Source organism: Trichosurus vulpecula, chromosome 2 (genome assembly GCF_011100635.1).
Source record: "Trichosurus vulpecula isolate mTriVul1 chromosome 2, mTriVul1.pri, whole genome shotgun sequence".
Taxonomy (NCBI): Eukaryota; Metazoa; Chordata; class Mammalia; order Diprotodontia; family Phalangeridae; genus Trichosurus; species Trichosurus vulpecula.
Window position 1 is genome coordinate 172,154,319 of NC_050574.1, and position 72,089 is coordinate 172,226,407.

The 72,089-nt window shown below is 39.9% G+C and overlaps 1 long non-coding RNA gene across 2 annotated transcripts; it reads left to right on the forward strand.

The window, feature by feature from the left end:
• The first annotated feature begins 7,934 nt into the window (after positions 1-7,934).
• On the forward strand, positions 7,935-47,578 carry LOC118836693. Of its 2 annotated transcripts, XR_005009552.1 has the most exons (6): positions 7,935-10,004; positions 10,974-11,139; positions 11,751-11,844; positions 20,770-20,900; positions 35,485-35,619; positions 45,599-47,578. It is a non-coding gene; the product is annotated as an uncharacterized LOC118836693 (long non-coding RNA). The 2 variants fall into 2 exon arrangements; XR_005009551.1 differs by having other exon boundaries at positions 7,935-11,139.
• The last annotated feature ends 24,511 nt before the right edge of the window (positions 47,579-72,089 follow it).

The window sequence follows — 72,089 nt, forward strand, 5'->3', positions numbered from 1 at the left end:
ACGAATATGTACATTAGCTATGTCAAAAAAAAAGAGAGGAAGGAAGGATGGAAGAAAGAAAAGAAAAGATGCTTCGTTGTATACTCTGGCCCATCAGTTTTGATTAGCCTCTCCTCTAGGCCATTCTATCCTTTCTGGAATTATTTTTTTCTTTTTCTTCTGCCAATGTGAGCCCTCCTTATAAGTCTCCTTTGTTGGAACATCATCTATTTTATGCCCCCTAACTGTGGAACACTGGGCCTGGAGTCAGGAAGACGTGAGTTTTAATCCAGCCTTAGACACTTACTAGCTGTGTGACTTTGAGCAAGTCACTTAACCACTGTCTGACTCAGTTTCCTCAACTATAAAATGGGGATGACATATCTAACTCACATAGATGTCATGAGGATCAAATGAGTTAATATTTGTAGAGCCCTTAGCACAGTGCCTAACACATAGTAGATGCTTAAGAAATGCTTGTTCCTTCTCTTCCCAGCTGTAGAGGTACTGGACTCTCCTCTCACTCCTACTTCTACCCTTTTTCATTTGCTTGGTAGACTCATCACCTCTGATGGACTTACCATTTCTATGTAGATGACTCCCAGGTCTGTCTATATAATGTCAATTAACTGATTGACTGTTGTTTAACATTCAGAGAGTCACCAAATAACTACCTCTACATTCCTCTTCTCTTTTAACCATTGCTAGATTACCTCGGCCAGGTGGCACAGTGGATAGAGCACTCGAATCAGGAAGACCTGAGTTCAAATCCAGTCTCAGATACTTGCTAGCTGTGTGACTCTGGGCAAGTTATTTAACCCTGTTTGCCTCAGTTTCCTCATCTCTAAAATGAGCTGGTGAAGGAAAAGGCAAGCCACTCTGAGTATCTCTGCCAAGAAAACCCCAAATGGAATCACAGAGCCGGACACAATGGGACAGCAACAACAAAAGCACTGCCATTTTCACCCTACCTGGGTGTCATTGAATGTATTACTTAATTTTTCTAGGCCCCAATTTCCTCATTAATTAAATGAATGGATTAGACTAGTTAATTTCTAAGGTCCATTCTAAATCTAAATATATGACTTTATGATCCTGTGATTCACGATTCCCCTTTGTAACATCCTCGAGAGGTATTACTCGAATTATCCCCAATGATGGGGAACTCATTACCAATGGAGGCAGCCTGTCCTATTCTAACCAGAAGCCAAATCAATTGTGATAATTTATCTAAGCCCTCTTCCAGTGCTTCCACCATTTTCCCTCAGAGGTGGAAACAGGACATTTACACATGAAAACTACTTGTTAATTCTGGGCCTGAGTTTCTTTAACTATAAGTAGAGGGGTATGATCTTTAAGGTGCCTTCTACCTTTAACTCTTATAAAGTTATTGGGTTCTCTCTTTGGTTCCTACTTCTTCTTTCCCCCTGCAGACAGGAAAAGGATTCTATAACTGGTCAGTAAGTATTCTTGGAAATTCAATAAATCGTGGGACTAAATTGTGACTGTCGATGGTGAAGTGTTAGCTCTGTGGGCCAAGGGAGAGGAGATTAGTACTAAAAGGCTCACCTGAGTTCAGTTCAGTCCTTTTCAGGCAGAAGAGACAGCTGGGTCTATTATATAGAGTCTGATTTGGAGTCAGCAAGACCTCAGAACACTCGCTCTACCCGCGTGAGCCTGGCCAAGTTCTAAAACCACTCTCAAACTCCATGACCTCATTTGTAAAATGAGAATGATAGGACGTGTAGTACTTGTTGTAGGGGTTTCTTGTTAATTTCAAGTCTTTCAAGCAATAAACCAGCAGCATCTATTAAATGCCTACTGTATGTCAGGTCTTGGGTTAGTGCTGCAGAAGGAAGCCATCTCTATTTACGGGGAGTTTAATTACGTATTTTAGAGAAGCCTTGCAAAACTCAAAGCACAGTGTAAATCTAAGTGATTAAGTTACTAAAATCTAAGACCGCTGAATGTCACTGATAATGGGACATTCTGAAATTTTGCCTCGCTTTTAATCAAAAAAAATATTATTAGTATACCCCTTTAAAGGTTTGCAAAGCAATAGACAAATATTATCTCAGTTGGTCCTCACAACAATATTGGGAGGTGTTATTATCATTTCTATTTCACAGGTGAAGAAATTGAGGCTGATAGGTCAAGTCGCTTGCCCAGGACCACATGGACAGTAAGTGTCTGAGGCAAGATTTGAACTCAGGTCTTCCCTGAATCCAAGTCCAGACCCCTAGCATTTTCCTGGAAGTTGGATAGCTTATCCTTGTGTTCATCCCTCAGGAAGCTAGCTCTTCAGACAGTTTTGTTCTTACCAGGACAAGCTAGGTAAGGTCAAGGCCTGTGGGACCCAGGGACTTTGCTGGTTTTTCTTCATCATCTTCTCGCCAGGTGTCCTAGAAAACTGGAAGGGTTTTACCTTTTGTCTAATAGCTCTCCTTTGGAAAGGTCACTTCAGACAACTCCATTGCCCTCTCACTTGCTCAGGATTTAATTATGGTTCCAATATTTACTAGAAGTGTAAGAGGGAAAGCTTGATTAAATAACACTACTCCTACTCCTACCACCACCATCATCACTGCTGCTACTACTTTTTTATAGCACTTTAAGTTTGCAAAGCAGTTTATACACGTTATTTGATCCTTGCAACAACTCTGGGAGGTATGTGCAATCATTATCCCCATTTTACAGAGGAGGAAATTGATTCTGAAAAGGGCAGTATGTGAAGCAGTATTTGAACTAGTCTTCCTGACTCCAAGCGCCACCTAGTGGCCTCAATTTTGGGTATGCCTATGAAGTTCCTGTCTCAAACAGCATAGTTTTTTAAAAAATATTATTTATTTTTAACATTCTTTTCTTTTTAAATTTTGAGTTCCAAATTATTTCTCTCCCTCCTCCACCTACTAAGAAAGCAAGAAAAATAACATTAATTATACCCGTGAAATCATGTAAACGTATTTCTGTATTAGCAAAAAAAAAAAAAGCAAGAAAAATATAGAAAATGAGAAAACTATACCTCATTTTGCACCCAGAGTTCATCAGGTTTCCCTCTGGAGGTGGATGACATTTTTTTTCATCATAACTCCTTTGGAATTGTCTTGAATCCTTGTATTGCTCAGAGTAGCTAAGTCTTTCACAGTTAATCAGTATAACATTGCTATTACCGTGCACAATTATCTCCTGGTTCTTCTCACTGCATTTTGCATTGGTTCATACGGGTGTTACCATGATTTTTCTGAAACACCACCTCATCATTTTCTATAGCAAATGGTGCTCCATCACAGTCATATGCCACAACCTGTTCAACCATTCCCCAGTTGATGAGCATCCCCTCAGTTTCCACTTCTTTGCCACCACAAAAAGCTGCTATAAATATTGTACATATAGATCCTTTTCCTTTTTAAAAATCTCTTTGGGGGTACAGACCTAGTAGTGGTATTACTGGGTCAAAGGGTCTGCACAGTTTTATAGCCTTTTGGGTACAGTTCCAAATTCTTCTCCCAAATGATTGAACCAGTTTATAACTCCACCAAAAGTTTATTAGTCAACTCATTTTCCTTCATCCCTTCCAACATTTGTCATTCCTGGTAGGTGTGAGGTGGTAGCTCTGAGTCATTTTAATTTGCATTTTTCTGTTCTGTAGTGATTTAGAGGCTTTTTTTATATGACTATGGATAGCTTTGATTTCTTCTGAAAACTGCCTGTTCATATTCTTTGACCATTTATCAATTGTGGAGCGACTCTTATGTTTTGCAAATTTGATTCAGTTCCCTATATATTTGAGAAATGAAGCCTTTATCAGAAATTTGTCCTTAAAATTTCTGATATTACTTCGTTGTCTATGGTACCTTTTAGCAAAATGTAGTTACTCTGCTTGTCCCTTTTAATTAGGTCTATTTTTGCTTTTGATTTGTCTGGGATCATGATTGCTAGCCCTGCCTTTGTTTTTTAACTTCAGCAGAAGCATAATAGATCTGCTTCAGGTCTTTATTGTAATTCTGCATGTCTTTCTGTTTCAAGTATGTTTCTTATAAACAGCCTGTTGTTGGATTCTGGTTTCTAATACATTTTGCTATCCACTTCAGTTTTATGGGCGTACTCATCCTATTCACATTCACTTATGATTACTAACTGTTCAGTTCCCTTCATCCCATTTTCTTCTGTTTTCTTCTCTCTTTTTCTCTTTTTCCCCTGTCCCTCCTCAAAAGTTTATTTTGCTTCTGACCACTGCCTCTCTCAATCCACCCTCCCTTTTATCATCCCTGCTGAGTGTGTATATGTATTCTTCCCTTTTTGAACCAATTCTGATGAAAGTGAGGTTCATGTATTCCCTGCCACCCCAGCCCCCATTTTGATTCCATTATAAAAGTTTTTCCTGGTGTGTCTCTTTTATGTGAGAAGTTCTCCCTATTCTGCCTCTCCCTTCTCCCTTCTCCCTTCTCCCCACGCTTCCCTCTTTCTTACCTCTTCATTTTTTTTTAGAGATCATCCCAACATAATTGACTCACTCCCATGTCGTCTGTCTATGTAGACTCCTTCTCACTGCCGTACTAACCATAAAGCTAATTTTCTATTCAGCTCTGGTCTTTTCATTAGGAATGCTTGAAAGCCTTGCATTTCATTAAATATCCATTTTTTTTGTCCCTTGAAGGATTATACTCAGTTTTGCTGGGTAGGTTATTCCTGGTTGTAATATTACTTCATTTGTCTTCTGGAATATGATATTCCAATTCCTCTGCTACTTTAACATGGAAGCCACTAAATCTTGTAATTTTTTTATATTTGATATTTGAAGTATTTCTTTCTGGCTTCTTGAAATATTTCTCCCCGACCTGCGAGCTCTGGAATTTGGCTGTAATATTCCTGGGATTTTTCATTTTGGGACCTCTTTCAGGAGGAGTGATTAGTGGATTCTTTAATTTATATTTTGCTCTCTGGATCTAAGATATTGGGGCAGTTTTCCTCGGTAATTTCTTAAAACATGATGTTTAGGCTTTTCTTTTTTTTTTTGATCATGGCTTTTAGGTGGCCCAATAATTCTTAAATTATCTTTCCTCAATCTGTTTTTCCAGTCAATTGTTTTCCCAATGAGATATTTAACAGTTTCTTTTATTTTTTTCATTCTTTTGATCAGATTTGCTTTTTTTTTTTTTGCTGTCTCATGGAGTCATTAACTTCCACTTGCCCAATTCTAATTTTAAGGAATGATTTTCCTCAATGAATTTTTCTACCTCTTTTTCCATTTGGCCAATTCTGCTTTTTTAAGGTGGTGTTTTCTTCAGTATTTTTGTGCTATTAATTCTCTTTTCATAATTTTCTTGGACCATTCTCATTTCATTTTTTCAAATTTTCTTCTACCACTCTTACCTTTTTCTTTAACTTTTTCAGGAATTCTTTTTGGACTTGAGTCTAATTAGTGTTTTTTCTTTGGGGCTTTCATTGTACCTGTTTTCACATTATTGTCTTCTTCTGTGTTTATATCTTTGGTCATCCTTGCTGATTATGGTCAAGTTCTTTTTTTGTTGTTTGCTCATTTGAAGTTGAGCTCTGCTCACTTGTGGATGGGGAGGCTTTTTTGTGCTTCTGTTCATAGCTAGTTCTGGGGATCTGCAAACTTTTGGTCCTTCTGAGGTGGTGTGATCCAGGTACAGGTGTGGTCACTGTTCTCTTGTTCTGCATCCTGGTCTTAACTCTGATCCCCATGTAGCCACAAATGTTAGCTTTCATTTTGGGTCTGGAGCTGTGATTAAGTCCCTTGTTCTCCTGAAATCTCAAGTGCTAATGCTCCTTTCTGCCTTGGAACTGTGACCAGGTCCCCTGGTCCCTTGTGACTGACCATAAGAACTGCTCTCCCTCCTGGAACTGTGACTCAGAATTGCATATTGGCAATAGAGTTGCCAATCAGTTCCAAGTGCACCCAGTGCAAGGAAAGGGTTCCTTGTAATCTATTTTTGACCAGGCATCTGACCCCCTTACAGTCTCTGGTGTGAGAGTTCCTGAAGCTGCTGATGCTACTGTTGTCTCCAAGGTCTGTTGCTGCTGGTGGTGGTGGTGTTGCACTCTGGGCTGACTCCTACACTAGTGTTACAGACCTCTCCAGCCAACCTCATAAGTTGTCTTAGGCTGGAAAACTGTCTCACTCTGAACTTTTGTTGGCTCTGCCACTCCAAGATTTGATTTGAGGAGTTATTTTAAAGTTGTTTGGAGGGGAATGCTGGGGGAGTTCAGCTGGATGACTGCCTCTAATCCACCATTTTGGCTCTGCTTTCATAAATAGGTTTTCAAAATCCATATGTTTAAAGATTTCCTGGGTGAAAATCAAAACCCCGTGGAACAAGTTGATTCAATACCCTGTGGCTTTGGATCCTAAAACAGTCACTGATTTAATTTATTGATCTATTTTAAAGAATGTGAATTTAGAGTTCCAGTCCATTCCCCTAAGTTAGAGGGAGCAGAAAGTATTTCCTGTAGCAACTTCTATAAATAATAATGGACCCTGGTTGAACTCTCTGAAAATGCTGCTTCAACATCAGGTTTCCCAATAATTTTCTAGTTTTTCTTAGCCACTTTTAGGTAATGATGTCATTGCCTCTGCCTAAGTAGGACTCATCAGAATCAGCTGCGAAGGGGTGAAATACTGTAATAAGGAGATCATCTGATTGCATAGTTGAGATATTCTTGACTTACAGCATTTATGACTGTGAAAGGAAATTGCTAAGTTAACGCTAGATTGGCAGGGACCACTGAGCCCAATTACCCTTAGTCTTTAAGAAAGAAGAGGGCTTTGGGTCTGGAGACAGATGTGAAGGTTGCCAAATGGGTCTGAATCTGTGATTTCATCTGCCAGTGTGAAAACCTTCTCCACAACTCTGGGCAACTTGGCTGCAATTTATAGTCTTAAAGAATTGCTAGGGGTGTTGGGAAGTTAAATGTTTTGCCCAGGGTCACATGGTTATGTTAGAAGCAGGATTAGAAGCTAGGTTTTATAATCCATAGTGCCATTTTTCTAATTACTACCCTCTTCTGTCAGTGGTTAGGAGCACATCTTGGAATGGATAGATGAGAGCAATTTGTTCCAATGATGTTGATGCGTGGAATGCTTGGAGCTTGGTCAGACATCAAAGACACCAAGGTCATCTGCTGGATCCTGGGCCATCAACAATCATCCTGACTTTTATCTTGCCACTGGACTTCTATGACTCTGAAAGAGAGAGTGAGGCTGACAACTTCTGTAACTTGCCTCACTTAAATCCAATTTACCCCATCCAATTCAAGACATCACCCCATGAAGTCATCGGTCCTCTTTGAAAATGAAGAACAAACAGCAGGGAGTATATACTATTTTATCTCTCATAGGGCTCTAGGTAGCTCAATTTCTCCTTCCTTGGGGAAGCAGTTAATGCATTTCAGATTATGCAATTGTTTATATTACTCTGAATGACACATGAAAAAAGCTTCCACTATTGCCCTCCAATTCAATTCTACAAATATTCTTTGGGTTGCTGATGTGTGATCATGTAACAAATTGTTCTTCAAGGACTGCAAACGAAAGGGTTTGGGGCGAGTTGACATTAGCACAGTTCTAGGGGTTGGGGGGAGAGAAGCGTCTATCACAGTGGTTTGTGAATTGCCAGTACTTGTTGTCTGATGAATAAATGGTAAATGTATGACATGAAGTAACTAAATAATACTGCTAGGAATCAGAGAATATGATTAATAACCTAAAATAAGTAGCAAAAGCAATTAGTGCTCTAGGAAGTCAGAGAAGAGAGCGATCAAAGTATTGTTATTCGGTCATTTCACTTGTGTCTAATTCTTTGTGACTCCATTTGGGGTTTTCTTGGTAAAGATATTGAAGTAGTTTGCCATTTCTTTCTCCAGTTTATTTTACAGATGACATACAGGATTAAGTGACTTGACCAGGGACCCACAGCTAGTAAGCATCTGAGGCCATATTTAAACTCAGGAAGATACATCTTTCTGACTCCAGGCCTGACTCCAGGCCTCTCATGGAAGAGGAGAGATGTGAAAGATAGATAAGTTTTGGAGGGGGGTGGTTTAAAGGGAGATAGGGTGTTCCAATAGAAAGAACATTGCCTCTGGAGTCAGAGGGCCTGGGTTCAAATAGGTCCTTTGATCATTACTACCTGTTCAGTGATGGACAACATCACTACCTCTCTGGGTCTCAGTTTTTCTCCATTGTAAAATGAGGAGGTTGGACTCTGGAAAGTGAGAGGATTGAATACTCCCTGAGAGCTTTTCCAGCTCTAGACTTTTGATGTTAAGGGAAAGGGCATTGAGAGCAGATAGGCAAATGGTTGGAGTTGGGTCTAAACAGGGTATGTTTGGGAGAGAATGAGATAATTAGCTTGCTTGGAATAGAAGATTAGGGTTGGAGAGTTGGAAGATTATGGAGGACCTTCAAAAGCAAGACAAGGAAGAGTTCTTTTTCCCAGGTAATAACCATTAGCTCCTACTTCAAATTAAACCCTTGTCCTTAGTTTATCATTCTGTTTTGTCCTTTTTCATTTATCTCTCTGCCTTGATGGCTTTACATGCAGAGACAACTAAATATTTACAGAACTGATTGGAAATTCATTATCTCCTCCCTCACAGGATAGGAACTTCCCCTTAGAAACCAATGACATATGGAGGTCCCAGCTCTTCATCCAGCTGCAATTCCAAATTTCTTCAGAAATGCAATCTAGAGCAATTCTCATTGGCCCACACTATATTACTTAAGATGGGTATTAATTGATATTTCTTTCTCACTTTCATGTTTTATGTATCGTCAATGGAAACCTGCCTTGTGGAGCAGCCTGTGGAAAGTATATTTACAGAGCTTGGGTTCTGCATCGAAATGAATCTACTCATCACAAAACTACAAATATGTCTTAAAAAGTGCACTAATATGCATAATTAGCCCATGAAAAGGCCTGTGCTATTATTTGAGTTCCTACATAATGTTAGTCAAGTCTTAATTTATGCTCTGTCCTTCCTGGAATGATTGAGCTGTTTGGTAGTTTTATTTATGATACAGGCTTAGATCCATTTTGCAATGGTGATATGGTTGTGATAATGGGAATTTATAGCAGACTCTGACAAGAGGCCATAAAACAAATGCCTGGATGTTTTTCTGTGGCTACAGGCTTAATTTGTAACATAAAGTACTTAATAATTGTTATTAATGAACCCACTGTGGTTGGTATATAGACACAGCTGGAAATCACATCTGTTATCACACAGCCCGGGTTGACTAAAGCACAAACACAGCAGGGGACTGATAGCTATGAAAGGATATGACATCACAGAGCCACAGGAAGTGCTCTCAAAAGCCTGATGCTCTCCCTAGAGTAGCATACTATGCAGGAGATTTGGAGACACATTTAAAAGAGAGCTGTCTTGGGGAATTTGGTTATTTTTTTCTAGTTCTTCCCTTCACTCAGAAGTGGAGGAAAGATGTAGGTGCCAACTTCCGTAATATAGATTCAAACTCAACATCTCTTCATTTCTTATGACCCAAAGTCTTGGCAAAAATGGTAATAAAAAGAGTAATAAAAGCAGCAAATCCAATTTCACAACTACAAGGCGTAATACTTTTCCTAGGCAGACGTACAAATTCTTGCTTCCCTACTGCTAAAATCTTTAGAATCATGAGATTGCTGGATAATCGCTACAGAAGATATATTAGAATATAACCCTCTTGAAACACCCTGTGAAGTTACAAGGCACCTAATTACTTACTTCTAATTTTTTTTTTAGTGAAGAGGGAAAAAAAAAAAACTCTTTAAGGCACAGAAAAAAAACCCTGGAATTTTGTTCCTGGGAGCCTAGTGGGAATGGAGGGAGAAAAGATGCAGGGATTTAAAAAAAACAAAGAAAAGAAAAAGAGATATACTGAAGTTCTCTAAATAGAATCCTGAGCTAAGAAGCCCGTCTTTGTTTCCCATATCTCCAGCTCCCTCCCTTCTGAGGATGAACAGGATGCCTCCCAGATGTTTAATTCACATCTGATGCAGGTAAAAAGTGCCAGATGGAATCCTGGTCTCTTTTGTACTCTCTCTTCAGAGCAAAGCTGCCCATTGAGACCCTAGTTGTGGAACAAAATGGTAGATGAAAATCAGAAGTTTAAACCCCGTCCCCGCTTGCCTCCCCCATGTCCTTGATTCATTATAAATTGCTCTCCTAGCTCCCAATGCCAGCTTCATTCTTTAGCCTTGGAAGGGACACACTGCCCCATAGATCTAGGACAAACAGAGCTCAGAGGACACTGATTTGGGGAAAATAAAAATGGGGTGTCACAAGGAGCAATCCCAGGGTAGGCTTCAGTTCCCTAACCCTCTAAGAGGGAGACCGTTAATTTGGCTCACATTGGAATCTAGTATCAGTGAATTTCCACTTTGACTGAGAGACAGAAAAAAAATTGTTTCTGGCCCCTACTTGGATGGCATTTAAACTCACAACAGTTAAGAGCACAGTTACCATCTGAGGGCAGAGTTCATTTGTGAAAAAGCAAACAGACACATAGAACAAACCAGAAACCCTAAAATGATTTTCCTGTGTATGGGATCATTTGCCAACAGGTAGCAGACTTTCAAAAGCTGTTTTTCCTCCACCCCTGCCAATTCTAAATATTTATCACTTGATTTTTGAGTCAATATATGTCTCCTGAAGTACTCCACATTTAAAACCTCCTGCCCATCAGCCATACTTCAACATGCGTTGATATATTATTGCCTACTATATCCAAATCACTGTATCAGGTGCTGGAGGTGACAAAAAGATTACATAAGATATGACCTCAGATTCATGAAGCTTATAATTTAGGTGCTGGGGAAGGGAGAGGCATGTCATGTACGCATAAAAATAAATATAGTTAAAATATGCGTGATAAGTGCATACGAGGGATGTGATAATTCTCATTATATAATGCTTTAAGTTTTGCAAAATACTTGACTGACAAGAACTCTAAAAAGCAATTGCTACAGGAAATCTGAGGTCATTGACTGGAGGGATCCAGAAAGACTTCATGGAGAAAATAACCTTTCAGTTGGACCCTGAATGATGGATTGCATTTCAGAAGGTGGAAACAGGAATGGTGGTGGTGGTAAGGGCTTTCCAGACACAGAGAACACCATGAGCAAAAGCTTGGAGGTAGGAAATGATACAATCTATTTTATAGAATAGAATAGTCCTGGGGCAGCTAGGTGGCACAGTGAGTAGAGTACTGACCCTGGAGTCAGGAGGACCTGAGTTCAAATTCAGCCTCAGACACTTGACACACTAGCTGTGTGACCTTAGGCAAGTCTTTTAACCCCATTTGCCTGGCCAAAAAGAAAAAAAAAAGAATAGAATAGTCCTGGGAAGAGGAAGAAATGGAAGAATGCCAAGTAGTTGGCTCTTGCTGAAGTATAGTGCATGTGGAATATATTATTGTGATATTAGATTATAGCAGGCCTCGAATGACAGGTTTAGATCCAATATAATATTCTTTCTAGTCTGAAATCTGAGCTCCTAAATTACATGTATGCTGTTTTTTTTCAGGTCACATCACACAGACTCGGTTCCCCTAATGCCCAAGAGAGTCTTCCTTATGGGAGTGATACATTAGCTCAGTTCAAGTGAAACTGAAAAATCTTTTTTTCAGGAGGCTTGATTCTTATTTTTAGTGTGTTTTAGCTCAGGGTCAACATGGGGTCACTCCTGATATTTAAGACCGTGCAGCCTAAGATTGTACCTAGTTGATCCTCCCTTTCTCTCCGTAGCATCAGAAAATACCCTTCATTTTTCTGCAAATGACATAATTCACCAGCTTGTTCCTTTGCCTGAATCAACGAGTTTGGGAGACATGACCAATTGGTAAGAAAGGAAGGAAGGAAATAAACATTAATCAAGTCCCTACTCTATGCCAGGCACTGTGCTAAGTACTCTACAAATATTATTTCATTTGATCCTCACATCAACCTTGGGAGGTAGGGGCTATTATTATCCTTATTTTACAGTTGAAGAAACTGAGGCAGACAATGGTTGGTTAAGTGGCTTGTCCAGGATCACAGAGCTAATAAGTTTCTGAGGTTAGATTTGAACTTAGATCTTCCTGAATCCGGGCCCAGCAATCCACTCCACTGTACCACCTAGATGCCTAGTAAGCTTGTCATTTTATAATTTGCCAACAGAAGAAGGTCAAAGGCTAACTTCAGACCCTTTGCCTGTGTGGGGGAGAGGGAAAAGGGTAATGATGGTATGGAGCGTGCATCTCTACTCCATCTGCTGGGGATGATGAAGCTGTTAGGAAGGGTGATTTATAGCGTGTTCTAGTTCCATTTGGCATTGGTGATAATGCTTTGATAACAGGGATTTATGGTGAACCTCCACAGAAGGTCATAAAACAAGTTTGTTGGGTGTCTTCCTACGGCTACAGGCATCGGGTGTAACCAGGAGGCCATTGCTAATAATTATGAATGGAACCTAGGGGTGAAGATATGGGAGAATCCTTGAAAACCTATTGGTCCAATAGTGACTTTACTCCAACTTCCTTTCATAGCCTAATTTCATGCCATTCCCTTTTACACATTCCACTCTTCAGCAAAACTCAAGGACTACCTGTTTTCCAATCTCATCTTGTGCTCTCCTGCCTCTTGGGCCTAGAACACACTCTTTTCAAATCTGGCTTCAGATGCTTACTAACTGTGTGACCCTGGGAATGTCCCTTAACTGTTGTCTACTTCAGTTTCTTCAACTGTAAGATAGGGATGATAATAGCACCTACTTCCCAGAGTTGTTATGAGGATCAAATGAAATAATATTTGTAAAGAGCTTAGTACAGTGTATGGCAAATAGCTGTTGTTTGTCCTTCATTCTTGAAGGGAACTATGACATGAGAAAGGTGACGCCGTGACTTGCAAGTGAATTGGATTTAAGTGAGAGAGGGCTGTGCAAGATCACCAGCCTTGCTTTCTTCTCTGGAGCCATCTGGGTCCAGTGGCAAGATATAGATCAGGACAACTGGAGGTGGCCCTGGGTTCAGTGGGAGACCTTGGCCTTTTTAAGCTAAGGTTTTCCCCATGTCTCAGTTTGACTGAGTCAGTACCCATTCAGTGATTAAGGCTAGGTAAGAAATGAGGCAAAGAATGGCCTCTATGGCAAATAGTAGAAGTTTAATGAATGCTTGTTTTTCCTTCCTTCCTTCCTTCCCTCCCTCCCTCCCTCCTTCCTTCCTTCCTTCCCTCCTTCCCTCCTTCCTTCCTTCCTTCCTTCCTTCCCTCCTTCCCTCCCTCCCTCCCTCCTTCCTTCCTTCCTTCCTTCCTTCCTTCCTTCCTTCCTTCCTTCCTTCCTTCCCTCCTTCCCTCCCTCCCTCCTTCCTTCCTTCCTTCCTTCCTTCCTTCCTTCCTTCCTTCCTTCCTTCCTTCCCTCCTTCCCTCCCTCCCTCCCTCCTTCCTTCCTTCCTTCCTTCCTTCCTTCCTTCCTTCCTTCCTTCCTTCCCTCCCTCCCTCCTTCCTTCCTTCCTTCCTTCCTTCCTTCCTTCCCTCCCTCCCTCCTTCCTTCCTTCCTTCCTTCCTTCCTTCCTTCCTTCCTTCCTTCCTTCCTTCCTTCCTTCCTTCCTTCCTTCCCTGTAAATTTGTAGGAAGTGTTCCCTTGTTCTAAGGCCCAGGAGCAGTGCCATCTACATGAAGTCTTCCCTGATTCTGATAGCCAAAAGTGATTTCCTGCTCCTTGTTCCATTTGGTTCAATGGGCAGATTTATTCATCATCTACCCTGCCTGAGGAATTTTGTTCAGTGATTGCGGCAGAAAGAAAATAAAAGAAATATGACATAATCCTTGCCCTCAAGGAGCTTATATTCAACTGGAGGATATAACCTGTACCCAAATACATACCATGATACATGGAAAAATGAGGTGGGAGAGATCATAAATAATCGGAAGTAATATGAGACAAGGTTGGAAAGGCAGGTGAGCATTAGGCTTCGAAAGGTTTCAGATGCTTGTCTAAGAAGTTTGCTTTTTATGTTACAGATGATGGAAAATCACTCAACAGAACAGAAGAGCAATTTGGTCAGACCTGGGCCTTAGGAGGATTTTATTGGCAAATCCTCTCAAATTTTCTTATCTATCAATTGCCCCTTTTTAATCAACAAATGCTTATTGTGTACAATGTACCTATGATATTGTCTGCTTGGTGGCACAGTAGATAGAGTGCTGGACTCGGAGTCTGGCAGGCCTGAGTTCAAAAACTTCTTCAGCCACTTATTAGCAGTGTGACTCTGGGCAAAATAATTAATGTTTCTCAGCCTCAGTTTCCTCATGTATTAAGCAGGAATAATAATGGTACCTACTTTACAGGGTTGTTATGAGGATCAAATGAGATAATATTTGTAACGTGCTTTGCAAACTTTAAAATGCTACCTAAATACTAGCAATTAGTATTGCATTCCAGGCACTATGCTAGGCTCTGAGGACACAAAGAGGATGCATTGGTGGGAGGAGGCTGAGAGAAGAAAGTTGTTGAAATGGATAGAGTGCCAGGCCCTCTATTGGGAAGACACATCTTCCTGAGTTTAAATCTGGCCTCAGACGCTTACTACCTGTGTGACCCTGGGTAAGTCACTTAGCCCTGATTGCCTCGGTTTCCTCATCTGTAAAATGAACTGGAGAAGGAAATAGCAAACCACTCCAGTATCTTTGCCAAGAAAACCCCAAATGGGGTCATGAAGAGTCAGATGTGACTGAAATGACTCAACAACAACAACGAACCATATATTGAATTAAATCATGGGTTTGTATGTGTATACATACATGCATATGCATATAGAAATATATAATTTTTAAAGTACTTTTATTTACCTAATTTGTCACACCAAAGCTCTGCGAAGGAGGCAAGGTGAATGTTACACTCCCCCCGCGCCCCCAATCCCCCCACCCTTTGAACTACTGATGAAGAAACTGACACAAAGAGGCTTCTTTCTGGTTACCTAGCTAACTTCTGGCCAAGCTGAGACTGAAACACAGGTCTCTTGACTTCAATTATTATGCCTTTTGTCTCCCCACTGAAGCCATACAGCCTCCCCAGGCTCTTTAGAAACTGATTTCAATGAATATCAAGGGCAACCTTGAAAGGAATAACAAAGGACAGTGAGTAGCTTAAGAGGCATGTGTAGAAGCAGAAATCCTTTGCTGACAGCGTGTGCATGTGTGTATGTGTGGGGGGGTGGTGGCGGGTAGGGGAGATTATAGGATGACGCTATGTATATGAGCCTCGGGCTTGTGTGGAATCAGCTGGAGTTGCGAGCCCCTTCTTGCTTCCCAACTGATATCCTAGTTCCAATGCTCAACTGTGGTCTGCCAAAGCACATCATCCCCATCGGATGGAACAAGGCCAGGATAATAATCCTTGACATTTTTATAATGCTCTAAAATTCGCAAAGCGTTTTATATACCTTATCTCATCTGAAACTCACTACACTTTCAGGTAGGTACTAAAGATGGACATTTTAGAAATTAGGACAGTGAGACCCAGTGGCATGAACTCGCTTTCCTATATTTACATTGCTGGCTAGAGGAGGGATTTGAACCTAGGTCTTCCTGTTTACCAACAATTTGTCCACTACACCGTGCTGCCTTTAAGGAGCTAGGAACACAGCTTTTTATGAGAGGGGAGTGATTTTTTTATACAATTTATTCAGTGGCTCAGGGGCGAAGAGGAAGGTATTTATTCACATTTTTGCTAGGAGTAGTGACAGTGAAGAGACAAGTAACAGTTGATAACAAGTGAGAAGGCTTGCACTGAAGCTAGAGTTATCCTCGCCCTGTTAGACTTTATGCCTTCTTGGGAGATGACATGGTTGGGTTACCAACTGAACTTTGGGTTTGGCAAACTCATGCATCAAATGAGGTAATATTTGTAAAGCACTTAGCATGATGCCTGGCACATACTAGGCACCAAATTAATATTATTATTAATAACATTTTCATACTTCTTTCTAGTTTCCCATATTAGATTACACACTCCTTGAGGAACCTCTTTAACACATTCTTTTAACATACATCACAAGGGCCTAAGACCCTGCTATGATTAATTGATCTGAGACCCTTGGGATTTGAGGTGAACTTCGAATGATTCAATAAACCAACAAACAATACCAAAGTCAAAACCCACTTGTCTTGTAAGTTTTACAGTCACTTTCAAGAGATATGTGATATGATTATCTTTACTTTGGCAGCTTTGGATTTATCAACCAGTTGTGCAAATTGCTGCTATAACCTATAGGTGTATAATGGAACTTTGGTTTACCCCAAATAATTTTTTCCATTGATCTAAAAAGTCATTTTAGTGATATACAGATGAATTCACCTGTAAATGTCCATGATCTCTCCCTACCCCTTCCCTTATCTGCTCTATTTATGACTACAGATCATAGGAGCAGACATTTTAGATCTGGAATCAACCAGATTTTACAGGTGTTAAATGATTTTACAAGTGTTAAAACTGATGTGCAGAGATGATTTTTAAAAAAAAATTACTTAGCCAAGGTCATAGAACAGGCAGGTAGATGGTACAGTGGATAGAGTTCTGGGCTTGGAGTTAAGAAGACTCATCTTTCTGGGTTTAAATCCAGCCTTAGACATTTACTAGCAGTATAACCCTGGGTAAGTCACTTAACCCTGCTTGCCTCAGTCCTCACCTATAAAATGAGCCGGAGAAGGAAATGACAAACTGCTCTAGTATCTTTGCCAAGAAAACCCCCAAAATGCAGTCAAAAAGACACATAATGAGAAGACAGGACTCACTAGAAAAGACCCTGATTTTGGGAAGGATTGAAAGTAAAAGGAAAAACAGATGACAGAGAATGAGATGGATAGATAGTATCACATAAACCATGAACATGAACTTGGACAGACTTAGAGAGACTGTGGAGGACAGAAGGGCCTAGTGTGCTGTGGCCCATGGGCTCATGAAGAATCAGACATCACTGAACAACTGAACAACAAAAGTCACAGAGATAATAAGTGGCAGCTCCTGGACCTTAGATTCCATCATGGTACAATGGAAAGTATGGTGGACTTGGGGTCAAAGGATCTGTATTTAAATCTCAGCTCTGCTTCTTATCAGCTATGTGACTTTGGGCAAATCACTTAGCCTATCTGAAACTCAGTTTCCTCCTCTGTAAAATGCAGAGGTGAAACTGTAAAGTTGGCTGCAGCTCTAAATATATGACCCTATTGTTCCAAGTCTAGCAATCTATCTACAACACCATGATGCCTGGTCATATCTTCCAGTTCATTTGTTCTTCTCTAGGGGAGAAAACTGGACACTATACGATATGAAGACAGAGAGAGGGTGGAATGGTTGAACGAACTGGGGATATTTAGCCTGAAAAATATATATTCCCTTCGGCTACCCTAATTTACTGTCCTCAAGTGTTTGAAGGACTTTTCTTCCATAGAAAAGAAATTAGGCTACTTTAGTTTGAAGTAAGGAAGATGCAAGTTTAAATCAAGCCTCAGACTATCTGTGTGACCTTGGGCAAATCACTTAATCTCTCTCAGCCTCAGTTCCCTCATCTGTAAAATATGAATAATTGCATCTACCTCACAGAACTGATGTGAGGATCAAATGGGATTTGATATGTAGCATGCTTTGCAAATCTTAAAGCACTATATAAACTATAGATATTATTATTATGATGATCATTAGCTGCAGAGGCAGAACTAAGGTCAATGTAGTAAAATTACGGAGAGGTAACATCAAAGAAAACCTTCTCCATAATGGGGGCTATCTAAAAAGCAGATAAGCTGCCTCAGGAGATAGTGATTCCCTAATCAATTTAAAATCCACTTGTCTCATATACCTCAAAAGCAGGTAGATAATTTACTTATTCAGTGCTATACCAAACTGCCAAAGGATTATTTTATAGGCCTAGAAAAGACAATAACAAAATTCATCTGGAAGAACAAAGGGTCAAATGACCGGGGGGGGGGAATGGGAAAAAAGGGGACATAGCAGTACTAGTTTTCATCTATATTGCAAAGCAGTAATTGCCCAAAATTATTTGGTATTGATTGAAAAATAGATCAATGGAACAGATTGAATATGTAATATATGGAAGGAAATGAACACAATAGCACGATATTCAATAAAACCAAAGACCCCTAACTACTGTGGTGAGGACTCACTATTGAATGAAAGACTGCAGGAAAAACTGGAAAGTATTGGGTAGAGACTAACATCTCATACCATAGACCTTAATAAGCTCCAAACAGATACATGACCTAGATATGAAAGGCCATATTACAAACAAATTAGAAGATCAAGGAAGGTGATAACTTGGGTAATTATGGATAGGGAAAGAACTTGTGACTCTCTCCCAAAAAATAAAAAGAAGATCATGGAAGATAAAGTGAGCAATTCTGCTTACATACATTTGAAAAACTTTTGTGTCAATGCAATCAATGAAGTTAAAATTAGAAAGGAAGTAGTTAACTTGGAAAAAAATCTTTTCATCAAGTTTCTTTGATAAAAATTTGCTATTAATGATTATTCAGGTTGTCTCAAAAGTCTTAGTGCAATTTTTAGCTATTAAAACATAAATATTTATTCAATTTATCTAACCACTCAAATACACAACAAGAAGAATTGTTGCCCAAAAGATAAACCATCAAAGGATAGGAAAAAGCAGTTCTCAAAAGGAAGACATCGTAGTTATCAATAGCCATCTGAAAAATGCTCCAAGTCACTAATAATGAGAGAAATGAAAATTAAAACAACTCAGATTCCACCTCACACTCATGAGATTGGCAAAGATGGCAAAAAAGGAAAATGATTGTTGTTGAAAGTGTTGTGAGAAGACACGAACACTAATGCTCTTTTGGTGGAACTGTGAAGTGGTCCTGCTATTTTGGAAAGCATTTGGAACTGTATCTAAAAAGTGACTACCCTGTGCATACTCTTGGACCCACCAATGCCATTACTAGACATAAATGCCAAAGAGACAATGAAAGAGGAATAACACTTGTATGTGCAAAATATTTATAGTAGCAATTTTTATGTCAGCAAAGAATTAGAAACTAAGGTTGGGGGGTGCTATCAAATGGGAGATGGCTGAATAAATGATGGTATATGAATGTGATGGAATTGTATTGCATTGTAGAAAATGAAAGCGATGAAGTCAGGGACTCCTCAAAAGACATCTGAATTGCCACAGAGTGAAGTGAGCAGATTTGGAACAATTTATACAATAACTTCAACATCAAAAAGAAAAAGACCTTAGAAAGAGTTAACTAATCAATGCAATGACCAACCATACTCTAGAGAACTGATAATGAAGTGTGCTATCCACAGCTGGACAGAGAAGTGGAGACGTCAATTTTTGATGCTGAGACATACATTTTTGAAAATGGCCAATGTACACTATTGTTTTACTTGACTATGTTTTCTTTATTTCTTTACAAGGGAGATTTTTTTTTTAAATTTGGGGTGGTGGTTGGGATAGAGAAGAAGACTGGAGATGGTGATGACAAAAAGGAAGAAAATAGGATCTTTTTTTAAAAGCAAAGAAGAGAGCAGAAGGGAAATTTAAAATGAGACTTGAACAATCAAGGCAGCTTTGAAACTAACATATTGAATCTATTATTCAAGATGTCCCAAAAGATGTCTTAGTGCAGTTTTAAGCCTTTAATAGCTGAAAATAGCTTTAAGCTTTTAAAAAGCTTAAAACTACATTAAAACTTTTGGGACATTTTTTTAAAATGCAGGGTGGATGGGATAGAGATGACTAAGTTCATATACACATCTATTTTTTTCTATATGGAAATGCTCATATTGTTTATGATTATTAAATTCAGAATAACCAAAAATAATTAAAAAAAACAGGCAGCTGTGGTCAAGATGATGGTGCAAGCAGTTCAGGGAAGTGTGCTTTCCTCTTGTTATTATGGATCTCCTATAATCATTTTTGTATGATTGAGACACCACCTTAAGATGGTTTTGAGAGCAGTTTGGATGGAATAAGTGACTATGAAGAGCTGGATTTTTAAGGATGGAAACCATGTCCATACGGAAGTGTATCTGTATCAGTTCCATACATTCATGGGCTCAGAATATAAGGGGCACTACTAATTCTGACCAAGAAGTTTGAAGAGCTATCTTTTTTCTCCTCCTCCTCCCCGCTCCTCCCCCTTCCCCTCCTCCCTATCCTCCTCCCCTACACCTTCCCCTGCTCTCCTCCTCCCCCTCCTCCTTCCCCCTCCCCCTTCCCCCTTCTACTTCCTCTCCTTCTCCTCCCTCCTCCTTTTCCTTTATCTCAGATATTGTATTTGAGGAAAATATAGTATTGAATTAATTTAAAATATTGTATTTTTAAAAATTTCTTTTACTTATTGCAATATGCAGCAATCTTTACTGAGTGGAACATGCAGGTAGTTAGTTACCTGAACCTGTACTGGAAAAACTGTGTAACATTATAATAAAGGAAATGCTCTGGTTTTCAAGAAAAAAAATGGGCAAGATATGACAGCTAAATGACCACATATAAAAGATGCTTGTTCAGTTATAGATTATAGATTCAATGAGATGACCTCTGAGATGTTTTCCAGCTCTGAGATTCTGTGACCTGTAGCAATACCTAAATAGGATGTCCCAAGTACACATGATACAGATTCAGAAATCACCAATTGTTAAAAATCAGGGCTTGATCTATCCTTTTGTGGATTGCCTAGACTTAAGAAAGTGTTTATACGGCAGATTAAACTTAAAAGTGTATGTGCATAATTCTTCCCCACCCTCTAGACAGTCTGGTTGTTAGACATTTACCGGCACACCCCTGTATGGCTCTATAAACATTGTTTGAGCTCTGGAGGAGTCCATTGGAAAGCTCAGGGAATGAAGTCATCACCAGACTGGAGTCTGCTGTATGTGAGGTAATAATAACTAATAACTAATAATAATTATTAATAGCAACCATAACTAACAATATAGCATTTTAAGATTTGCAAAGTGCTTTACATCTATATTGTCTTTGAACTTCACCACACCCTTGCGTAGATATCACCAGAGGCTGTGCCCTCCATAGACTTTCTGTATGAGGGGACACACAGATTGCTTTCCTTATTCAGAGACTTCTATGAAATCTTAAAGTCCTAGCTAAATCACCCAAGGGCTTTTTCTTACCCAAAGTCAAGACTTCGGAATTTTCCAGAGGACTGTTTCTAAACACTGTTCAAAAATGCAGCTGCTTCATCATCACAGAGAAAAGACAGCTGAGGTACAGATTTTAGCTTCCCTAGGGCTCCAGGACAGGCAAAGAAACATGGACTTTGTCAAAGACTTAGATTTTGCAAGTATATGCATTATATAATTAACATTTTCAGAGCATCTACCGGGGGTTCCTTCTAGAGTATCTGCCTGTGATTTGCAGCAGAGGGCGCTCTCAGCCTGCATCATGCCTTGGAGGCATGTCAGTATCTTTCCATCTTCTAGGCTAGGGCTCAATTCTGAATGTGGTTTGATATTCTCCCATATTGCTATACTCCCATTCCCCCTCTACTGGGGGAAATCCAGCTTGGGTCCATTTACCTTTCTACAGGGGACTCTGCTCTTATGTTCAGTTGATAGCTGAGAGCCTATCTAGAGTCACTAATTTTACTTTTTCAGTCGAATGGTAATTTTCTAGGGTTGGCACCAAGAACCTGTGGACAGGGGGCGAAGCTAAAATTAACTAGAATGTTTTCAAATCAAACATAACCATCTCTTTTCCCGGATACATGTTTCCCATTGCCTTTGAACACTTGGCTTTGAAATCAGACCTGCCTTTAGCAGATTGAAGAGAAGTGTGGGAGAATGGAAAACCTGTTCAGATATGTCTGGTTTGGGGGAAGAAGTGTGTTTCCTAGACAAGGATCATAAGATTTTGGTATTTATTCAAAGGGACCTTAGAGATCATATAGTCCAAGTCTTTTGCTATAATAGATGAGGCAAATGATGCCAAGGGTGATTGAGTGACTTGCCCACAGTCACGTAGGTAGTATGTGGCAGAGTCAGGATTTAATTCCTGGTGTTTTGACTGCAAATCCACTGCTCTTTCCATTGTGCCACACAGTATTGGTTGAATCTTGGAGCTATCTAGGCTATCCTCCATGCTAACATCTTTAAGATTTCCAACAGTGAGATGCTTCAAATGATAACAATTGGCCTTCCTTCCTTCCTTCTTTCCTTCCTTCTTCCCTCCCTCCCTCTCTCCCTCCCTCTCTCTCTCCTTCTCTCCCTCCATTTCTCTCCTTCCTTCCTTCCTTTCTTCCTTCCTTCCTTCCTTCCTTCCTTTCTTTCTTTCTTTCTTTCTTTCTTTCTTTCTTTCTTTCTTTCTTTCTTTCTTTCTTTCTTTCTTTCTTTCTTTCTTTCCTTCCTTCTTTCTTTCTTTCTTCCTTCCTTCCTTCCTTCCTTCCTTCCCTTCTTCCCTTCTTTCTTCCATGAATGCTCTCTAAGAGTAGCCAAATGTTTACCTGTGATGAGGTTGGAGGAACACTGCTCATTCTTCAGCAATTATATTGTCTTTGGTGGTGGGAGTCTGGACACCTGTAATTTCATTGGTGTAGGGAACTACCAATGAGGAAATTCCCTCTACCAAAGCATATTGGCAATTACTATGCAATTTATAATCTTAAACAATTGCCTGGAGCACTGAGGGGTTACCTACCTAGTCCAGGGTCACTCAGCTAGTATATGTCAGAGGTGAGATGAATCCAGGGCTTCCTGGCTCCACTGTCACTTGCTTATCATTTATTACAGATAGTAAGAGATCAAGGAGTGGGAGAATGGCTAGTACAAGGAGAGGGAAAGGTTGTTGCAGAAACAAAGGCAGAATGGAAAAAAAGCACTACAGAAAAAGTCAGCCCTCACAGTCATTTTGGAATTGAACTAGTTCATGAATTACTTATTTTAGATATTTTTTCTCCCCTTTATCATACTTTGCAGGAGAAGTGTGCCTTTCGTATATGGATCAGACATGTTATAGAATTAGATTCTCAGGGTCAGAAGGGTTCTTAGAGATCATTCTAGGCAATCTAATAAATAAACTGTTATTCCCTCTACACTAACCATGACATGTGGTTTGTTTGAAAACCTCCAGTGAAGGTGAAACTCAGGACCCTTCAAGGGAGCTAATTCAATCAATATCAATTGGATAGTTCTAATTGTCACAAAGGAGGCAGCTAGGTGGCTCAGTGGATGGGGTGCTGGGCCTGGCACCAGGAAGACCTGAGTCTTGGGTTCAGACATTGAGTATGACTTGAAATCTAGCCTCTTACACTTACCAGCTATGTGACCCTGAGCAAGTCGTTTAACCCTGTTTGCCACTGGAGAAGGAAAGGGCAAACTGCTCCAGTACTTTTGCCAAAAAAAAACCATCGACATTATTGGTGTGCTATGGTCCATGGGGTCACAGAGAATCAGAGACATTTAAAATGACTGAACCACAACAACAATCATCACGAAGGTTTTTGTTTTCGTTTTCCTATATAGAGAAATTTCCACTTATTGCTCTAAATTCTACTTTCTGAGGAGAACAAGTCTTATTTGTCTTCCATATGACAGCCCTTCTCTTCTTCGGGCTAAACATCCCCATTTCCTTCAATCCATCTTCATAAGGTATGGTTTCCAGTCTGTACATCATCCCAGTTCATTCACTCCTATTACATTTCATCTTATTAGATGTGGCCTATCATTCTAGCCTGTTGCAGATTCTGACTCTGTCATCCATCATGCTAGCTGTGCCTCCCAGTTTCCTGTCACTAGAAAATTTGGTAAGCATGCCTTCATCCAAGTCAATGTCCTCCCTATTGCACCCAGGACTGAACATAATATCCTATATGTAGTTCATTTAAGGCAAAACACAGTGGGATTAATATCTTCCTCATTCTGGATACTATGCCTCCAACCATTGTTTAAAATAGCGTGAGTTTTTTTGGTTGCCATGTGAAATCTATACTGAGTCTACAGTCTCTTAAACTCCCAGATCTATTTTGTAAGGATGATTGTCTAGACATGCTTCTCCCATCCTATACTTACATAATTGATTTTTAAAAAACGCAAGTGTAGGACTTTATATTCAATCCCTATTGAATTTATTTATTTTTTTAAAAATCTGGCTCACAGCCTGTCAAGATCTTTTTAGAACCAGATTCTGTCATCCAAAATCTTAGCTACTCATCTCAGCTCTGTGTCATCTATAAATTTTTCAAGCATATCATTTATACTTTTATCCCAGTGTTTTGGTTAAAAATGTTGAATAATACAAGACCAAGGACAAATCCCTAGGCTGTTAACTGGAGACCTCCTTCCAGGTTAATACTGACCCTTTTATGATTTTGGGTCCAGGCATTCAGCCAGTTCCTAATCCAGATAGATATGCTAAAATCTGCTTAATATATCTTCATCTTATCCAAAAAGATATCATGAAAAGCTCTGTCAGATGGCCCACTGAAATCTAAGTATACTATGTTCATGACATCTCCATTCCTTTCCAGCCTAATAGCCTTATCAAAATAAATTAGTAATCTAGTATTTAAATAAATATCAAAGAGAGGGCAATGCAGAAGTGCATGGTGGTTGTGAGCAGGATGCAACATGTAACCAATGAGAAACTTCAAGGAAGAGAAGTGAAAAGGGTCTTCAAGGAAATGTATAATGGGAAGAGAAGATGGGTAAGGAATGTGGCAAGGGCAAGAGATAACAGTTGGGTGGCCAAAGAGTTCCATTGGTATCCTTGATGCCAGGAGAAAGTGAGGAAGAATTCTGGCATATTGGGTGGACCCCTTGTGGGTGAACTTACGGGAAGCCATGGACGAGAATGAAATTGGATGGATAGACATGGACAAGTGGTGAACTACATTATTGGCAGGATTGATAAGATCAGAAATTGATAAAATCAGAAAGGCATTAAGTATTTGAGAGTCTGGCCTAACTTGTTCTTGTCAAAGCCATGTTAATCATCTTAGTAATTACTACTTCTTGTGTGTTTTAATTTAATATCCTATTAAATAATTTTTGCCAGGAATTAAATTCAAGCTCAACCTGAAGACATCCTTCCTTTTTCTGAAAAAATGTGAAAAATGTTTTCCCTTTTCCAGCTGTATGATTTCTTTCTTGTTCTTCATGATGTTTCAGAGATGGCTCAGTGATCATATCTGCCTGTCCTTTCAGCATCCTAAGATGCAGTTTGTCTGGACTTGGTTACTTCATACCTGTTAACTGTTTGATCTATCTTTCTGAATTCAAGGACCATCCTTGACAAAGAAAATGGAAAGAAAATAAGTTTCTAAGTTCTTCCTTTCCGTCATCCTTTACTATTGGTCTATCAGTCCTGAACAGCGATTAACCCTTCTTTGATCTTCTTCACTTCCAACATAGTTAAGAGAAATCCCCTTTTGCTGGACTTCCCATTTCTTTCCAGCCTTAAGGGGCTTAATCCTGGCTCTGACAGGGACTTCTCATGGCCTTGGGCAAATTGATTAATCTTGCTGGGCCTCAGCTCCATCTGTAAAATGAAAAAAAATAAAGACCAACTTACCTCTAAGGTCCTTTCTATGACTAAAATCCTATGAGTTGGGAGTTCTGGGCTTTAGTGTTCTTGACGTTATTCTTATAGGAATCAACCACTCTTTTGTGTTCATTTTCTGTTACCTGGCCTCATTTCCACCTTTGATATTTATCTTTTAGAATACCAAATTGGTCAATAAGTTCCCTGGTAAATGCCTATCTGTCACTTAAGACAGTTCATCCTTTCCTCCTCATTAGCTTGCTTGTTTTCAAGTCGTTAGAATTTGATTCTTCAGATTTCCATTTCTTTTGTGTCTACGCCTCCTCTAGAGTTTTAGAGCCTATATTCCTACCTACTCTTTCTGTGAACTCTTTGAAAACTGCTCTCCCAATACCTAGGCTGTATGTCAAAGTATACCTAGCTTTCCTGTCCTCTATTTTAAATTTCAGTATGGAACAGTTACTTCCTTCCTAAAGTTACCTTAATTAATTTTCACTTAAAAACCTAGTTCTTCCTTTAGTTGTTTAGATTTAGGTCTGGACTAGCTATTCTCCCTGAAGCTTTCATTACCTTTTAAAGAATAAAATCTTCATTGAGGCAAATTGAGAATCTATCAGCTGCTCTGCTTTTAGAAAAGAAAAATCCTTAGACAGATGAGACACATGACATTATGGCATCGCAGTTTTCTACTACGAGGTGGTGCAGTGGATAAATTGCCGGATTTAGAGACAAGAAGACCTGAGTTAAAGTATATTTCAGATACTTATTAACTGTGTAGCCCCAGGAAAGTCCTTAAGCCTCAGTTTACCCATTTTTAGAATGGAGACAATAATAGCACCCAACTCACAGGATTGTTGTGAGAATCAAATAAGATGACAAAGGAAAAATGTTTCACATACCTTAAAGTATTATCAAAGTACTAGCTCTTATTGTTATGCCAGGTTTGTGATCTGTTTCCTGAACTTTTCTGTTTTTGGTTTCTGTCCAGGTGGTTTGTAGTGTACTCCCACGACTTTTGTTTCTCCGTCCATTGATCCTTACCAAAATGCTTTTCACTGAGCTTCCTTTTTGGGATTTGTGAATTTCCTCAAAAAGGCATATATTCTTAACATAAAGTGCTGCTTCCCTGCCATAGCAGACATTCTTTAGAAAAAGCTCCTTTAGATTATTATAACCTTCTATATCTATTCTCCATTCATGAATCCCAACTACCAAGTTTCAGTGATAGCTATAAAGTTATATTTTCCTTTTTGTCTTAGGATTTCTACTTCATCTTATTTGTTACCTATACTTTGGGCAATTGTGTATGGAGTTCTGAAGCCATATGTCTTGCTGTTGGTTCTCTTCCTGTGTATTGTCTCCCATAAATTATTGGTACTCTCTAGTGATAGTCTTTGTATGTGATATTTTCTCCTTTTTATGGTATTGGGCTTGGCAGATTTATCTGGGCAGCTTCTTGTTGTTGTTTTTTTCCTTCTTTACCTCTATCTTCAATTTGAAGCCCTCTTAATCAGATTCACAGGACTCCAGACAAATATATTCTTACCAGTTCTTCTATATTCCATCTTTGACTGGGAGACTATCAATCTTTTATCTTAAACCATAGTCCACAAATCCATATTTTAAGATCTCAAAACCTGTCCTGCAGAAATGACTGACTGACTTTGAGCATGAGGGATGCCATCAGGGCATTATAGTACTCCATGAATAATTAGGGGAAAGAAGGTGTGGGCATACTGTGAGTAAATTGAGCTTGGGCTATATGACCTATAATGACCATATGTTTTGCTGTTGTTCATGACCCTATTTGGGGTTTTCTTGGCAAAGATACTGGACTGGTTTGCCATTTCCTTCTCTGGCTCGTTTTACAGATGAGGAACTGAGGCGAACAGGGTTAAGTGACTTGCCCAGGGTCACACAGCTAGTAAGCGTCAGGCCAGATTTGAACTCAGAAAGATAAGTCTTCCTGACTCCAGACCTGATGCTCTATCCACTACACCATCTAGCCGCCCCATACCACATCTACACCACCTAGCTGCCCTATATCATGTCTTATCAACCCCAAATAGACATAATCTTAAAAAATGATACTTTTAGAATCATTTGACTTATGGATCCAATGAAATTGAAACTGATAGTGTGATTATGGTGTGGGCATTTGGGGACTATATCCATTTTTAGAAGGCTGGGATATGTCCTGGAACTCCATATTGCTGAAATATGGAGTCTCATATTGTCACTGAGGCATGAAAGAAACTTTTTTTAACCTTATACAGCCTTTCAGTCATCCCTTCTATCACAACTCCCCAGCATTCAAATAAAGCCTTAGAGAGAACAAAATAGATTTTGGAGAGAGGAAAAAAAATTGAAAGACAAGCTTGCTTTGGTTTGACAGTTCATTCAAAATGATACAGCTTTGCACCTGAGTCTCTAATCTTTAAAATCACTTAGTAGCTTAGAAATGTATTTCCTAGAAAAAATATTTCAAATAAGAATTAAAAGAATATGTGTTAGATACATGTAGATAATCTGGTGTGAAATGTTTCCAGCACACCCTTTCTCTGCATCTGTGTGTGAACTCAGAGTTAGGTTATTCACCCTCACGCAACATTAGTTGGCATGGTTTTCTTCCTTAATCTTTCAGGCTTTTCTGAGCCTGCAATCAAGAGCTGAGTTTTGCTGCAGTAACCATTGGCTTCCTGCCACCTCCTCCTCCCTACCCTTTGAAGGTATCACTTGTAAATAGAACAGGGGAGAAACTATGCATTTCTTTGCAACTATGAGAATGGAAGATGTGTAGGCATTTGTGAGGAGAGGCTAAATATGGCCTGAGCCATCTCCCTTTACCAGGCAATAAATATCGTATAAGCATAACCCTCCTTCAGCCACAAGGAAGAAATGATTCTGTCCCTGGGTTCTAAGCAGAATGTATGTGAAGGGGAATCTTTCAGCTGGTTCCTTCCCATCTGTGAAGCCAGTCAATGCTGTAGCTCATAGTTACTCTCCTGGAGTAACCAGTGATAGGCGCAGGAAGGAAAATACCATACAAGAATGGAATACAGTATTAGCAGTTAATAAGAATGTCAATAATTCTCACTGACAAAAACATATTTGCATTTATCTCCCTTGTCAGTAAAAAACCCTTTCTATTTTAGACCAATAAAATTTAAAAAAAAGTCTTACTTATCCTACCTATTGAATACAACAAACATAAAACCACTACTCCATACAGAAGGTTAGGTGCTATGGATTGCCTGCTGCCTTTTATTTCCAGGGTAAAAGAAAACAGAATTAGATAGACAGAGACCTTTAGAAATCCAGACCCAAGGACTGGGAAAAGAACAGGAAAGTTCCAATGCCCAGTGATAATGATAACAGTTTATGTTTAGATCTCGCTTTAGAAGACTCTCTCTCTCTCTTTCTCTCTCTCTCACACACACACACACACACACACACAGAGTCTCACAACCTTGCATAGTAGCTATTGCTATAATTTCAAATTTACAGATAAGAAAACAGTTGTTCAGTTCTTGTTCAGTGACTTCCTGAAGATCACATGACTAATAAATGGTAAGAGAGCCTAGGTATCATGGTTTACCCACGGTGTTATTTTCATTACACCACCTTAGAAGGCTACAGAGTGGAGATGCTGCCCGTGTACATGAGTGAAGTAGGGGTAAGGAGAGAGAAATTGTCCCGGCATAGGGAAAGGGGATGATTGGACACAGGAAAAAGGAGTTTATAGCAGAGGTGCCATGTGAAGTGAGCATCCATATCAGGCATGGGCATGGATGTCTATTTAAAAAAAAATACAACAAACAATTAAATGATAGATCTTCAGTGACTTCTTTGACTAGTCCAGTCTTTGGTAAACACTCCCTCCTCTCACCACGGTAGGCTGGGCAGTGAATATATGTTGATGAATTGAGCTCCTGTAGCACTTAGTCTACATGCTTCTCATTTGGCATTTAGAATGTGAGATCCAGTATTATTACATATCCTTGTCTATAGGCAAGGTGACAGAATGCAGTAGAAAGCACACTACCTTAGAGATTAGGAGAACTGGGTTCTGGTCCTGACCACAACAGTTCCTAGTCAAGTGACTTAGAACGAATCATTTTATTTCTTTGAATCTCAGTGTCCTTCACACCCACGTGTGAAGTGACGATGCCATGGTATTTGCACAATCTAGTCCAAAGGTTCTCAACCTAGGATTGGTGAACTTGTTTTTCAAAATAGTTTGATAGTTTTATTTCAATATCATTTGTTTCCTTCGTAGAACTATGTATTTTAGTTTGTGCATTTAAAAATATTCTGAGAAGGGGTCTCTAGGCTTTACCAGAATGGCATGGCACACAGAAAGGTTAAGAACCCCTGGTCTTGTCCAAACTTTTATTTTATGCTGAGAAAACTGAAGGCAAAGAAGGTTGAGATGTGCTCAAGGTCCCACAGCATGCCTGTCATCTGTGCATATTTATATAAGAATCTTGCTGGTATCCATAGTTTTATCCATGTGGATACCCCTTCCTCCAACGTAGATTGCAACCACATTCATCCCTCACTAGATGGTTTCAAGGATTGGTTGCTCTAGCCAAAAAAATTCAGCCCCCTGCTGGCTCTTTGGTGAGGCGATGAGTCTCTCTGAATTTAGCTAGACTGGTCCTTCACTGGCAGTTGTGCAGTCTCTCGTCCTACTCAGAGCCTTTCCAGTTTGGTAAGACTCCTTGAGCATGTGCTTTGCTGGCATTGCTTTTGAGAACCTGGAGTCACCTTTATCTGAACAGGCATCAGAAGAAAACTTTAGGACCATAGGCATTTGAGGTATATCACACCTGCTTTTCCTATGTCCTGTACCTACTATAAATGGGAATGGTGCTTGGACAGGGATCTATTGTCCAATCAATGAGAGAGAGTGAAATGGGTTTAAGGCATGGTCTTTAAGAAAGAAATCTAGCCAGTAAACCCCAAGAAATCATGATAGGTTTCACCCATCGAAATTTACCTTCCTTTGGGCAGAGCACCCTTAGGTAAGGGCATGATGCCCCATGTAGAGAGAGGAGAGGAGAGGAGAGAAGAGCAGAGGAGATGACTGAGAGTGAATGTAAATAGTAATTGTTTCTTTTTTGTCCAGAAATCCTGAAGGTCTTCCCTTCCCAGTTTGACTTTTTTTTTTGATTAAAGGGGCCATCCCTTGGATCATTCTTAAAGAGCCCTAATCATTGAAAGGGCATCACCTCACTCAATGTGAGAAGTTGGAAAAGACCTTAGGTTAAAAAGGCCAAGGTCTCCCACTGCATCCCGGGCCATCTCCAGTCATCCAGGTCTATATCTGGCCACTGGACCTAGATGACTCTGGAGAAGAAAGTGAGGCTGATTACCTTGCATAGCCCTCCCTCACTAAATCCAATTCACCTGCATGTGATAGCATCACCTCTCTGATGTCCTGGTCCTTTATGAGAACAGAGGACAAACCACACACACACACACACACACACACACACACACACACACACACACAAATGGGAATGGTAAGAAAAAAGGGAAAAAAACCAACAATTACTAGTTCATTAAAAAAATGCATTCAAAACTCAGCAACCTTAAGTGACTGGTCAGTGATCACACAACTAGCAAGTATCTGAGGTGGGGGATTTGTACTCTAATCTTCCGGATTTGACATTCAAAACCCTCTCTGCTTGACCAAGGTTAAGCCATGCAGTATATCTTCTTCCATATGTGTGATAAAAAATGGTCAGAAACATGCAGCTGCTCATTTGATCCTTGCACGACCTATATGAAGCAGGAAGTATAAACATTTTCCCCATTTTACAAAAGGAAACGGAGAAGGCAGAGGGAAATATGAGTTCAGAGAGTCTGCGCTTTGCCCCAGGTTCCCTGAGTAGCAAGTGTGAAAGGTGAGACTCAAATCCAGGATCTCTGGTTCAGGGGCCACACTTTTTTTGTTAGACTTTCTGCCTTCCCATAACAACAGTTACATTTTTTTGTGAGGTAAGTAATTCAGGTACTCTTAGCTCTATATAACAGAAGAGTTGACAGGCTCAGAAAGAGGATGTGGCTAGAGGATCATACAGATAGCAAATAACACAGCCAGGCCTGGATCCAAGGCCTTTCAGTCCTCTGTATACAAAGAAACCATTCGTGTGAGTGTGGTGGACAGAACCCTAGGTTTGGACTCAGAACCCCTGGGCTCTGGTCTTGGATCTAACATTTACCAGCTGTGTGATCTTGGGAAGGTAATTTTATCTCTTGTGTCTCAGCTGCCTCATCTAAAAAATGAGGAATTTGGATTAGATTGCTTCAATATCTTCTGACTCCAACATTTTGTGATCTTGTGTGATCATCTCAATGACACTCACTTTCCTACTCTGTAAAATGAAAATGATAATACCTGCCTTATCATCTCATGAGATCTTTGTGAGGAAAGTATAAGCTGCAAAGCATGATAGAAAGCTAATTATAATTTGTCTAGACCAGTGACTTCTTTGGGGCAGGGATCTCCCACTGTGGAAATGCCCTCTGTATATCTGTGGCATTCTATAAATTGAAATTTTAGAGTTCCCTGGAATATAGAGAGGTTAAACAACTTTAGACAAGTCCCAGTAATTTAATGGATAAGGCAGTGCACTCCTAAACCACAGATTATAGGCTCAAGCCTCATCTGTTGTGAATGAACAGGGTGTAGGACTTGAGACACAATTGTTCCTCTGACCTTTACTAGCTGTGTGACCCTTGGCAGGTCCTTAACATCTCTGAGCCCCAGTGTTCTCATATGTAAATGAGGAGGCTTGACTCGACCACCCCTGAGGTCACTTGCAGCTCTTAATTTATGACTTGACCTTGGTCACGTACAGACAGATTTGAATCTAAATCTCCCTGACAGTAAGGCTGGTGCTCTATTCCCCTGAAAATAGTGACCCCAAAGGTCTCACTTGTGGCTCCAAATCTATGATTTGATCATGGTTATACATTTAATATGTATCAAAGGCAGGACTAGAATCCAAGCCTCCCTAATAGTAAAGCTTGTGCTCTATCTCCCTAAGATATGCTGCCTCTGAACATTTATTATATTCCCAGTCTTGGTTTTAGCATCAGAGTCTGGATGCAAGAAGGGGCTCAGGGGAGTCTGAGGAAGAGGCTAGCATGAGGAATAAAATTAAGTTGAAAACCTCCTTTGACATTTAAGAAAAGTCAACAGCCATCTAAGTGATGAGAGAGACCAGAAATATAACTGGCTGAATGTCAATTTTAAAACTAGAAAGATAGCTGCTAGTTTATCTCCCAGAGCAGGTGTTTCTGAGCAGTAAATAACTCATGGATGGTCTATTAAACTTTAATGCTTGTGATAACAACAAAGAGCATGTTGCCGCCCTCCTAAAAATACATATATATAAAAACAAACAGCAATTTTCAGCGTTAACGCTTTGCACCGGCTTCTCTTCACAGTTGTTTCACTGCATTATCTTTTGCCATTATCTTGGCCACAAGTCCTTGCTGGAGGAAACTGATTTGCAGTCATGAACAGAACAATCTAATGTAATTAACTATTTGGCAACTGTACAACTATCGTTTCCATGTATAAAAGGTTCTCCCCCTTGAATGAACACCCTCCCGATTGGGTCCTGATTCTGTTTCTTGTTGGGCCAGGGGTGAGGTTCGGACACTCTGGGGGTGGAGGCAGGGTTGTATCCCCACCCCCACCCCTTGGCCACCTCCCTTCATTTAATAAAACTCATCATCTTTGTGAGGTTTTTATTGAAATAGTAATTATGGCCAGTCAAAGCGTCTTTTAAAAATATCCGGAAGAAAAATGAAGCAATGTAATTGAAAAGAGAGGTTAGATTTGAAGAGATCTGCAATTTGAATTGCCCAGATGAGAGTTATTATCCAATAATGAGACTTTGGGCTCTTGTTACACTGGCTTTTGTATCAGAGCCTTTAAAAACCAGGAGCTAATGAAGCCTCCTGGTTCCCCTGTGACTGAGGTTGCTGTTGTCTCCATCTGATGAATGGAAAAAATAAGGCATCAAGACCAGGAGAATTGGATTCTTCTCAGATTCAGACAGTTTGTCAGGGACATACTTTGGAATGAAACTCCAGAGGTCCGGCTCCTAGTTCCACGAGCTTTTTTGTTTGTTTACTTCCCATGGAGTACGGAGATGCCTTCTTCTCTTATCAGGAGTTCTCCCTGGATACTGGGATATGGAACCATGGTGATGGTTGAGGGTAGGAAAAGAGCCCCACTGCTAATGGCTCCCCTGGGTAGATACAGAATCCCTGATGGGAGGGGGATGTGCCACCGTATGGGATTAGGATCCCTCAATCAATCCATAAACATTTATTAAGCACCTATTTTGTGTCAGGCACTGTGCTAAGCACTGGAGATACTAAAAAAAAAGAAGCAGAAGATAATCCCTGTCCTTAAGGAGTTCATAATCTAATGAACTGGGAAAAAGGGAAAAAGAGGAACAAAAGGGAAGAGAGAGGATTCAATGTGATTCAATTAAATAAGCATTTATTAAATGTTTACTATTTATTGGGCAGTGAGGACACAAAGATGAAAAAGGAAAACAGACCTGGCTTTCATGGATCTTTCATTCTACTTGTGAGAAGGGATACGATATACAGAAAAATAAAACTTAAGAATATATCTGAATTTTTAAAAAATATTTATTTCATTTTTAATCTATAGAATAAAACAAGGGTTTCCATGATATAGTATATGGAATTTAATATAAATCCCAAAGCACTGTGGGGTTTGAAAAGGTTAGGGGATTTACTAACATCTGAGGGGATGAGATAGGCCTGGTGCAGGAAGTGGCATCTGACCTGAACCTTGAATGCATGTAGCGATACTGAGAGGCCAAGTGCAGAGAAAGAACATTCATTGAACGAAGGACATAGTTTGTGCAAAAGCAAGGAGGTATGGGGTATGGGATAATTGCAAGCAGGCCGGTTTGGCTGAAGTGTTTTTGGAATATTACATTAAGCCTTTGGGCAATTGTGGAGACTCTATTTACCTCTGTATTACAAGACAACTGTTATTTTAGATAGATAGATTAGAAAGGAGTCCTGAAAAACAGAGAGAGCAAAAGGCAATCAAAATCACCTGGAGCTGAGTTTTGCTGAATCTTCCCATGTTCTTGAGGAGACCAGAATCCTGTTTTCTGGCCCTTCTCTTGAGTTTTGCATCTGGCTCTTCTGTTGATTCGTTGAGTGCCCTTGAAGAAGTCCTACATTCCCAGGTAGCCAAACTTCAACTCAATTATAAAATCAGTGAGGTCTATTTTCAGTGTTTCTCACTGTCCCTTCCTGCCCTTTCAGTGCTGGGCCGGACCCCTGGGTGTCTAGTGATCTCAGTATTCCATCCCTCTTGACATAAGGAAAGCAGCTGATAAATGACTAATGCTTTAGGGTAAATTCCTTTCATGTGTTATCCATCCATGTCTCATCTGGAGTGGAGGTGACCCTTGATTCTGAAAGATTATATCAGTAGAGGACAAGTTCTGTTAGGTCCCATGAGGATAAAAAGAAGGCAGGACTGGTGGGATGGAAGACAGATCCTGCTATGCCAAGCTACTCCTTCCCCTTTCAAGCCCCCAGGGGTGCTGTTCCTGATAGATAGGGGAGCACAGTTCTCTCAGGAGTGGCTTGGCAGTGGCCAAGCTAATTAAGTGAGCTATGCTGTTTTGGCAAGAAGATGTCATCTTTCCAGGGATGGATAGGACATTTGACTGGCTGATCAGATCAAATGATAAAGAAAGCTGGACTCAGGTGGGAAGCAAGAAGGGAATAAGGAAGACATAATCAGGAAGAGAGAGCAAAGTGTAGGAGTGACTTTACTCTACGCTGGGCTCAGAGCAGCTGAGAAGGTGATACCTTGCCTTCGGGGTATGGGTAGTAGAAACCACTCACTGTTAGACAACTGGTCTCTTCTTTCTCCTGTTATTTCTCAGGTGGGCATGTGCACGTGAATGTCCACAAGCTCATTTTGGTAGTCATTGCACTATAGAATGGGAATTCCCTCTCATCTGAGGATGGTCAGGTGCTCTGTTGTCTCCTGGAGTCTGGTCATGGGTATGGACTGAAAGGTAATAATTTTTTGCATTTTTGCATAGCAGAGCCTTGCCCATGCAATGATCCCAATGCACTTTGGAAATGGCAACCACCTTCACATTTGGAATAAGAATGAAGCTTTGTTTTACAGGGGACGTGGGAAAGGGGAATAGGATGAACTAGTTGTATGGGGGAGGGGGGTGAGGAGGTCAGCCTTGTCAAATGTTTTTTCCCTTACACATAGTACGAAACTCTTGGTACTATACTGCCCCAAATTCAGCCATTGCAGATGCAGTGGTTTGAGCTGAGGTGGGGGTGGGGCAGTGTTAGTGGAAGGCCTTTGCTTGCCTCCTCTTTTAAAATGTATGTCTTCCAGGGATGATTCAGAGAAACTTTTATTAAACACCTTTGGTATATAAAGGTCCTGTGCTAGGTACTTGGGGAGATTAAAAAGTTGTCCTTGACTTCTTGAAACTCAGAGGTCAGAAGCTGGATATAAGCAAAATGCAATTATATTGTACATTAATACAATGACAATCCCATTAGAGGAATGTAGAACAAAGTGCTATGTTGGGACCTAATGGGGGAAGGTGGTTGCTGAAGGGAGATCAGAGAAGGTTATATGGAGGAGTTGGTGTCTAAGTTTTAAAGTCTGGGTCTGGGTTAGAGTAGGGTGGGAGGTGACAGAGTCATTTCAATGCTTCAGTGCTTATATTCAGACCTTTCTAATCGCCCCTTCCTCTTTTCTGCTTGATCTATTTTCCCTGACTTCCTTGGCTTCCTGTGTTCTCCTCTATTGCACTCTCCATCCCCATCCCCATCATCTCCATCATCTCCATTATCTCCATCATCTCCACCACCTCCACCACCTCCACCATCTCCACCATCTCCATCATCTCCATCTCCATCAATCATCTCTCTCTCTCTCTCTCTCTCTCTCTCTCTCTCTCTCTCTCTCTCTCTCTCTTTCTCTATCTCTCTCTTTCTCCCCCATCCCTGTCTTTACCTCTGTCTGTCTCTGTCCCTATCCCTATCCCTATTTTTCTATCCCTATCCCCCTATCCCTATCTACATATCCCTATTCATGTCAATCTTCCTTAGTATTTTATCTTCCGTATTCAATCAGCCAAAGGAAAGTCCTTCATTTGGATCTTTGCCTCAGGGTGGGAAAGTTAGAGTGTAAAATAATAGTAAAAAATAACACATTCCCCTCGTCAACAGAGTAAAAAGAAGTGAGGAGAGTTCTGAGTTCAGAATAGTCAAATAGAGGAGACTTGGCTTCTGGGGGAAACACTGAGACTCCTTCACTCCTTGCACAAAGTTATCCCTGGATACCAGAATGCAAAACCTTTAAAGAAATCTCCCAGTCTCTTCACCCTGTTCCATCCCCCAGGTTTTCCCTTCCCCATTACCCAATCCTCCTCATCATGCAGATGAGAAAACTGAGGGGGGATGGGCATTCAGCGAGTGAGCAGCAGAGGCAGCCCTGTGGTCCAGGTGCCAGACTTCTCAGATAATACGGTTTCCCTTGCATCTCATTCTTCCTTCCTCGCTTCCCTGACACCCTCCATGCTGTGCCCAGCATGCAATTTCCTCCCAGACAAAAGGCCCAATCTTGACCTTTTCTTCTCTTCCTCTGCCCACCACCCCATTCCTAGTTTTTTTCTCTCTGCCTAAGATGAAAGGACAGATTCTTTATAGGGCCAATAGACCCTGGATACCTGCCCTGATTACATTTTCCTGACTGCAACCTCTTTATTCTTTACTGTTTTCTTCAGGTTCCAAGTAGTCCTTTCTCTTCTTTAACCCTCGGTAGAGCCCAGATTTATAATAGAAAAAAAAATCCAGTACATATAGACAGTACATATAAATAGGATGTTCATCTTTTCCCATTCTTCCTCCAAGATGCCCAACATAGATAGTGTCTTATGTGACTTTGGACAAGTTATTTTTATTCTGAGTTCTATTTTCCTTCTCTTAAAAACTAGTGGTTTGGATATTTTATAAGGCTCTTTCCAGGTCTAAAGTTTAAGAATTAAACACCTGACAATCAGGGCAAGAATCTGAGGCAGCCAGATGGCACAGTGGGCAGAGCACTGGGCCTGGACTCAGGGAGACCAGAGTTAAAATCTGGCCTCAGATGTTTACTATCTGCATGACTCTGGGCAAATTGCTTAACTTCTATCTTCCTCAGTTTCCCCATCTGTAAAATGGAGATAATAATAGCACCTAGGGTTGTTGTGAGAGTAAAATGAGTGTTTTGCAAACTTTAGAATGCCGTATACAGGCTAGCTAGTATTATCATTATCATCGCCATCACTATCACTGTCACGATGATGATGATGATGATGGTGATGATGCCCTGTGCTTAAGGGTTTGGGAAAAGTGAGGATGTGGGGATGGAGATGGGGATTCAGTAAGAGTTGATGCTGGAACTTGGAAGCACGGCTGACAAAAAAGGTTCGCTTTTGTCATTGAGGGTGTATGACAAAGCAGGATGATGACGTGCCAACCCAAAGCTTCTTGTCTTATCATACGATGAGTGACCTCGAGTCTCCTCTTTTCTACCATCACTCAAAATAAAAAAAGCCATTTTTTCTCTTCCTCTTCCAACAACAATGATAGTCACAGTAATAACTGACATTTATATTTAGCTTGAAAGCTGGCCAAGTACTTAAAAAAAGTGGGGCCCTCCCCTTTCCCTGGTCTTTTTAGTGATCCTGCTTTGCCGTCCTTTTTTCCATTCCTGACTGTAATCCAGCAAATGCAGATGATGCCCAAGTAAACCCAATGTAGGGGGAATCTGGGTGTATCATCTCAAGTTGGGTCATCTGATTATTTAGTTCCATATTATTTAATAAGTGTGGTATAATAGATCCCTGATTCTGGAATCGGGATATGTGCATCTGAAGACCAGATAAGCTGGACTGGGTCCAAGTCACTTAGTCTTTTAATCATCAGTTTCCTCCCCTGTGAAATGGGGATAATATTATTTGTGCTATTACCTTCCTCACAGTGCTGTTCTCTTGTTAGGAGAGAGATTCAGGGACATAAATGTGAATTATTAGCTTCCCTCAAACAAAGGAGCTCAGGCTTAACAAAGCACCCAGTCACTGGCTGTCACAGTACAGGCAATGAATCAGACTGAAGTCCTGCTGCTCTCTCTAGCCCTTTCTAATTCTGCCTTCCAGGCCCAAGTTGAGCTACTTCTTAGTCTTCCTTCTAACCTCTGGAGGAGTTAGGATCTTTCCTTATTTGGGCTACAGGTCCAAATCATTCACGGCTGATCGAACCTCTCAGACACTACAGACAACTCGGTTGCAGCCCAGGATATCCCATCTTGTGACTTAATCTTCTCTTTGTCCTATGCCTTAGACCCTATTCTATTCCTCATATATATCCTGGTTATTCTGTTCTAATTCTGTTTTGGGTTGTTATAATAGGATCTGACAGCTGTTATCATCTTTTGATTCTCACATTTTGAATTCCCTCCTGCCATTCACTGCTTTGCCTTTTTATCTGTCTGTGTCTGTATCTCTCTATGTCTCTGTCTCTCTCACATAATGTATTTTATTTTTCTGACTCCAGCCCTTAATCCAATGGCCTTGATCCACTACTTACCATCTGATTATCTGCTCCACTCTGATTTCTACTCACTTCAAAAGGTTCTTTTAGGGTCTTCCTGTCTCTTCTTTGAAAATTCAAATTGTTTTTGGTTGAAGGTCTGTGGTTTCATTTTGTAAATACTCCCCTATACAACCCTGCCATGCCTCAATACTTCAGGAGTTTCCATGGTCAATAAAATTAATCATTTTTCACCTGGGGTCTAGCTTTGGGGGAGGAAGAAGATGAACCTCTCCAAATTGAGTCATACTAATTCTGGGCAAGAGAGGAGGGTAGACCCACAAACCAGGCAGCCCAAAGCCTTTCCAGGCAGAGCTTATACTCCTTTGCTATAAACTTCAATGAGTCAGTCACCTACACCACAGAATGAGTTCTGGAAAAGGACTGTAATTCCCCTTTACAAATGGCAAAATACAGAACTACATTTCCGAAAGTAGCTCCTGTTAGTTTCTGTTACACTTTAGAAACACTTAGGACTTCACATTGAAATTTTCAAAGACAGCCTTAGATCCCTAGCCTGGGGCAGCTCCCTCAAATTCATAGCTGTGATACTGTTAAAGACGTTAAGCAGGGATGATAATCTTGGCTTTAGGGTCTTAACCCTCCTCTGTATTTCTGGTCCCTTTTGCTTTTCCTGAGCTTATCTAATTTTTTAGAGTTCATCTAAGAACATGGCATAATGTAGTAGATAGCATACAACTATCCACTGAGTCATGAAGAACTAGGTTGCATCTTACCTTAGACACTTTCTAGTCCTGTGACCCTGGACAAATAAGTTATTTTCTCTCAATCTTATCTATAAAATGAGGCTAATGATAGCCTCACAGAATTGTCGTGAGGCTCAAATGATGAGGCACAAAACAAATGTGTCATAATGGCGATGGTGATGATTATGCACTTACATCCCAAGAGCATGTGGGTCTGTGCTAGAGATAGCCAAGAACTTATTCTTAAACTTATGTCATCATTTTGCTATCTAGCCAGGCACTGTATTCTCCATAGAGATTCTAGGAGTGGGACTGAGTCGGGGTGCAACAACTTTCTGTCTATGGCTAACCCATCTCTGAACAACTTGGATCAGAGCTTACTTTGCATAATTCCAGTTCATGTCTGAATTTTTCCAGCTACTGTTTCTGTTTCATACCTAACCCTTGGTGAATGACCCTTCCCAATGCTGAGAGTCCACCTTTGGGTTATCTGTCAATGTTGGAATCTGATTGGTGAGAATGTTGCCGAGTCAATGGTATTGGTTAGAATGAGGTTCTAAAGATTTGCGTGTTGAAGGATTGGCTGCAAGCTCTTGATAACAAACAGAATAATACTGTTTATATTCACATGGAGAAAGACTTTACTATCAAAACTTGAGCTCTTCACAGCATAATTACCATTTGCTGAGTGCTGGGACTCTGGTGAACAATGAAGATATAATCAGAGCACCTATTTGTCCTCCTGGATTCCAGCTGTTAAAGCAATTTCTTTTTCAGAGAACTGACAATTTCGCAGTTCTTGTAGAAATCCATTGCTCCCCCCCTGCACCCCCCTGAAATCCGGTGAAATGGAGCTCACCAGTAGCAGCTCTGTGAAAGCCGAAGCTTCCTGAATCATCTCCATGAAATTAGGCAGATCGGATTTCCAGCACTGCTATTCTGATTGCATGTTTGTTTAAAATGACAGTTGATGTTGTGTATCTCTTTCATTAGGGAGGCTCAACGATCTTGACATTATTAACTAACTGCGGCACTTGCTGCATTATAAACACAAATCCATAGACACATTCTAAAGAGCACAAAAAAAGGAATAAGGTTCTTTCAATGGAGGAGACCAGAAGGAAAAAACAACAGATCTCAAGGAGACTAGGGCCTTAGTCTCTGGTTTTGTTTCTGTTTAGGCAGTCCATGAGTACAAGGCCTGCATCAGAGTTCAGAAACTTAAAGTGATCATATGCACTTTGAATGGGACAGTTGCTGATTAGAAACAGAAAAGACTAGAGAGGATTGAATCATAGGATTTAGAGCTGCAAGAGATCTTAGAGATACTTTAGTTCTACCTCTTCATTTTATTTCGTTGCTGTTGAGCCATTTCAGTTGTTTCTGTCTCTCTGTGACCCCACTTGGGGTTTTCTTGGCAAAGATACTAGAGTGGTTTGCCATTTCCTTTTCCAGCTCATTTTACAGATGAGGAAATTGAGTCAAACAGAGTTAAATGATTTGCCCAGGGTCGCACAGCTAGCAAGTGTCCGAGGCTGAATTTTAACTCAGGTCCTCCTGATTCTGGGGCTGGTGCTCTATCTACTGTGTCACCTAAGTGCCCAAATTTTATGCTTCATTTTACAGATGATGAAAATGATTCCCAAGGAGGCTGTGACTTGCCTAATGTCACAAAGATAGTAAATGGCAGATCCAGGATGACTCCAAATCGAGTGCTCCTTTCAGTGAACTAAATTGATTAATCTCTTTCTCTATCCTTCATGTTGCCATTGGGCTGGTTCTATTGATGTGAGAAATGTAGCGTAGAAACAGAAAAATGAAGCTAAGCTTCTGGCCAGTCATTCGACTAGCATTTGTTAAGTGATTACTATGCAATGTTGGGGTACAAAGAAAGGCAAAACAGCAATAAGCAAAAGCCCAAAATGATCCCTGCTCTCAAAGACCTCACCATCTATTGGGGGAACAACACATAAACAACTATGTACAAAAAAGATACAGACAGGATAAATGGAGGGTGATGTCAGAAGGAAGGCACTAACATTAAGGAGGACTGGCAAAGGCTTCTTGCAGATGGGACTCTCCCTGAGACCTTAAGTCAGAGAAACTAGGAATTGGAGGGAGGAAGGAGGGAGTTCCAGGCATGGAGGATGGCTGCTGGAAACACTGGGAGTCAGGAGATGGATGCAAGGAACAGCAAGGAGTCCAGTGTCGTAAAAGAGAGGGGAGCTATGAGACGACGGTTACTTGGACCTGTACAAATATGGCTGCACACACGATTCTGTTTGCAGATCCTAGGCAGCAGTCAGTAGGCAAGGAGCTATTGAAGATAATTAAGAGAACAGAATTGATAGAGGGGATAATCTGCTAGAGAAGATGAAGCAGAATGGGATGACTTAGTCATGTAGCAGGGTTTGCCTTGGCAAGGAGAAGGGCCACATCTTCACGCTTTCCCCTCTAAGGTTAGCTCTGTATGTATCTCGTATTATTTCTTATCCCCATTAGAATCTAGGCATCTTAAGGGCAGGGGCTGATTTTGCTTTTTCTTTGTATCCCTGGAGCTTAGTACAGTGCCTGGTACATACTGAGTGCATTCAGAGGGTCCTTGAGACCATCTTGTCATTTGTTTAGCCAGGTGTTTAATCCAAAGTTCCACCCAGGATAATTTCATAGCGTGTATGTGGTTTTATCGTATCTGTTTCTTGAGAGTTCTTGTGACTTGCACTGTCCCGAGAAACCCTCCATATGGGATACTATATCTGTAAACGAAAAAATAAATAAATAAATGTCCCTCTGATAGTATGCTCTAAATACAACATAAGTTTTGTTTACTGATAAATGGCAATGGAAGTACTTAGCAATTCACAAAAGGCAAAATCTAAGAAGAGGGACCTTGATAATACTCATGGCCACAGGTATCTCTATACAAATGAAGAGAGTACTGGGCAAAAATGAAGATGAAGTGCAAAGATGTAAGTACTAACTTGTAAATGTGTGAAATTGGGTGACCCATAACTGGAACACGGCAATGGAAGGTAATAACTTATTAAAACAAACAGATTGGATAAAGGGGGTAGTGGAGCAGCATTGTTTATCAAGAAGATATACTCTTATTTGGAAATCTGTGAATTGAAAGAGGAAAGTATGGCTTAGAACATTTGAGTAGGATCAATGGAGAGAGGAAAAGAAGAGGTATTGTGATGGGAATATTTTATAGCCTGTTAGGCCAGAAGGAAGAATTGGATGAATTCCAGAAGCAGATCATAAAGCTGGCATGAAGGCAGCATAGAGTTGTGATGGGGGTCATCAATTATCTGGACATCTGTTGGAGCTCTCTGCTAGAAGCAAAGCACCTGATAAATTCTTACTTTGGGCTTGACATGGATCCATAATCTCATCAATGTGGTCATTTTTTCCATTAGTGAAGACTACATCTAGATCATGCTTTCTTATCTATGTGACCCTTATTCATGTCCACCCTCTATGTGAGATGCACCTAATGTGACAGGGGCCTTCCTTTTGTTCTCTTAACCTTATATGGATACTAATCATGTTCATTGGGTGTCTGTTATTTATCCTTTGCTCTTGCTACAATAAATTCTTGACTTCTGTCAACAATAATTTCATTTTTCAGAAGGTGAAGGGAACAACTAGGGAAACTGTTAGTCCTGATTCTGACTAATAATAATAAATTGGCTCTCCAAGTAGAAATGACTAGGACCTTTGGAAAAAGTAACTATGTCATCATTAAAAAGATTATATATTTATTCTGAACTCATACACACATACATGTATATATATGTATATATACATATATATACATATACTATATATATATATATATGTATATATATATATATATGATCATTTCCATGGATACATCAGAACCCAAGAGAATATTCTATTTGCAACCATGAATTTCCATTTCATACAGTTTGCTTTTTAAAATGTATGTACTTAATAAATTCAACACATTGCTTTAAAAACTGTCCTGCTTGTTTGTGCTTGCTTCTGAAGTTCCTTCTGTTCTGTTCTGTGCATCCTAAAAAGTCCGACAATGGCACTTTCGGTAACAGTATTGCTAACTTCCCAGTCTCCAACCATAATTCCTCCTCATATTAACCATGAGAAAGAAAATAGAGAAAAAAATTTATAGCACATTTTATAAAAAAACCCCTTTTCCCCCCTTTACTTTTTATTCTCTGTCCAGTTCTTCCTCAAAGAGCAATAATTTTCTCTTTTTTCTAGGTATTCATTTAGTCCTTGTGGAATATTATTTTTTTCCCTTAAGTTTCTCCTTATAGTTGTCCTAGAGTTAGAGTTGATATATTTTTGACACTGCATTTATAACATATAAAATGAATTTATACAAGGCCAAATAAAAAAAGTCTCAATTTGCACCTTGAGTCCATCACTTTTCTGTCGGGTAGTTGGTAGTATGTTTCTCATGATGAATCCTTTGTGATCATGGTTGGTCATTTTCTCAATCATAGTTCTTAGTCCTTTCAAAGTTGCTTCTCTACACAATGTTGTTGTTGTCTTTTGATAGATTATTCTTCTGGATCTGCTCACTTCACTCTGTCAATTTATACCAACCAAGATTCTCAGAAATCATCTCTTGTATCATTTTTTATGGTGCAATAACATCCTGTTAAATATCCTTTAATTCATTTGGTTATTTCCCCAATTGTCTAAATGGCGATCTAAGACTCTCTCTCAGAATCTAGTTCTTTGCTTTGCTTTTTGTCTCCTTTTTCATTGACCAAAAGGTCAACGAAAGCATCGGGAATTTTGTTTTGCTTTTGACTATGGCCTCCTTGGTTTCATCCTCCCTGTTAACACGTCCTCTATCCCTTCTAGTTTCCCTGTTCAGTTTGATGTATTTCTACACCAAACTCTGTGCATGTGTTCAACCTTTGTTTGTCTGTTTTAGATTCATCTGATGCCCTCGCTCTTTAAGAGTTTAAGAGTGTTTTCTAATAGCTCAAATACCTTTACCTTTCAAGAACATAGACCTTTTGGATTTTGGCTATGACATTCCTAGAACTTTTCCACTTAGGATTCCTTTCAGGAGGTGATGAGTGTATTCTCTCTATCTTTATGCTTTGGTTTTAATAGATCTGGACATTTTCATTTACAATTTTTTGAAACACAGGGTTTTGGAGAGTATTGTTTTCAGATGATGTCTCCATGATCATTTTCCGGTTCAGTTGTAGTTGATACTGATGTTTTATATATCTTATTTTTAAATTTTTTGATTTTACTCTTATATCTCAAGTCATTGATTTCTGTTTGGTCTAGACTAATTTTCAGGAATTCCATTTTGTGGGCAAAGTTCACAGCTTTTCCCCCTATGCTTTTTATTCTCCTTCCAATTCTTCCTTCAAGAGTGATTATTTTCTTTTTGGTATTCTTCATTCCCCCCCACCCCAGGTCTTCATTTAGTCCTTGTGGAATATTATTTGTTTCTTTGAGTCTCTACTTACAATTATTCTGGAATTAGGTTATACACACATATGTACGTATGTATATGTGTGTGTGTGTGTGTGTGTGTGTGTGTATATATATATGCAAACTGTGTGGTGTTTTCTTTGTTATTCATCTCTCCATCTTTAATTCTTAAATAAGGACTTTGTGCCAGTAACAGGTTCTGCCCCTGATGTGCTTTTGTTTTCTCTTTCCCTAGGTCTCTGGGCTCTTGTGCCAACCTCTAGCTCCCAGATTTCAGCCCTCCTTGAAGACATGAGGTTCAGAATGATGGTTGTTCTCAGTTTCTGGGGCTTTCCAAATATCCAGAAGCCTTCTTGAGAGCACTTTCTTCTACTCCTACCTCTAGGGCCAGAGCACTGACAGCTCTACATGTACCTAATGGCCTCTGGTCATGATGGAAGGCTACCCTGTGCCACCACTAGCTTTGCTGGTGGGGCCCTTGCCTGACTTTTTATGCTGTTTTGAGGTGGAAGAAGTCACTTGTTATAATTTCTCTTTGGATTTCTTGATCAGCATTTGGTACTGGTACAAACTTTGGGGTTTTTCTGGAGTATGTATGAACAGGTATTTAAGATCTGGGTGGCCTGGCTTCTGTTCTGGTGGCTGTCTTGGCAGGGAGATCCCACAAGCATGCTGTCTTAGAGATCATGATGGAGGAGAATGCTTGGCACAGAGCGATGTGCCTGCTTGATTTGTAGAATTCAGACACTGCGTGTCACAGTCCTGCAGACTGGGATTTGAATCCCATCTCGATCACCGCCTGTGTGACATGGTCAAGTCATGTGGCACCCTTCCCCTTCATTTTCCACATTTGTAAAATGAGGGGAGTGAACTAGATGATTTTTGAGATCCCATTCAACTTTAGATATATGATCTTATGAAAGTATTTCATGGCCTAAGATTATACAGGGGAAGTCAGATCAAGAAAACTTGGAGGTATAGGAGCAAGTATGGTGGATTTGAAGCCAAATACACCATTGGTTCAAATATTGGTTCAAATCCTGACTTGGTTCATGTCTTGGCTCTGCTCCTTATTACCTGTGTGACCTCAGATAAGTCATTTAACTTTTCTGAGAATGTTTTGTTCATTTACAAATCAGAGAGATTGACCAGGTGGTATCTAAGTCCCATCCAACAATCCCACGACTTTCTGAAAAGGAGAGTACTTTCAAGAATGAAATTCTGGTGTCATAAACATAAAATATTCTGATGAAGAAGAAGAGGAGCTGATTCAGGAGACCAATGTGAATGTAAATGGGACCCACTGGGCAATTCAGATTTTTAAGAATTCAAAAGATGGAAGAAGAACCAGGTAATAGAATGAATACCGAAGAATGACATGGGCCTGTAAAAATGTCAAGAATGCTAAAATTCAGAATAAGTGGAGATTTAAAGTAGATCTTGGAATCATGGAGTCTCAGAGTTGTAAGAGACTTAGTGATAATGCTAAGTTGAACCTTAGTCCAACTCAAGTCTGAATAAGAGGGAGCCAAGTCCACCTTTGGACCGCTAAATGAATACTACATCTATGAAGACAGAGAGAGGAAAGAACTACTCAACCTTCATTTTGCTTCTGTTTTCTCTACCAAGAAATTTTATCCTTTAACTGGAAAGCATAGAACAAAAAGGAGCTGAAACTTAGAATAGGTGAGAAGAGAACACTTAGCTGCCCTTGATGAAGTCAAACCATCAGACCCAAACAAATTATATTTCATTATACTAACATGCATGTGTGTATATGCATTCATGTGTATTTGTGTGTGTGTGTGTGTGTGTGTGTGTGTGTATTTATTATTGCTGAGATCCTGTCTTTTAAAAATAATGAAGGATGGGAGAGATATAGTTCTGGGGATGAGCAAATATGGCCTTGGATTTTCAAAATGGGAACAATGTGAATTTGTCAAATATAGATTTGTGAGTTTGATTTTGATTTCTAGCAAAATTTTAGAATGTGTTATTAAAGGGATGATCTGTGAATACTTAGAAAGGGTGGTGATGATCATTTCAAATCAGTATGAATTAGTGAAGAAAAAATCATTTCATATTAACTTCATTTCCATTTTTGATAAGGTTATAAGGGGGACGAATACTCTAGATGTAGCATGCTTGGATTTCATTAAAGGGTTTGACAAAGTCTCATGATATCCTTGTGGATTCAATTAAATCCAACACAGTTAAGTACCTACTGTGTGCCAGATTCTCACTCTGCTAGCACTGAAAATATAAAGATAAAAATGAACCACTTCCAAAGGAGCTTATTTTCTATTAGCTAGAGTAGATACATATCAGCTAATTTTAAATATAGTTACATATAATAACAGGACCAGATTCATAAATGGTTGAATTACAAGACATAAATAATATTGATTATTGGATGGATGCCAATATGGAAGACCAGCACCAATGGAATGTTACCAATTTTTATTCTTTTCAACATTTTTGTCAATTACCCATTTTATAGGGCTTTGGAGCAAGCCAAGAGTGCATCAGTTTGCTTGGCTGATGCAACTTCCCTATGTGGAGAGGCTGATGGCTCTGCTTCGAGGAGAGATATGATGACAAGAAATGCCTTGGAGAGACAGGGGAGCATATATGGACATTTTGTAACTGGTTCTGGTCTGCTGATCAGTCAGTTAAGAGGAACTTTTTTTCATTTGGCTCTGTTGCTAGAATTGGGGGCATCTTCAAAAAGGTTGTCAGTCTCAGATTAGGCCTTTGGCCACTTTTACCACTAGCTACAATCTTGGGAGATCTTGTTGACGCTTTCACTCATAGCTTCTGTCCCATTCTAAGTGAAGGTACTATAGCCTATTTTCAAAAGACTAGGAGAATGAAACATAAGAATCCTGGAATTGCAGTCCAGGTTGAGTTTGGCAGCTAGTCCAGCACTGATGCCCTGAGAAGCAAGGAATGATTTTTGGGAGTGACTTTTGGGACCCAGTCCAGGGTAGCTGAGTTGAGAACCCATTAGAACTCATACAGCATCTGGCCATGAACTTGGTAGGACTAATGCTATACAGAGACTGAGCTAAGAGTGTGTCCCAGAGGTGTTGGGGTGAAATGTTTGTCCTTTTGTTCTTGCTATACCTTCAATGTAAATATCTTTTTCAAAAGATAATTAATATTAAGTGGTTAAATGAAACGGGCATGGTAGTCACTAGCATTAAACAGTGGAGGAACCTGTGAGGACTCAATATATAATAATAGAAGAGATACATATAATTTTCTCAGGGTACTCTAGAACCCTGAGGGGAAAATGTCAATGCCTGGCTCTGGGAAGATAAAGCAGAGCATATGTGCTACACTCAGATGAAGATAATAGAATTCATGCTTATCAAATTTGCAGATGACAGAAAGTTGGGACAAACAGAAAATATTTCAGATGACAGAATTAAGATCCCCAAAGATAAGCCGTGACAGTTGATCCATTCTCACCAAAAGAAGAAAATTAATAATTGTAAATGTATAGAGTAGTGCCACACTTGGAGTCAAGAAAAAAGCAAATATATTTGTTCAGGATAAAGGACTCATGGCTAGCAACAATTCATGTGAAAAAGACTTCAGGATTTTAGTGGGCTTCAAGTTCAATATGAGTCCACAGTGAGACATTGGATCCAAAATGCTAGCAGTTTTAGGGAGTTAATAATGCAAACAGAACAAGGAAGTTAATAGTCCCACTGTACTTGGCCTAGTTAGACCACATCTGGTCTGACTATGTTCTGACCCAGGCACCACACATTTGGAAAAACATTGACAAGTTGGAGCATGTCCAGGAGAGTGATTGGGGTGATTAAGTGACTCATGTCTAGGCCAGGTAGTTGAAGGGACTTGGGAAATTTAGGCTGAAAAGGAGTTGGGGGATGGGAGTGGCAAGAGGCAGCTAGGTGGCATAGTGGTCAGAGTGATGGACCTGCAGTCAGGAAGACTCATCTTCCTGAGCTCAAATCTGGTCTAGCAGTGTGACCCTTGCTACCTGTGTGACCCTGGACAAATCGCTTAACCCTGTTTGCCTCAGTTTCCTCATCTGCAAAATGAGCTGGCAAAGGAAATGGCAAATCACTTCAATATCTCTGCTAAGAAAACCCCAAATGGGGGCACAGAGTTGGACATGACTGAAAATGACTGAATACATGGACACATGCACTCTTATATGGGAATGGTGAAGATGATGGCTATCTTCAAGTTTTTAAAGGGCTATCATTCAGTTTGTTTTCCTTAGCTATAGTGGGGCTAATGAGGAAAAATGAGTCAAAGTTGTAAAAAAGACATAGATGAGATGACTCTAAGGAAAACCTTTCAATGGATTGGAGATATCCAAGGTAAATGGGTACTTTGGATGGCAGAGAATTCTCTACGCTTGAAGGTCTTTGTGTTCTAGCTGGGTGACTATTTCTCAGGGATATTGAAGAATGGATTTTCCATCTGGTAGAAGGTTGGATTAGATGCCTTCAAAAGCCATTTGACTCTGAGCCATTTTCTTTCCAGGTACCATGTTGGTTTTGGGAAGCAGAGCCTGTGCCTTAAAGGTCTTAATCCTTTCAGAGTTCCAGGAACTCCCACCGTATCCCTGCTCCTCTGTACTGTTTGGTGAATGCCTCACCTGGCCCACTGTTGCAGGGTGCTCAGCCATGCTTCACTTGACTCCCTGCCTTGACACCCTCCCTTCAGGAGCCTTGCTGAATTGCCTCTTATCTCCCCTACCTTTCTTGAACCACCATTGAATTAATACTGCCTCTGCTCTCGGAAAAGGAGAAATCTACATCTCTACTAACTTTCCAAACCAAAATACCCAGCCTGGCAATCCATTCTTTCTATATGTTGTCTCTGTGTCCAGCGTATGTTCCTTAGGGATTTTGTGTATTAATATCCCAGGGCTAGCACAGTGCTGGATGCTTGAAAGAGTTCCTTTTTATTCATTCATACCTCCACAGTATCTTTCAAATGTTGCCCCTTCTCTTCACAGTTTTGCCCCAGTTTATCTCACCAGACATTTTTTTACACATTATTCCTCTGTACACCCTGCTTCTAGCCAAACTGACTTTCTTGCTACTTTTTACTCAGGATGTTCCATCTCCCTGCCTGGAGAGCACCTCTGACCTTGTTGGTTATTCCTCAGGGCTAGAATGCACTCTCTCCTCACCTCTCCCTTTGTTACTTCCTGGTTCCCTTCAGGGTTCAGCTTTAGGTCACCCTTTGCAATAGCCATTTCCTGGTTCCCCTTGGCCAATGTCTTCCCTCCCCTCTCCCCTTTGTATAGAGCTTTATGAGTTCATGCTGTAGTCCCCCAGTAGAGTGCAAGCTTCTTGAGATCAGGGACTTTTTCCACTTTTTGTCCTATTATCTCCAGCCCCTAGTATAAGTGCCTGGCAGAATCATGGTTTCTTCACAAATGGTTGTTAATTGATTAATTACATCAGTAGGCAGGTTAAATGTGGATCCAGAGAATAAGTACAATGCCATTTTATATCTAGTTTATAGAGGACTGTTTGAAGAAGGCAGATTTTGAGCAAGGATTTGATTAATAATATATCTAAAGATAGAAAAGAGATAATGTAGGGAGAAATGGTTAGCACTCAAAAAGAGAGGAGCGGGGAAGGGGAAGCAGGAATGGAGGAAATGAATAACTTGGGGGCCTTGACCTTAGGGATTTCAGATCCAGGTATATAAGGCTACAAATAAGTTTAGCAACTCACTCCAGGGTGGTTCAGAGGACACTGTCCAGTGCCGCAAGTGGGGAGCTCAAGAAAACATCTCTAACCATGCTTTATAATTGTAGTAATATCTTCTGAGATGGGTCTTGTTCTGCCTAATGCCCCCTCAGATTGCTCCATTAATGGGCAAACAATATGCAGGTCTTTGACTTCCTAAGGTAACTAAATGTCTGGAGATTATGACTTAATTATGGCTCCAATCACTAGAACCCAGCAGATGGGAGCTGGAGCCCACGAGGTCATTAAACACTGAGCTTACTGGAGCTGCAAAAAGTCTTCCACCTGGACTTGTCACCAGAGTATCTGAAGCTAAATGTGGCCTTCAAGGGGCAAGAACTGGGCATATTAGTGGCTGGCCATGGGGCTAATTAGATGGAAACCTTAGCCATTAGGAGCAAACACTGAGACTGGACAGGAGGAATAAGTCTTAGCAGGGTATGATGTTTAAAATTCTTTTCAAAATCCCAGAATTTTTTTTAACAATGGATATTTAACTTTATGGCTTTTATTGGGGTCGGGGAACCAATATTTCATTCTTAAAGTATTTTATTCTTAAAATACCACCAGTTTCTAACTTACTGAGGTCTTGTGTTCCAAAATTCTAAAAGCTCGTTGTTTGGAAATAGAAATCTATTTTCCCACAGAAAGAATGTTAGACATGGCAGTGAGTTTTCTGGGATTCAATTTAATCTAGCAAACGTTTATTAAGTACCTGTGTTGCGATAGGCTCAGGAGATGCAAAGACAAAAAAGTGGCCATCTCTGTACGTTTTGGAGGAAGGGTGGTATGGTCAAAGATAAGTCAATGGGTGGGTGAAAGAACATTCACAGTGGTGCTGGGGAATTATGAAAGGCCTTGTAGAGGATATGGCACCCAAACTGAACCTTAAAAGGAATTATGGGATCCTAAGAAATGGAGATAAGCAGGGAAAGGCATCCTAGTCATGATGGCCTCGAAACTCCTTTAATTCATAATGTAACTGAACTGTATTACTAGCAGTATTACAAACACTAATCACCAACTATACCATTCATTCTAATTTCCAACTTTGGATGCCAAAAACAAATGTCTCCATCAGCAATGTAAAAAATGGGAGTCAAGATACCTCTTCTCCCATAATAACAGTTGGGAAATCCTGTGGACTCAGTAGTCATCTATTAATTTAGCAAACATATATTAAGCACCTACAATGTACCAAGCACTGTGCCAAGTGCTGGGGATAGAAAGAAAAGAAAAGAAAACAAAACTTAAAAAATTCCTGCTCTGAAGAGGCTTACATTCTGTGGGGTATGGACTTGAGGATAATTTGTACAGAGAAAAATAAATACAAAATGTATACAAAATAAATACAAAGTAATTTTGGGAGCAAGAATTGCCTACTGGGAGATGGAGATAGGACTTTCATGAGGCGACACTTGAGCTGAGCCTTGAAAACAATGAGACATTCTAAGGTTTGAAGGTGAGGAGCAAGTGCATTCCAGAAATGGGGCACAGCCTGTGCAAAAGCACTGAGATGGGAGATGGCATTTCATGGACTATGGGAAATAGCATATAGACTAATTTGGCTAGAATATAGAGTACATAAGAGGAAGGAATATTCAATTGACTTGTAAATGTAGGCTGGAGCCAGATTGCTTTCCATATCAATCCGAAGGTTGTATTTTATTGGAGAGGCAATGGAGAGTCAACAGAGCTTCTTGGGAGGGGTGGGACTTTGTCAGACTTGTGCTTTTTGGTCATCAATTTGGCTGCTGGGTGTGGGGATAGATTGGAGAGGAAAGATCTGAGACAAGGAGATCAATTAAAAGGAAATTGCAACAGCCCAGGCAAGAGGCACTGAGGGTCTGAACTATAATGGTGACCGTATGAATAGTGAGAAGGGGGTAGATGTGAAAGGGATTGTCAAAGTATACGTACACATACACACATACATGTGTGCACACATACAGGGTATGTGACATATAAATATAGATCTCACACTATATAGCCCACATATAGCATGTCTCAAAAGTTTTAGTACAATTTTAAGCATATACATACATATCATACACATATGCATATATAATCTCCTTTATGATATTCCCATTTTAAATGTAAGGAAGTTTAGAGGATTTAAGTGAATTTTCTCAAGTAACATGTCTAGTAAGAGATATGAATTCAGGAGTTGCCATATTCCAAGTCCAGTGCTCTTTACACTGTACAATATTGCTGTGTAATACATTTTTGACACTGCAGTGTGCTAAAACCCTCAGTAAAGCAGGGTAAGGAGAAGAGGATGATTCTGAGGATCAGTATTTTTCCTGGTTCTGTACTCTGGGACCAAAGAGAGGAAGAATAATGACTCTTTCAAATGACCATGAAGAACATGGAGTGGTTGAAAGGAAGGGAAACATTTTTCTCTCTATCATAAGGATTAGAGAGGGAAAAGGTAGTAATTTGCTCTCCATAGGATAGTATCTTTTGATTTTGGCGTCTGCATCTAAGAATCTTGTGAAATGACAGAGTATAAATATAGTTCTCTTTCAAGCTCTAGGGAAGAAGAGAAATTGGATCTGGTGTCAGCAGTCTTGTTCATTGTAGAGGTCATGAGAACCAGAGGAAGGAGGGAAGGAAGGAAACAAACATGTATTAAGTGTCTCCTGTGTGCCAGGCACTGTGCTAAGTAAGGCCTTTACAAATATTATCCCCTTTGATTCTCACAACAACTCTCTGAGGTAGCTGCTATTTCTACTCCCATTTTAGAATTAAGAAAATTGGGGCAGTCAGAGGTTAAGTGACTTGCTCAGGGTCACATAGCTAGGAAGTGTTTGATGCCACATTTGAACTCAGGTCTTCCTGACTCTAGACTCTAGACTCCACTGCACCATTTAGCTATGTCTAGGCATTACCAGAGGCCTGGAATTTGTTTTATCAGCCAGAAGCTAAGTAGAAAGAGTTTTAGGAGACTTTTGGTGGCTGTAAGGAGCATCCCAGGTGACCCAGAAGACTTTTTTTGTTTTATTATTAATAATATTTTATTTCCCCCCAACTACGTGTAAAAACAATTTTTAACATTTATTTTAAAAAATTGAGTTCCAAATTCTCCCTGTGTTCCTTCCCCTCCACCCTTTCCCTGAGACAGCAAGCAATTTGATATAGGTTATGTATGTGCAGTCTTACAAAACACATTTCCCTGTTGTCATGCTGTGAAAGGAGACACAGAAAAAACTCCATCAGTTCTTTCCTTGGAGGTAGATAGTATTTTTCATCATGAGTCCTTTGGAATTGTCTTGGATCATTGTATTACTGAGAAGACCTAAATCATTCACAATTAATTGATCATTGTGCAGCACTGCGTTCTTGTGTACATTGTTCTCCTGGTTCTGCTCACTCTCCTTTGCGTCAGTTCATGTACATTTTTCTCGGTTCCAGAAAGATTTTTAAGGGAGTTCTGGTAGCAATTGTGGAAAGATGAATATGTAAAGAGAGTGAGGTGAGTAATTAAGTTACTGCTTATAATTATTATAACATATTCAATTCTCTCTTCCTCTTCTTCCCTACTATGAAACGTCTTAGTTTTAGATCATTTAGTATAAGAGAACTGAATAGGCTGAGTCTTTCTTTCAAAAATATACATTTTGTTTTTGCATCAACATCATTTCCTACCCTATAACAAACAATAAAAAAGAGAGAAAAAAGAAAAGCAGTTTAGCAAAACTGATCAACATAATAGCCAAGTCTCACAGTATATACAATGTTCTCCACCCAGGGGCTTCCACCTTTGTGAAGAATAGAGGACAGTCTGTTTTTCTTCTACAGATCCAAGATGAAGCAATTGTATTTACATGTTGTTCAGTTTTGTTGTTATTTTCATTACTTTATTATAACCATTCTGTATATCACTTTCATGGTTCTTCTTTGTTTTGCATTGGCTCACCTAAGTCTTTCTATGCTCCTTTCTTATTTGTCACAATTTTGTTTTCAACACAGTATATTGGTGTTGCTGTTTAGTCATTCAGTTGTGTCCAACTCTTTGTGACCCCATGGGCTATACTGTCCATGGAGTTTTTTGTTTTTGGCAAAGATACTGGAGTGATTTGCCATTTCCCTCTCCTGTGGCAAACAGATATTAAGTGACTTGCCCAGGGTCACACAGCTAGTAAGTGTCTGAGGCCTGATTTGAACTTGATTCCTCCTGACTTCAGGCCCAATACTGTTATCCACTGAGCCATTGAGCTGCCTTAATTCAGTATATCTATGTATCTTAATTTGTTTAGTCCTTCCCCAACACAGACAACTGCTGTAAGAATTTTTATGTATATGAGACCTTTTTATTTTTTAAAATATTTTTGACTTCCTTGGGTACCTTTAACAATGATACCTCTGGATCAAAGGGTATGGATATTTTAATCACCTTCTTAGCACAACTCCACATTGCTTTTTTAAATGCTTAGACAAACCTGCGGCTCCACCAATGTTGTCTTAGGGTACCCCTTTCCCATCACAATCTCTCAAACATTGACTTTTCTCACTTTTTGTCATCTTTGCCAGTTTGTTGGGTGTGAGATGAAATCTCAGGGCTATTTTAATTTGAATTTCTCTTATTAGTGATTTAAAGTAATCTTTCACGTGGCTTTTAATAGTTTACAATTCCTTTCAGAATCATTTGTTCATATTCCTTTTGTCACTTATTGATTGTGGGTGATGGCTCCTACTCATGTATTTGCCTTAGTTTAGTTTCTTATGTCTTAGATATGAAATCGTCATAGAGATATTTGATGCAAAATTTCCCCCTAAGCAAAAGCTTGCCTTTTTAGCTAAATTGCATTTATTTTGTTTATGCAAAAGATTTTCAATTTCATTTAATAAACATCTGTATTTCTTTTGTGATTACTAGTAACTCTTTTTTTTGTTAAGAACTAAGGTGAATTATTCTGGAAAAGGTGAGCTGTAGGCTGGGCTGGATGGAGACTAGAACCTTCAGATGGTTATTTTTTACCAATTCCTTGGGAAAATCCTTTTCATTGCATCCCAGCTATTCAGGTTATAAGAACTAAAGAATATAATCCCTCAATGCTCTTTCCCACTGACTCTTGGGGAGTAGTAACTTCTGCAGACACAAATAAGGTCAGGGCAGCATCTGTTATGCACCCAAGAGCAACCTAAACAATGGAGAAAAACTCAAGTGTTGTCCTCATTTTGGGCAACTCGGTGTCAGGCCCTATCTGTTTCCCTGTGAGAATAGCAGGAGGGTTCTGTAAGTGAAGTCAGAAGACTTGTGATTGAATCTTAGACCTGGCACTTACTATTTGTATGGCCTTGGCCAAGATACTTAACCTGCCTTGGGCCTCAATTCCCCATCTGTAAAATGAAACAGCTGGGCCTCTAAGGTTCCTTCTGACTTTAATCTTTGATCTGTCTCACTTAAATACAGTCCATGAGCAAGTCAAGACAGCACTCTCATGATGCCATTGGTCCTCTTCGAGAATGAAGGACGAATGACAATAACCATCTTCGATCCTAATATAAATAGTCCTTAATAGAGAAGACTGAGGATCTGTATAATCCAGCTAGAGAGGGTTTCAAAGAAGGCTTTTTTTACATTCAGAGGAAAGGTAAAGCATCTTCAGGAAAGGATCTAATTTTGTAACACCCCCTTCCCTCAACAAACAAACAAATAAGAAAGCAAATAGGAAAATCTAGAAAGTTCAAATGAAGTTGGGTTTGAGTTGCTTGCTGTTTTGTCCCCCCAAACCTTTCCCTGCTGCTGGAGAGAGTCAGTCAGTTAGAGTTGGCTCGGTGTTCTGTCTAGCAGGAAAGGAGGGAAAAAAATCTACCCAGGTTCTTCACGCTCTTGTTTGGCAGGCGACTTGGTTCTCATCCTGAGCAGAAGCCGCTGCCTCCTGAAGAAAAATGGTTGTGAAATGTCAGCTTGGAAAGTCATTGCGTGCCTCCGCCTTGTAACTCCTCTTCCTGTGGGTTTATCCTCCTGGCAATTCAATCCTATCAGTTCTGCCAGTGACTCACTGGGCTGTCTATGGGGGGGGGGGGGTTATCATATCAATAGACCCACAAATAATTGCCTCCACCATGTCCTCCATTTCCCAGAGAAGCTAATCCCTGGGAAAAAGGCCTAATGAACCACATCAGAAGGCTAAGCGCAGGGAAAATCTCCCCTAGGAAGGTCAAGACAGCATTTGCCTCTCCACGAGAGGATAAGATGCTGGGGTGTGTGACTTGGAGAGGCTCTTTAGCTGAATACTAGACTGAGAAAGTGGGGTGTGGGGGAGAGGATAGAACAGAATCGGCTTTTTACCCTCTGTGCCTCATAAAATGAATGATCAAAAGTAAATTACAGACTTGCAAATGGGTGGTTAACGACTGAGACAATGTGAGTGAGGAGAGAAGCTCATCAAAACACACTGGGCAAGAGCTGGAGAGGGAAGGATGGAATACAAATGACATCTCTATAAAGCCAGTGCCTCAAAGCAAAGCGTGCCCCAGTAGGAGGGGAAAGGTCACTCCCCACACCTGTCAGAGGGGCCGGTGGAAGCATCACAGAAGGGAAGGAAGGATGCTGAGCTGTGTGTGTGTGTGATAGAACAGAGGGAGGGAGAGAAGCATGTAGGGAAGAAGAGGCAAAAGAGAAAGGACGGGAGGAAAAACAGAGCAGAGAGGTGCATATGTGAGGAAAATAACAATGGAGCACAGGACCCCAGTGCCGTTCTCTCCAACATTGACAATAATGAGCCTGGGTTTCCCTATTGAATGGAATGGGCCTGAAACAGGCTACTGAGGCAATCATATGCCAGGATGTCTAGCCTGCTCTTACTGTGGCTGAGCAAGCAGGGATAATGGCCCCTACCTGTACAATGTAACGTAGTGGACAAGTACGACCTTGGAAATCAGAGGTCTGGGTTCCAGTCCCAGCTCTACTACTTAACACCTGTGTGACTTAGGCAAGATGGGTCACTCCTCTGGGTCCCGTGAGATGGTTTGACTAGATGACCTCTAGAACCTCTTTTAAAGCTAAGTCTTTGATCTTATGAACATTCATTCTGCTTCTCAGAAGTGGGCTACAGTTATACAGGGCCTCTCAGTCTCATGTACTAGCTGTATGATGCCAGGTAAGTCACTTTTCTTTGCCTCAGTTTCCTCAACTGTAAAATAAGGATAATAATAGCACCTTCCTGGGTTGTTTTGAGGATGAAATGAAATAATATTTATTAATAACAAATAATAATATTTAACAACAAATAACTCTTATCAAATATTAATGACAAATAATAATAATAACAGTACAGTGTCTGGCACATAGTAGGCATTATATAAATGCTTACTCCCTCTCTTCCCTCCCTCATGTGTCCACCAAGCTAAAGAAGGCACAAAATGGGGTATTGTTTCTGCAGAGGTCTAACAAACCCACTGAAGGGTATAGGGCATCCTTATTGGGCTCTCATTCTACTAATTCTCCTGCTATTGCCACCCTGGACATGCAAAAAAGGGCCTCAGAACCAAAGTCTGGGGAGGCCAGATCAGGAGTAATCTCTTTCTTTCTGGGAGTGATTAGCATAGAAATAGACAAATGTATTACCAGGAGAGTAAGCTTGTGCTTTCACACTTACCATCCTAAAAGAAAGCATGAAGTGTTCTTGCATGTAAAGGTCACTAGGTTCAGCAGTGAGATCAGGCATGGCAGGGGACAACTGAAGATGACCGCTCTGATTATGTCAGGTGCAAAAGTATGCTCACCCCTGCTATAGGCACAGTGTGTCCAGCTGATGTCTGAGGACATATCCACTGTAGACATTAGTTACATCTATCCAGGCAGGTGTTTGCCTAGTGAGAGATACAAAGGGACAAGCCCCCTTGGGGGAGGGCATAGGCATGACTGGCAGAGCAGTACTGGCACCAGTCACATATGGACAGTTCCTTTCCTCTGCACAGGTGGAGAGCCACCTGTTCCTTGCAGGTGGGAGTCAAGCCACACAGTGGGTTACTCTCCAATCTGCCCTTTCAGCTTAGATGATAGAGCTGCTGCCTCCAAAGCCCAGGTCTTCTCATTCCACCATGGGCAGTGGAAGTGTGCCAAGGGATTGGGTAGTAGGAATAATGAGACTGCTGCAAATGAAATGAGATGAAAAATACTGTCTGCCTAACAATTGTGTTAAGAAGTCAGGAAATCAGGGAGTTTTCCATCATATTTTGAATGATGATAAATTAGGAGAGGTGAGTAGGAGTACCTTTTTCCTTTCTTAGTACTTGTTCTTTAAAAAATTAAAATTTTATTGATAACTTTTGTTTTTATGTCACCTTCATTTCCAAATGTAACCCTCCCCTAGGTCCTCCCCAGTGAGACTGCCCTTATAAGAGAGAATAAATAGAAACAAGAAAGAAAAAACAGTTAAATGAAACTAACCAAAATGTATAAAATGGCCTGAAAGTATACACAATATTCCCATACCTGTAGTCCCTTATCTCTGGAAAGAAGGGAGGAGTGAATTTTTCTCATTTCTTCTTCAGGGCCAAACTGTGTCATTATAATTTGCTTTTTCCTTCCTTCTTCTCTTCTTTCTCCTCCTACTAAGACCTGTGGAGCACAACAGGAGGCAAAGAGTACATAGTACTAGGTAGCATTAAACCCTGATTACTGCTCTCCTTCTCCCTCCCACCTCCCCGCCCTGCCCCCCCCCAACTAAAAATTTACTCAGGTAAGATTGAAAGTCACAGAGACTTAAAAAATTCCTGAGAGGAAGGTTTGCAAAGTTGGGGGTCTTTTAACTATCCTTTTGGATTCAAGCCCTTTATAGATTTGTTAATTTGTAAGTAAAACTTTTAAGTTTTGAGGCTTGTGATCCTGAGTGCTTGTAAGGGAAACTGGTGGCTACCTTTGAGTAAGTACCAAATTCTGCCATTTTCAGGTTTCATCTGGTTGGGAACAACCAGGCAGACAAATGAGAAGTCTCTAAAGCCAGATAAGTCCCTAAAATATGTCTGGACCCTTTGTATTAGGCGGGAACCTCTGAAGCAAGGATTATATGTATTTTTAATGACAAGGCTGGTACAGGGATAATGAAAGAGAACTGATCTAGCCGGGAATGAGCTTGATGACCAACCATAGCTCTTTCATTCTGATTCCTAAATTTGACCCAAAGCAGATTTGTGAGATGAGTGGTTTGTGTGTGTGTGTGTGTGTGTGTGTGTGTGTATTTCATGTCTTGACCACCCTCCCATTTCTACATCCCTCTTTTCTCTTTTAGTGCCTTTCTGTTGCCCAGAAAGATTCTAGTACTAAATCCTCTCCCCAGAATGCCAGATCTGCTGTTGTTCAGTTGTGCTAGACTCTACGTGACTCTATTTGGGGTTTTCTTGGCAGAGATACTAGAATGATTTGCCATTTCCTTTTCCAGCACATTTTACAAATGAGGAAACTAATGCAAGCAGGAGTAAGTGACTTGCCCAGAGTCACACAGCTAGTAAATGTCTGAGGTCAGATTTGAACTCAGGAAGATGAGTCTTCCTGGTTCCAGACCCAGCACTCTATTCATTCTACCACTTAGCTGGAAAACTCTACTCTTTGACAACCCCCTACTCTCAGTCTTACCTGAATCCTTCAGTTCACATCTAAACCCATTCCTTTAACCCCACCTCCGTGCCCCCCCCCACCAGGGACCTCCAAAGTAATTGGAGTTAATGTTAAATTGATTCACAATCTGGTGTTAATGACTGAGTGTATTATTCCTTTAAATAGACTCTGCTGGATGTCTTCTGCCTTAAACCAAAAAACATGATGGATTGTGGGAATTTTAGGAACTTGTAATCAGCTTTTTGGCTAGGTTCTGGGTTACAGGGGTCATCTGTCCCACTACCTCTAAGATCTTACCATTGTAATTTCAAGTAAGGTGGGTCCCAGTGATATCCCTCTGGGTTTTTTTTTTCTGTAGCAGCTATGACCACTCCCATGACATTTTGAGAGGCTTTACTCTCATAAATTCATTGGGTCCAACATTCCAACAAGCACTTATTATTATGTATAGTTTATAATATTATACTACATGTATAGCTATTGTGTATAGGTCACTGTGTTGGGGATACAAATAGTCCCTGCCTTCTGGAAGTTTATGTTCTACTGAGGGGTAGGTGACATTTAATCAGATTAACAAATACAAGCTAATTTTAGAACAAAACATTAACAACCGGAGAATAAGGACAGCATCTCTCCACCTTCCAGGAACTGAGATTGCTTTCTAAGGCAGTTTACCCCAGGGAAGGGGCTTCTACCTCTCTAGGAAATGGAAAAAGTCACCATTTGTCTCCTATGGCTAAACCTGGTTGTCTATTTTCTTTTGATTCAGGAGAAATTTCTCTTTGCCTCTTTCAGAATTATGGTGCTTCCATCCAGGGGCTGCAGGGAGAAGTCCCTCAGTTGGTAGGTAAGGAGCCCAGAGCCAGTGATGTCTTTGGCTAGGGAATTAAGAGCAAGTCTCTCTATGCATGTCTGTGTCAAAAGATGACAAAGAAAAAGAATGGGAAGGGAAAATGAAAAGGAAATGGAGCTGACAGCCTGCAGAGTGGTATTTCAACTCCAACACAAAACATTCAGTAGTAATTATAGAATAACCTTCATTTAAATGCAAATAAGCCTGTAATTAAGATAAGGGCCCCACCATTTGCCAGCAATTTTTGTTGGTTCTTCTAATTTTTTTTTTATTTTTTTGGGTGGCAATTATGGTTTCTCAGACATTCCCCTGCTTTATTGATGAGCAGTCATTATATTTATGGATTGTGTTGTGAGTGCAATATTTGGGGAACTGCAGAACAGAAATTAATGTCACTTACTTTTCTCTGCCCCCAGCTAAAAAAAAGTCTGCCATCTGTAATGTTGACATAAGCAAAAAACTTCTCCTTAGTATCATGAACCTGGACAGTATCAGATAATGTGTTGCCCCAAATCACCTGGAGCCTGGAAATAATATATTGAATTTAGAATTATGGAAGGAAAACTAGCAGCTTTTTTTTTCCTCTAGAATTTCCATCAGGGTTGATAGGACCTTAGGAAGCACCTAGAACTGTCTCCAAGTGTGCTCTCTTGGTATAACTGGTTCTTCAGGAAAATTCAAGTTATTATATTCTTTAGTGATTTTCTCAATCAGTTCTTCAGATATGAAAGAGAGGCTTGCATCCAGGGGTGTGCTCAAACTGGCTCTCAAGAGTAGATTGTTAAATTTTCATTGTGAGCATTTATACCTTGAAAATGGCTAATGCTACTGATCAAGGCTTTATTTATTACTTTGTTGGTTGTCTAGGCTTTAGAAAGGGATGAAAAAATGTTAATAATACAGATTAAACTTCAAAGTACTTCTCCTACCCCCTCTCTACTAGAGTCAATTGTTGAACATCTGCCAGCACACACACCATTGCTTGCTTCTGACCCTGGGTACTGCTGCTCTAACTCTAGTCTAGGCTCTGCTACAGGCTACCTGTGTGACCTTGGACAAGTCTTCAGGACCTCTGTAAGATAAAGCTGCCTAGACTAAATGATCTTTGCTTCCGAGCTTCTGATTAATTCCTTTCTTTACAAGGGCTGTGTATCCCTTTTGCTTATATTTCTATATATCAGGAGAAAACAGAATCAGAGTCAGGAGTTGAGGAAGACTTTCATTAAATTCCAGACCCGCTGGCATTGACTTCATTAGCTATAAACACCAGTCACAAACAGTCTTTGCCCTACAGGATCATTCATGAAAAGAGAAGATTGCCTGCTATTGGAAATTATATATATTTTTGAATAACAAAGGAGTCCAAAAGACATAAGATCTTAGAGCAAGAGAAGCCATAGAGATCGGTTGGTCCAATGATCTAAATTTCACAATGAGGGAAACTGAGACCTAGAGACAAGTGACACATAGCTAATTAGGGCAGCTCTGCAATTAGAATGTAAATCTCTTGACCCTAAGTCTAGGCTTTATTTCTGTTCTAATTGCTTATTATATGTTATTACAGAGGGCCCAATGGGGATGGCTTTCTCAAGTAACAATAGTAGCTCTTTTAGGAACATCATTCCAGTGCAGAAAGTATCCTTTGCTATGACAGGGGCTGCTGCCCTCCCCCCCACTCTTCTCCCCCCTTCCCCCCCACCAGCTTGCCAACTCAGCAGGAGTTAGAAAGCCTCCTCTCTGCTGGAAAACATTGGAAAATACAGAGCTTTAGTGCAGCTGAAAGGTCCAGCAAGTTCAATTTATTCTTTTAATTAGTAAGGGGGGTTGATTTAACAGTTCATTAGCCACCATTTAATTAAGCAAAACTTCTTTTCCCCCCCACCCCTAAATGCAGAACTAAAACCCTAACTTCATATGACTTTTCTCTTTTCCAGGGGGTGTCTTGAGATCCACACCATGCCCTGCATCCTTTAGCAAGCAAATAGGCAGCTGACTCCTGTCTTTCTTTATTATTCTTTTTAAGGTTAGAATATATTTTCAAAATTCCCATATTGGTCAGTGCTGGTAACTGTCACAGGATTGAGGAAGACAACTATCCCACAGGGTGAGCAAAGGCAGAACAGCAAGGCAGTGGCAGATTATAAAATGCAGAGATTAAATTGGAAAATAAATATAATAAATGTGCCGTGGACCCTGGATGCCCTGCCTTCCCCTAATATTACTCTAATCCCTGATACTTTTCTTCAAGCAACTAAGAGGCTCTCACAAGAATGATGTGTTTTAGAATAACAGACCTTGCCTGAAAGGTTAGTCTGTAGCTTTTCCTTAAACTGTCTCTATCTCTGTTAAATGTTATCTGTTTGTCTGGCTATAGATGTTTCCTAGGGAACCTGAGATGCCCTTGATAGTATTTACCTCACAGGTACATAAGACTGAAATGTGTTTGATGGATTAACTGGGGAACTTACAAAACTTTAATGCCTTTAAAGAAAAAAGCAGATATCTCAATCTCCTTGGGGGTGATTGTTAGTTTAACAGTCCTTCAAGCTACAGGGAAAGTAATGGAGGCAAGATGAGACTGTTGCCTTCTCAGATTCCACTTTTCCCTTACCATTCCTTGTCATCCAAAACAAAGGTTCTTCAGCAGTTCTGTGGTGCCTTCAGGCTACAGAGTCCTTGTTTATAGGGGAATGGGGCAGGAAGGCAGTTTCCCTGCACTCTACTCCTTTGACAAAGGGTACTGCACCCTCTATAGCTTTCCAGTTGAATCTTTTTAGCCTTCAGTTTGCAGGGTGGATTCTGGAGCAAGAGCCACAAAGTAGAGTAGATGACATTCCAGTAGGTCACATTTATAGAGGGTTAGACAATCTTTCGATGGAAGAAGTGGGTTGGTACCGGTGGTAGCATCATGTTTCCCAAAGTGCTCACTCTACTCCCATTTCCATCACCCTGTCCTGCTCTCATCTGTGCCACTGCGCTCAGAAAACAAAGCATCTCATACTCTCTTGACATCATCTGTCATGTTGTCTTTAGGATGAGATGGAGAGACATTGATAGGATGGTACACGATGATACATTTAAGTGGGCTATGATCTGGATGAATGACTGGATTCAGAGAATTGTTAATGAATTGAGGTTAACTTGGAAGGACATAGCTATCTAATGGAAAGCCCCTGGCATCCGTCCATGACCTCCAAGATGTTCAAAACATTTATCAATGACTTGGATGAAGGCATAGAAAGCATGATTGTTGAATTTTCAGTTGAAGTGAAGCCTACTGCTTATGAGAGGCAAGATTCCAAAAGATCTTAAAGGGCTGGAAAAAATAGACTAAATCTAAGAAAAGATGATATTTAATAGAGATAAATGTACCATTATATACAGAGGTTCAGAAAAAATCAACTGCACATTTTCAAGATGAGAGAGACATAACTAGATGCCAATTTGTGTGTGTCAACAAAATCTGAAGGTTTTAGCACATTGCAGTGTCAAAAATGAGTCATCCATGTGATATAGCAATACTGTACAGTGCAAAGAGTACTGGAATTGGAATAAGGCAAGACCTGAGTTCAAATCTCGATATGTTACCTGAGAAAATTCACTTAAATCCTCTGAACTTCCTTATATTTAAAATGGAGATATTCTAAGTGTAGTACCTACATCACAAATGAGATTTTATATATGTGTATGTATAGGCTTAAAACTGTACTAAGACTTTTGGGACATACTATATATGTGATATATATTGTGATATCTATGTGTCACATACCCTGTGTGTATGTGTGAATGTATAGATGCATGCATGTATATCTGTATGTATATATACATACTTATCATATACTTGTATGTACACACAGACATATATACATACACACATATCCTGATCTCTAGTATTTATGTGTGTGTGCGTGCGTGTGTGTATATGTGTATATATATATGCATATATGTATTAACGTAGATATATGTTCTTGTTCAGTTGTTTTCAGTCGTATTTGACTTTTCATGACCCCATTTGGGGTTTTCTTGACAAAGATACTGGAATGGTTTGCCACTTCCTTCTCCAGCCCATTTTTCAGATGAGGAACTGAGGCAAAAAGAGAGTTAAATGACTTGCCCAGGGTCACACAGCTAGTTGGTGTCTGAGGCTGGATTTGAACTCAGAAAAATGAGTCTTTTTTGACTCCAGCCTGAGCACTCTATTGACTCTGCCTTCTAGCTGCCCCAGTTCTGTACTAATTGACAAAAAAGAAAACTAATCTCTCTTTTACAGGAGAACTCTTAAAATATTTGAAGATCGTTATTGTATCCTCCCGGTCCCTGTTTCCCTCCAACCCTTCTTTACCCTAGACCAAATATTCTCAGTTTGTTCAGTTGATCTTTGCATGGCAATGGCCGGTAGTGATTTCACTACACAGGTAACCCTAATCAGGATATGCTGTAATTTGTCAACGGCCTTCCTAAAATTTGGGGTTCAGCCCTGAACTCTTACTTTAAATGTGGTTTGATCAGAATCAGCTGCAGTGTGAATATTAATTACTTCCCTCATTCTGGGTCCTGTCCTTTACTTGATATAACTTATAACTTTTTTTGTCTCCCATGCCACACCTGTGACTCATATTGAGCTCACAATTCACTGAAACTCCAGAGAACCTTTTCACAGGCACTGTCACCTAATCGTTTGTCCTATTTTGGGTTAGCTGATTTGGGGACTTAGAGGTCTTATAGAAGAGGTAGACCACACAGTAATGCTGAAAAAAAGGATTTTACTAGGTGAACATTTTAATTTATGCCAAAAAAGGCCTAAGGCCCAAGAAATATTTCCATATCACAGTGACCTTAGAGATACAACTGTGCCTAAACCAGAAGGAAAGATAGCATATTTCCATCATGTAGCCAGTGGATGGGGCATGATTGAGCCTTGAAGGAAATGATCTTCAGGCTACAGAAGGAGAAGAAAGGGGATCTTATAAGAACTATCTTCCTTTTATTTAGTGGGAAAAGTCTTGTCCTTGTCTTAGGGCTGCAGGTGAAGGGTAGGGATTTTATAGGTAAAAATGGGTTCTCTAGCAAGTATGTGTGGTCAAGTTGCTCGCTTCTGATTTCACAGGCAGTGAGCTATCAATTTGTGTGGTTATGTGGATGCATGGGTGTTTCTAGATGGAAACTTCAAAGAATAAAAGATTCTAAAAAATAAAAAAAAGAAGGGATGCATCTAGAGCTGAGGTAACCTATCCCGAGAAATGATAGGACTCAAAAACAGGAACTTTCAGGAATACCTTATGACTTCTCCCCTAACCTATATTTCTATAGTTGATTTTTTTAACTCAGGTGGAGGATTTTGCATTTATTCATGTTAATTTTTATCCAACTAGTTTTGGCTCATAGTTCTAGCATTTTGAGGTCTTTTTTGGTTACCAAATTATGATTTGTGTGTTAGATATCCCTTGTAGTTTCTTGTATCCTTGTAATTTGGCTTGGCTCATTATGCTGGAAGCTCTGAGTTCCCAGACAGGGACCACACCAAGTGGTTATAGCTTAAAGTCTCTTAGGATCCTAGGGGAAACTCTGTTATGGGCAGGGCAATATACTCCCTCTTCTTGGCTATAGCTTCTGAGCTGCACCAGTGTGCTTCTCACCATCAGTCATTTACATTATCATTAAGAATAATCAATAACCAATGGTTACACAATATAAGGCAAATGTGAGAACAATCGATAGGCACCATCATCCACATACAAACTTAGGTCACATTCTCCCATCAATGCACATAGGATCCATGGAAAAAGAGTGGACACATAAAGGAACCTAGCAGAGAAATACATGAGTGAGGACAACCCGTGTACTCAAGACCATTTATAGATCTGCACTGTGAGCCTTTATGTCCTTGATCCCTTGAGGAACAGCCTGTATCACACAAAGCTGTTAATTGTTCCCCTTCTGGTCCTCGTCACTTTTCTGCTTAGACAAAACCAGTCTTCTATTCTTGAACTGATGAAGCAGTGACAAGCTCTTTAAAATCACAATCATTCTTAAAAGAACACCGAGAAACACCATACTACGGTAGTGACAAGGAGGTCCCTTAATTTAGATAAATGCAATTGTCTTTAGCTTCTCTGGGCAAAGCAGACAAACCCAGATGGTTCTTCAGTTAACATGGTGTGGGCTTATCCGATCTGCTCTCAACTCTTCCTACAGCAAAGCAGGTCTTGAAACAAAACCCCTTATATTGGTTCTCTGGGCATTGCAGAAAAGCCTAGCATTCACTTTACTTAACAGGATGCTATGTCCGCCAATCAGCTTCAAGTCTCTTATGGCTTCTGCAAACTCTTTCTTTTCCCTTCCGTCAAAGCAGAAATGGTAGTTGAGAGCAGCCTGCAGCCCTGAAAAGTTTTACCTCTCTCCATCTGTAGATGGTGCCAGAGAGTTGTAGGCTGACTTCTGCTCTCTGAATGAGCTTCCGCCTCTCTCCTAGCCATCTGTCAGCAAAGCTGTTGAAACCAGGTGAATATCCTGCTTTATTCTTAATTTCTGCCACCTCTTATTTAGTTCCTTCCAGCTAGTTCTATTCTGCTCCTGCTGGCTTCTTCAACAACCTCAATAGCTCAAATCAAAACCTTCCAGTGCTTAATGACTTCCCCTATGAGGTAAAATCCATGAAATACACCTTTTTATTTAGTTTTGAAATTGAAAGTACTTACTTAATTATTCCATACTCCCATTATTTGATTTACTACTCTGTGAGTTTTAAACTCTCAAATTTAAAAAAAAAGGCACATGAAAGGAGCTAAGGGACCATGATAGTCTGTAGGTCTGTAGTCATTTCTCTGTTCTCAAACGGACTCCTATTTGGTCCTCTTAATAATCTGTCTCTCCATTTGCAATCTGTGTTTCTTCATATTGGAATTTTAGCAAATTTTACATAAAATTCTTTTTCTGGTCCTTTATTCAATCACACAGTCTACTTTCAAGGGAGCAATAGCTTACATCCTTCCCAAGTAGATTTAATTCTTTTTCTTTACACAAAAGTTTATTTACTGACTCTTTGGGGGAACAAAATTGTTTACGTACAAAAAGAATAATGCATTATACTTATGTTTGATACATTCTATTCATGCCTTTACCTATTTCATTCATAAAAATGTTAAAAAAATGCAGAGCAAAGGATAGATCATAGATTTATATCTGAAAGAGACTTTTGAGTCCATTTTGTCCAGCTCCCTTGTTTTAGGCTGAAATAGGTTACATAAGTATTACAAGGTCACATAAGTATTAAATATCAGAGCCAGGCTTTAAACCCTGGTCTTATGATTCCAAATCCAGCATGATCTATACTGTACAACATTGTTTGGGATCTTCCACTAGAAGCCTCATTCTAGGATGAAATTACTCTATTAAAGCTCTACCCTTTAACTTCAGTCACTCCACCTTTCTGTACCATAGCTTATATCACATCTGTCCATTTGCTGATCAGGAATATCTTTCTGAAATTCAATTCATACTCTGTTTGTGTCATTCCCCTAATATGTATAGTAATCTCCTTTAAAAAATCATTATTTATTTATTTATTCTTAACATTTATTTTTTTTTTAAATTTGAGTTCTGCATTCTCTCCCTCCTCTACATGTTGTGGAGACAAGATGTGTGATAACAATTATACATGTGAAATGATGCAAAACATATTTCCATATTAGCCATGTTGCAAAAGAAAACAGACAAAAAATGAAAGAGAAAGTAAACCAAAACTATGTTTCAATCTGTGTTCAGACTCCATCAGTTTTTTTCCCCCGGAGGTAGATAGCATTTTTCATCATAAGTCTTTCAGAATTGTCTTGGATCATTGAATTGATCAAAGTCATTCACAGTTGGTCATTATACAATATTGCTGTTACTGTGTACAACATTCTCCTGGTTCTGCTCACTTCACTTTGCATCAGTATACATAAGTCTTCCTAGGTTTTTCTGAAATCATCCTGCTTATTATTTCTTACAGCACAATAGTATACCACACAATTATAGACCACAACTTGTTTAGCCATTCCCCAATTGATAGGCATCCCCTCAATTTCCAATTCTTTACCACAACAAAAAGAGCTGCTAAAATGTTTTTGTACATATAGGTCCTTTTCTTTTTTGTATAATTTATTTGGGAGACCTACTAGTGGTATTGCTGGGTCAAAGGGTATGCAGTTTTATAGCCTTTTGGGCATAATTCCAAATTACTCACCAGAATGGTTGGATCAGTTCACAACTCTACCAATAGTGAATTGGTGTCCCATTTTTCCATATTCCCTCCATCATTGGTCATTTTCTTTTTTGGTCAAATTAGCTGATCTGATAGGTATGAGATGGTACCTCAGAGTTATTTTAATTTGCATTTGTCTGATCACTAGTGCTTTAGAGCATTTTTTCATATGATTACAGATAGCCTTGATTTTTTTCTTCTGAAAACTGCCTGCTTATATACTCTGACCATTCATCAACTGGAGAATGACTACTATTCTTATAAATTTGACTCAGTTCTCTATATATTTGAGAAATGAGGCCTTTATCAGAGAAACTTGTTATGAAATTCCCTTTCCTTCCCTCCCCCACTCCAATTTCCTGCTTTTCTTCTAACCTTGGCTGTAATAGTTTTGTTTGTGCAAACCCTTTTTAATTTAATGTAATCAAAATTATCCATTTTATATCCTGTGATCCTCTCTATTACTTGTTTGGTCATAATTTTTTCCTTTAATAGTTTGAGTTTATTTAGTCCCTTATGATTTCTTTTTCATGTTTACCTTTTTATGCTTCTCTTGAGTCTTGTGTTTGAAAGTCAAACTTTCTATTCAGTTCTGGTCTTTTCACCAGGAATGCTTAAAAGTCCTTCATTTCATTAAATATCCATTTCATCCTTGAAGGACTATACTCAGTTTTGCTAGGTAGGTGGTTTTTGGTTGTGATCCTAGTTCCTTCACCTTCTGGAATATCATGTTCCAAGACTTCTGCTCCTTTAACATGGAGCTGCTAAATCTGACTGTGGATCCATGATCCATGAATTATTTCTGGATACTTTCAATATTTTCTCCTTGACATGGAAGCTCTGAAATTTGACTATCATATTCCTAGGAGTTTTCATTTTGGGATCTCTTTTAGGAGATGACCACTGGATTCTTTCAATTTGTATTTCACCCTCTGGATCTAAGATATCAAGGCAATTTTCCTTCACAGTTTCTTGAAGTGTAATGTCCAGGATTTTTTTTGATCATGGCTTTCAGATAGTCCAATATTTCTTAAATTATTTTTCCTTTATCTATTTCCTAGGTCAGTTGTTCTTCTGATGAGATATTTCACATTTTCTTCTATTTTTCCATTCTTTCAAGTTTGTTTTATTGTTTCTTGATGTCTCATGAAGTCATTAGCTTCTACTTGCCCCAATCTAATTTTTAAAGAATGATTTTCTTCATTAAGCTTTTGTACCTCTTTTTTCCATTTGACCAATTCTGCTTTTTAATTTGTTGTTCTCATTAGTAGGTTTTTCTGCCTCTTTTATTTTTTAATGTATTATTTTCTTTAGCATTTTTGTGCCTTTTTTAAACCAAGCTGTTGATTCTCTTTTCATAATTTGCTTGCATTACTCTGATTTCTTTTCCCATTTCCCTCTACCTTTCTTACTTAAGTTTTAAAATCCTTTTTAGGCTCTTCCAGGATTTTTGTTGGGCTTGTGTCTGATCCACATTTTTTTTTTATTTTGAGGTTTTGCTTATAGCTGTTTTGACATTGCTGTCTTCTGAGTTTGTGTCTTGTTCTTCCCTGTCATAATCGTAGCCTTTTATAGTCAGGTTCTTTTATTTTGTTTTTTGTTCATTTTTCTAGTTTATTTCTTGACTTTTAACCAGCTAAGCTATGCTCCTAATGTTGAGCAGGCACAGTCCCAAACTCCAGATTTTTCATCCTATTGTTTTCAGAGCTTGTTCTGGGGTCTGTAAGTTTTCAGTGCTTCCAAGGTGGTATGATCCAAAGAGAGGTGTGGTCACCGTTCTCCTGGCCTGTGCTCTGGTCTTTACCCAGAAAGGGACCTTGTTCCCCTGTAGTTACAAGTACTAGTGCTCCTCCTGGCTTTGCAACTGTGACCAGGTCCTCTGCTCTCCTGCAGCTAAAAGCACCAGTGCTTCTTTCTGACTTGGAACTGAGACCAAGGACCCTGATTCCTTTTGTGCTACCACAAACTCTCTTCTCCACACTGGATCTCTAAATAGGGCCCCTGCTCTCCTGTGGCCAGGAAGATGGTAACAAGGTTCTGTACTCAGTGCCAACAAAGAGTTCCCTGTAATCTCTTTCTGATTAGCTGACTAATCCTGTTACCATCTGTGGGCTGGGAGCTACTGAGGCTGCTGATGCTATTGCTGCTCCAAGGTTTGCTGCTGGTGTTGCACCAGCATGCACTGTTTTCTGGGCCAACTACCACTCCAGTATCATACACCTCTCCTGCTGGCCTCCTAACTTGTCTTTGGCTAGAAAAATGTCTCACCCCAACTTTTATTGGCTCTGCCATTCCAGAATTTAATTTGGGGAAATA